We start from the raw sequence: 72,089 nt of genomic DNA on the forward strand, positions 1-72,089 counted from the left end.
GCGCCATTGTTCTTGAGTTTACGATCCATCTTCAAAGACCGTAAACACTGTTCTTGAGTTTACGGTCCAAGCCTTCAAAAACCATAAACCCTGTTCTTGAGTTTACGGCCGTAAACTCACCAAGCCTTCAGAAACCGCAAACCCCAGTTTACGACCGTAAACCCTGTTCACGGCCGTAAACTGTCTGTTGACCGTACACCCTAGTTTACGACCGTAAACACCTTTTAAGTGGTGCCTATGGCTGAAAACCCACTTTCATCAATTCGATCAAGTCCCGGTAACATTCCTCAACCGAATACAAGTGTTCCTCTAACACGTTATCTAACGAAATCGCTAATTTAGATACATATATGTATTTATTTGATAATAGGATTCTGTTAAGTGTCACGTGCAACAACTCGAGGATCTTCATTTCAGTCAGCGATTTCACACAAGAACTGTGAGTTCATACCCCTACATTTTCCGTATTTTTAATGTTTTCAGGGGGGAATACAAGCTAAACATAAATGTTTTCAAAACTTATGCAAATCTCATACTTTAACCCTTTTATACTTTGTTAAGCATAAGGGACGTTTTCACTAAAATTTGCATAGTTTTCCGGACACGCTATTCACTATACATGCAAACTATAATCGGTATAGTTTGGGATTTTCTAAACATAACGAGTACAGAAAACTTTCACTACTAAACATATGCACTAAGACAGAAATAGTTTACAGTTACATCACTACTTTATCATGGTTTTCATAACTGTAATTATCACTATATACGGTATACATACGGATTTTCACTACGATAGAACGCTACTACACTACATGTAAACTAGATTGTACGATACTGTGAGGCGCTACTTCACTACTGTACCCTTAGGTGTACAGGGATAAATCCTACCACTGTATAACCAGAGTCTCCTGGAGGGAGAGCGTGAGATTTGTGAATAGATCTATTCGGGACTGACAATCCCACATCTGGACTGCTAGCTACAGTTAGGCGGGCACGCCTGAGATGTACAAATGTCATTTAACTCGACGCCTGAAGAACGTTGGAAAGGTCTCTAGTCATATCAAGCATGGTTATACGACTCACAATATGTATAAATCACCTTTAGTTTACAACCTGACACTCTTCAACAGTTTTATTTTTACTAAATAGAACTGATACACACTACGTATACTGGCTAAAGCCAGGGTTTTCAAACAGAATCGATTATGCAATGGTTTCACATACAAAATACTTATACTTCATGATTAGTTTTAGATAGTCACATGAGGTAGTATTTTCGCATATCACTACAGTTTTCAGTAACGAACATTCATGGTTTATACGAAATCGATAACGCTATCTTTTCACTAAAGAAAATATTGGATTTTCTTGGAAACATACAGATATTCATGGTTTATTACAGAACTGATAACACTACATTTTCACTAAGGAAAATATCGGATTTTTTTGAAACTATACAAATATTTTCCCAACTCATCAACGATTTTCACTACAAACCACCACTTATGAACTCACCAGCTTTATGTTGATACTCTTTCAAACTGCTTGTATTCTCAGGAAATCAGTAGACAGGTACTTGCTGGATTTTCGAGGAACTGGAGCAATAAGAGTTTTATGTTTATACTATACAAAGCTATTGGATGTAATTCAAACAAAGTTTCAGACAAAGTTTCACTGATGTAAACATTTTTATTTAAGTATTCACTGTAATGGTTGTGTTGCTATGATTGCTGTTATTCATTGGTTGTGATGCTACACATGACGTCCTCCGCCCCGGAACGTTTCCGCCATCGGTTTCGGGGTGTGACAGATTGGTATCAGAGCCCTTGTTTATAGCGAACTAGTATACCGAACCTTACATGGTATACAACTATAAACACTAAGGGGCCTAAGTGCTCTACGCTAAAAGTATACTTTCAAAAATATAAGTATTTTTTAAAAGTATACGAGCATGCAAACATAACAAAGTTCGTGTCACTAGTAGAACAAAACAAAGAGTATTTGGATGTTGAAACGCTGCGGTTAAACCTGGGCAGTTATGTAATCATGTCTAGGGTGAATATAGCCTGATCAACTATATTCAGTCGAGACATGACCAACATGTGCTTGGGAGTGACTGTGGTGTCACAGCAGGCCTAAAACTTACCAAAAATCATCCCACATAAAATACTATAGGAGTATCTTCGCTAGAGCCAAACTCAGTATGCAGATTCACTCTAAGTGTTGCTACCTTTTCTCCCTTAAGCGATAACTTACTTGCGTTAGTAACCTTTCTGTGCTTATCGCTCGGTAGTATACTTTTATTATCAGGATGAGATATATCTTGTTTTATATATCTCGAGGACTTGCCGTCCTCTTCTTCCTGACTGTTTTCTAGAACGAGATGCCTCCCCGACCAAGACCCATCAGAAGAAACGACGACACTCCGTGACCACCACCACCTCCTCAGTTCGACCCTGTCATGTTTCAGGCAGCAGTTACCGCCGTCGTGACTGCAGCAATGGCAAAAGTGAATGCTGGTGGGGCTGGAGGTGGAACCGACCCACAGAGACCAGGTGGAAGTCAGGGACATCAAAAAGAATGTTCCTACAAGGACTTCATGACTGCAAAACCCAAGTCCTTCGACGGAAATGGAGGTGTCATCGCCCTGACTCGATGGTTCGAGTAGATCGAATCCATCTTCGAAATTTGCGTTTTTTCTGAAGCAAACAAGGTGAAGTTCGCCGCCTGCACCTTCACCGACAGAGCCTTGACCTGGTGGAATGGTCGAGTCAAAACCCTAACCCTGCCAGTGGCTAACGCCATGGGTTGGGAAAGACTGAAGGAGCTCATGCTCGCGGAGTATTGCCCGAGGGGCGAAGTGCAAAAGTTGGAACACGAACTCTGGAACTTGAAAATGAAGGGTTCCGACATCGCTGCCTACACCGCGAGATTTTGTGATCTGGCTCTCATCTATCCGGGAATGGTCACCCCGGAAAGCAAGAAAATCGAAAGGTACATCTGGGGACTGACACAACCAACAAAGGGGGATGTCTTGGCTGCTAGACCGATTACTTTTGAAAGCGCCAAGGATCTGGCACAGACTCTGATCGATCATGGAATCGATCTGGATGAGGTGGCAGCCGTCTCCGAGCCACAAAAGGAAAGCGGTAGGAAGAAGAAGAAGTTTGGTAACAAACGAAAGGGTCAGTCTTCACAGGAGCCCTCCAAGAAACAACAAACAGTGGCAGTTCATGCTGTTACTGCTCCTGCTGCTGCTCCCACTGCTGTTCCAACCACCCAATCTCCTACCGGTGGTTATGCTGGAAAACTACCCATATGCAACAAGTGTAACTTCCATCATCACGGACCCTACCGTGAGTTGAGTTGCAACAGCTGTGGAAAGAACACACGGCTCGATACTGCAAGGTGCCAACCCAACCAACCAACCAGGCTCCGGGAGCGGGCGCTGGGCAATCTTGTTATGGATGTGGAGAGGCTGGGCACTTCAGGAGAAACTGCCCCAAGGCAACAACTGGTGGCAATACAGGGAGAGTTCTGGTGATGGACCAGGAGGAAGCAGTTGTTGATCCTACCATTGTTACGGGTACGTTCCTCCTTGACAACTCTTATGCATGCATTCTCTTCGATTCTGGTGCGGAGAGGAGTTTTGTTAGTCATACATTCAAACATTTAATCAAATGTAAATCCCAACCTCTAACCGAAACATTTACCGTCGAGATGGCTAACGGAAAGAAGGAGAGCTCTAACGACATATTCATAGGCTGTACTCTTACTCTAGACAATTATTCGTTTCCCATCGACCTTATGCCTGTGTCCATCAAGAGTTTCGACGTCATTATCGACATGGACTGGTTAAGCTCCAATCATGCTGATATTCTTTGCTTCGAGAAGGCTATCCGTCTCAATCTTCCCTCTGGCGAAACCCTCACGATTTACGGAGATAAGTCTAGCTCGAACCTCCGTATCATTTCGTGCATCAAAGCTCAGAAGTATCTGCGGAAGGAGTGCCATGCATTCCTAGCTCATGTGTCGACGAAACGCAAAAAGTTAGAGACCTCGAGAACATCCCCGAAGTCTGTAACTTTCCTGACGTTTTCCCCGAAGATCTCCCAGGAACCCCTCCCGAGCGCCAAGTCGAGTTTCGTATCGACTTAATCCCCGGAGCTACTCTTGTAGCTAAATCTCCTTACCGTTTAGCGCCAGCGGAAATGCAAGAATTATCCAGTCAGCTCAATGAGCTGATCAGCAAAGGATTCATAAGGCCGAGTTCCTCACCATGGGGAGCTCCGATCTTATTTGTGAAAAAGAAAGATGGATCCTTTCGGATGTGCATTGACTACCGAGAGCTGAATAAGCTTACCATCAAGAACCGATATCCCTTACCCAGAATTGACGATCTCTTCGACCAACTTCAGGGAGCCAGTTATTTCTCAAAGATAGATCTAAGATCAGGGTACCATCAGTTGCGAGTTCATAAGAATGATGTACCCAAAACAGCATTCCGAACTCGCTATGGACACTACGAGTTTGTAGTAATGCCCTTTGGTTTAACCAACGCACCGGCAGTATTCATGGACCTGATGAATCGGGTGTGCCGCCCTTTCTTAGACAAGTTCGTGATTGTGTTCATCGACGATATACTTGTCTATTTGCGAAGTGAGAATGATCATAAACAGCACTTAAGGCAGGTGTTGGAAACATTAAGGGCAGAAAAGCTATACGCGAAATTCTCGAAGTGCGAATTCTGGATCAGGAAGGTAAATTTCCTTGGACACGTGATTAGCAAGGAAGGAATACACGTGGACCCTTCCAAGATCAAAGCGATTGAGAATTGGTCTGCACCAAAGACACCCACAGAAATCCGGCAATTCTTGGGTCTCGCGGGCTATTATCGCAGGTTCATCTAGGACTTCTCCAGAATCGCTAAGCCTTTAACTACCCTGACACAGAAGGGTGTAACCTTCAGTTGGGGAGCCAAGCAAGACACTGCATTTCAAACATTGAAGCAGGCCCTGTGCAGCGCACCTATCTTGTCCCTGCCCGAAGGGACAGAAGACTTCGTGGTTTACTGTGATGCATCCAATCAGGGCCTAGGCTGTGTGCTCATGCAACGAGGAAAGGTTATCGCCTATGCCTCGAGGCAGTTGAAAACACACGAAGTCAATTACACAACTCATGATTTAGAATTGGGAGCAGTGGTCTTTGCGTTAAAGATCTGTAGACACTATCTCTATGGAACCAAGTGCACTATCTTCACCGACCATAAGAGCTTACAACATATTCTTGATCAAAGGAGTTAAACATGAGACAACGGCGATGGGTAGAGCTACTCAGTGACTACGAGTGCGAACTTCGCTATCATCCCGGCAAGGCCAATGTGGTAGCAGATGCCCTCAGCCGAAAGGAGTATTCAGGGAGTAGGGTGAAGGCACTAACAATAACCATCCATTCCCATCTGTCCGTGCAAATCAGAGAAGCTCAGCTGGAAGCCTTAACACCCGAGAACGTGACAGATGAAGCTTTGCGGGGAATGGACAAGAACTTGGAGGTCAAAGGAGACAGAGTGTATTATTTCATGGACGGGATCTGGACTCCAAAGTTCGGCGGGTACAGAGAGGTTGTCATGAATGAGGCTCACAAGACGAAATACTCCGTTCACCCAGGTTTGGATAAGATGTATTTGGATCTCAAACAACTCTATTGGTGGCCAAACAAGAAAGCAGAGATCGCTACCTTCGTAGGCAAATGCCTGACTTGCGCCAAGGTGAAGGTTGAATATCAGAAGCCCTCAGGTCTACTTCAACAGCCGGAAAGACCTGAGTGGAAGTGGGAAAGGATAACCATGGATTTTATCACCAAGTTACCCAGATCTCCGAGGGGGCACGATGCCATATGGGTAATTATCGAACGGTTGACGAAGTCCGCCCACTTCCTGCCAATCAAAGAAAGCTACAAGATGGAGAGACTCACACGGATCTACCTTCAAGAGATAGTTCGCCTTCATGGTGTACCTGCATCCATTATCTCTGATCGAGATAGCAGGTTTACATCGAGGTTCTGGCAGTCACTACAGAAAGCTCTTGGAACTAAATTGGATATGAGCACGGCTTATCATCCGCAGACTGATGGACAGAGTGAGAGAACAGTTCAGACATTGGAAGACATGTTGAGAGCCTGCGTCATCGATTTCGGCGCATCATGGGACACTCATCTTCCTTTGGTTGAATTTTCCTACAACAACAGCTACCATACCAGCATCAAGGTTGCGCCGTTCGAAGCCCTCTATGGCCGCAAGTGCAGATCCCCTCTGTGTTGGGCTGAAGTGGGTGACACACAACTAGTCAAGGGTCAAATCCCTGACAACACTCTCACTGGTCGTGAAATTATCCGAGAGACAACTGAGAAGATTGTAAAAATCCGGGAACGACTGAAAGCCTCACGAGATAGACAAAAGAGTTACGCCGATAAGAGACGAAAACCCTTGGAGTTCCAGGTTGGTGACCGCGTCCTTCTGAAGGTCTCACCCTGGAAAGGCATGATACGCTTTGGGAAGCGTGGAAAGCTAAACCCAAGGTACATTGGACCGTTCGAAATCCTTGCTAGGATCGGTCCCGTAACATACAAACTCCAATTACCGCGAGAGCTCAGCAACATCCATCATGTTTTCCACATATCGAACCTAAAGAAGTGTCTGTCCGATGAGACACTTGTGATGCCTCTCGACGAGATTGAAATCAACGAGAACCTAAACTTCATGGAAGAACCTGTCGAAATCATGGATCGGGAAGTCAAACGCACGAAACAAAGTCGTATCCCGATAGTGAAGGTTCGTTGGAATGCCAAGCGGGGACCTGAATTCACTTGGGAGCGCGAAGATCAGATGAAACAGAAGTATCCACATCTCCTTCCTAATCCATGATTTGTATTCTATGTTCGAATTTCGGGACGAAATTCCCTCTAACGGGGGGATGATGTGACAACCCGAAACTTTGTCCGTTTCCGTTACGCGATTTCCGTTAAAAAAATTTCGAATTCATTAACTTTTCCGTCAAACTTCTTGGTTTAGAAAATAATCTAGTTATATGTAATTAAATTACTTACGAGTCGGAACCAAAAATCGCGCGGAAACCCGAATATCTCGAAAAATCAATCAAATCTGGCCTAAGTGAGTTTACGACCGTATACCTGTTTACGGTGAGCAAGGGTGGACCCCCACTACCGGCCACAAAACCACTATAAATATGAGACCTCCACCTTCATTTGAACATTTCTGGCCAAAAAACTCTCTCCTTCTCTCTCTAAGAACCTTGACCGTAAACACCTAAAAACACATTCAAACTTCGGGAAACATCGAGAAACACCGTTTGGAGTCACTTCGGAACGTCTGAAAACGCTTATCTCTTCGAAATCAGCGCCATTGTTCTTGAGTTTACGGTCCATCTTCAAAGACCGTAAACACTGTTCTTGAGTTTACGGTCCAAGCCTTCAAAGACCGTAAACCCTGTTCTTGAGTTTACGGTCGTAAACTCACCAAGCCTTTAGAAACCGCAAACCCCAGTTTACGATCGTAAACCCCGTTCACGGCCGTAAACTGTCTGTTGACCGTAAACCCTAGTTTACGACCGTAAACACCTTTTAAGTGGTGCTTTTGGCTGAAAACCCACTTTCATCAATTCGATCAAGTCCCGGTAACATTCCTCAACCGAATACAAGTGTTCCTATAACACGTTATCTAACGAAATCGCTAATTTAGATACATATATGTATTTATTTGATAATAGGATTCCGTTAAGTGTCACGTGCAACAACTCGAGGATCTTCATTTCAGTCAGCGATTTCACGCAAGAACTGTGAGTTCATACCCCTACATTTTCCGTATTTTTAATGTTTTCAGGGGGGAATACAAGCTAAACATAAATGTTTTACAAACTTATGCAAATCTCATACTTTAACCCTTTTGTACTGTGTTGAGCATAAGGGACGTTTTCACTAAAATTTGCATAGTTTTCCGGACACGCTATTCACTATACATGCAAACTATAATCGGTATAGTTTGGGATTTTCTAAACATAACGAGTACAGAAAACTTTCACTACTAAACATATGCACTAAGACAGAAATAGTTTACAGTTACATCACTATTTTATCATGGTTTTCATAACTGTAATTATCACTATATACGGTATACATACGGATTTTCACTACGATAGAACGCTACTACACTACATGTAAACTAGATTGTACGATACTGTGAGGCGCTACTTCACTACTGTACCCTTAGGTGTACAGGGATAAATCCTACCACTGTATAACCAGAGTCTCCTGGAGGGAGAGCGTGAGATTTGTGAATAGATCTATTCGGGACTGACAATCCCACATCTGGACTGCTAGCTACAGTTAGGCGGGCACGCCTGAGATGTACAAATGTCATTTAACTCGACGCCTGAAGAACGTTGGAAAGGTCTCTAGTCATATCAAGCATGGTTATACGACTCACAATATGTATAAATCACCTTTAGTTTACAACCTGACACTCTTCAACAGTTTTATTTTTACTAAATAGAACTGATACACACTACGTATACTGGCTAAAGCCAGGGTTTTCAAACAGAATCGATTATGCAATGGTTTCACATACAAAATACTTATACTTCATGATTAGTTTTAGATAATCACATGAGGTAGTATTTTCGCATATCACTACAGTTTTCAGTAACGAACATTCATGGTTTATACGAAATCGATAACGCTACCTTTTCACTAAAGAAAATATTGGATTTTCTTGGAAACATACAGATATTCATGGTTTATTACAGAACTGATAACACTACATTTTCACTAAGAAAAATATCGGATTTTTTTGAAACTATACAAATATTTTCCCAACTCATCAACGATTTTCACTACAAACCACCACTTATGATCTCACCAGCTTTATGCTGATACTCTTTCAAACTGCTTGTATTTTCAGGAAATCAGTAGATAGGTACTTGCTGGATTTTCGAGGAACTGGAGCAATAAAAGTTTTATGTTTATACTATACAAAGCTATTGGATGTAATTCAAACAAAGTTTCAGACAAAGTTTCACTGATGTAAACATTTTTATTTAAGTATTCACTGTAATGGTTGTGTTGCTATGATTGCTGTTATTCATTGGTTGTGATGCTACACATGACGTCCTCCGCCCCGGAACGTTTCCGCCATCGGTTTCGGGGTGTGACATTAATAGAAAATGAACCCGTTATTGTCATGTTCAAATCTCGGGGTCCTTGCATTTGTAACCAACTGTACCTAAGATAAAAGAAAAACAACTGAAAATCCCATAAATATTTTTTGTAAAGTTCATGAAAACTATACAAATCTATGAATAAAAAATAAGATGGTACATGAATAACAAAGAGATCTTTTCAATTTTTGTAAACCATATGGAGGGGATAAATGACTACCTACGAAACTGAAGAAACAAAGTAAAACTCTAATTCTTTTGAAAATCTTCAATCCTATTTTTTTCCTTTGAAATGGTTTTGGCAAATTAATCTCACGCCATACTAATTACCTTTTTAAGCCATCAACTTTCCACTTTGACATATAAACAAGAGACTTAAGATAAATAGACTACTAAACCATTAATGCCACATAAACTAATATCTGATTTGAATTAGCCTCAAGGTGCATATCATCATCTTTAAGCCTAATAAAGGAAATATCCACACCACTGGACCTTTAAACCTATATATTGTGCACTAAAGTTTTTCTCAATTGTGCAAATATGATACATGGATTTAAGTGATAAAAGTAGTCATTGCAGATAAAGTGAATGCATACCGGTTGATGAGAAAAAAAGATTGGCCTATGAGCCCCAATAACCGATAAATATAAAACTACAACTCTACATACGACATGAATAAAACCTTGCATGTTCAACTCCATTTTTTGCACCTAGCGGTTCCTGATCAAACATCAAACGCATATTTGAGTAATATAGCAAATTAAGTACAACAGATTGCTGACAACATTAATAAAAAAAGTAAATTAAATTTTCTCAATGGGAAAGAGTTGTACAAAATGTCCAAGCCAATCCAATCCAACAACAGACCAAACGCAAGTACATTGATACATTATATCCGTCTTCATGTAATTGTGAGAATATACAAGACAATCCAACAAAATAATCATTAAAATAAACAATACTAACCTTTCAGTCAGTAAGAATGGTGATGAAGAACACTAACCCTAAAAATTTGAGACCAGGAGGTACTTTATTGACTATTTTTCACACTTATATACACACCAAAATGATAGAAACAGATATATACATAATGAACTCTTGACAAACAAAACAAATAGACAGAGATATAGATATAGAGAGAGGGCGATCAAAATTTAGCATTTTTTCAATTTTTGGATTGAGAGAAAGTTACACCGGAATGGAGATAATGGAAGAGAAAGCAATCAAATGAGAAATTACTCAGATTCCAACCCTGAAAGCGCCAAACCAATCATCAATTTCAAAGAGTAGACAAATTTGAAGGAAATAGAGAGGCAGAGAGAGATGTAACCTGGAATTCGATGTGAGAAGATAGAAACTTCCATTAGTCGCTAATGGATGATATACATTAAAAGATTCAAGTAAAATAAAATACAAATAAAGATAGATTGGATGCAAACCTGAAACCCCATTGCCAAACCCTATTTCTTCTGCATACCGAACAAAGTTGTGGTTATGTACCTTGGTAGAGATGGTTGTAGGCGAAAGGAAAAATATGGGTAATATTAGGGCCATGGTGTGATGACGTATACCAGCGAGGATGATGGCTGCTAGTGGAGACAATATAGTGGTAACTACTTACTGGCCATGATGATGCCGAATATAGGAGTGGGCCGAAATAGAAAGATATTTTCCGAGACCATAGCGGTGGTTGAAGGCGGCAGACACGATAATGGCTCTTGATGGTTGAAGGGGCGACGATTGTGGCGAATCTTGGTGGTAACAATTATGGGAGGAATAGTTTCAGTAGGGATTGTGTGGTTTAAACATTAGAATTTTTACAAAGAGATAAGTGAGATGATCGTATTAGTGGAGGTGAGGATGGTGGAAGCGGTCAAAGATGGAGAAGGAATAGAGTCAAGTAGTTGAAGGGGTTAGGTGGTTGAAGGTGATATTTAGGTTTTCTCTTAGAGGGGGGAAGATAGATGGAAAAGGCAGTGAAATAGTGTGGAAATGAAGGTGATGTAGAAGTTCACCGGATATAGGGGAGACTGGCTGGAATCCATGTATATTTGCCAAGATCTCGGATCCAACAACCTCGATCAGTGTCAAACGCATTCTATGTTTTTTTTGAAAAAAAAAAATTTGATTCAAATGATCCATTCTTAGTCCTACTTTTGTTGACCAAATAAGATTCAATGCATAAATTTATTATACAAATCGAATCATGTATTGTACCTCTTAAAATTCAGCCTTTAACTAAATTTATATAATAATTTAGCGGCAATGAAGTAGTTTCCCGTATAAAACTATTTGCATAATATACTTCTACTTAAAGCTTTATAATCCGTACGATTTAAAAATTAATATATTTCAAATAAGAATTTTGTTTATGGGTTTATTTGTACAAATAAATATGAAATGTTATTAAATGTATATTTCATAATGATTCTTACAACTATATTTGGATTATATGTATGTTTCGAATAACAATGTTTATAACGATGAGAATGGACAATTGGTAATTGTAATTTCGTTCTTTTTGGATCTAAATCCACTGCTTGGTGTTCAAAACAGAATTGATATATTGGGTAAATAATCTTTTGATGTAATATGTGGAGTTTGTATTTTGTATTTAGCAAGTTTCTTATATTAACTGCCTTATCTAAATAAAACAACAAGACTTTTTTCCCTCATATCGAAGGGTCAACACCTTATAATCAAATAGTGCTCAAAACTGTCTTTCATAAAAATATTCAAATAGTAGATCTTAGGTTAAACATGTGATTTGACCTAAATAAAAACATTATTAAATGACATTTTTTTGTAGACAACAAATATACATGCCTTCTTTTGTTTGCGAGTTTTTTGCACATTCGTTAGAATATAAGTTTATCTTTATTTTTCATAACACGCATATTAGTTGGACAAAGGAGATATTAAACTCAAAAAATGGTGACAATTATTTTTCTTTCGGAAAATTGTTTTGGGTTAGTAGTTTTCTCTGGCGGATATTTTTTGGGTTAAGTTTCTTTTGACGATGATTATTTTTTTTGGGCGGTTTTTTGGATTATTTTTCTTTTGGTAACTATTAATTTTCTTTTAAATATTGTTTAGGGTTAATAGTTTCTTTTGACAGGCGTATGATAAATGATTTTCTTTAAAACATAATGGTGGTGTTAATAAAAATATTAGATAAATTGTCATATACACTCTTCTATGTTTTATATTAACTTTAGAACTTTTGTAATCGTTGTTTGTTGCTTTTGGTCGGAGGTACTATATTTGACTTTGAGCCAAAAAGGAGAAAACCACATTACCGAGTGAGTGAGTCTTGTATGGAGTGATTGCATATCATATTGAATTTAATTATCGATTAGTTGTGGGATACGTTAATTAATCCAACCCTAAAAATTATTGTAGATTTTTACCTTAATCTCGAAAAGAATATAGAAAAGAATTCATCATGTTTGCTCAATAAAATTAGGTGTTAATGAGATTATGAGATGGAATTAGTGAGCAAAACGTCTTAGCATCTCACGTGTTTTGTCATATCTGAAATCATTAGGAGGTAGAGAGTGCTTCCTTTCATCCTTTTGACTTTCACTTAACATTACAGTTTGTAGTTGTTGAGCAAAACTGATAATAGACAAACTAATGTTTCAATTCACAACATCCCCTCTAGATATACATATTACAAAAAAAATAACGTTCCAACTTCCAACAACCATACAACAAAGATCATGGAGTTAAAGTGTGCAAACTAAGTCTTTTGGTTCCATTCACCTGCATATTAAGCAAATCAAGGAATAGACAACTAAATACCAAAACGTATTTACCATAACATCCTACTTTCATTTCTTCCTATTACAATTTACAACGTTGTAATTTAAACAATTATAGCAATTCCATCCTAATAAAAAAAATAAAAAATAAAAATAAATTTAAATTTAAAAAATTAAAAAATTAAAAATTTTTTAAAAAAATAACAATTATCAAAATGGAAATAATTTCTAACTAAACAACTTGCAAAGTAGACATTGGCATAAATACACTTTTAGAGTTGGATTGTTTGTTAAATAATTAAAATATAGTATTTAGTAAACTCCAAGAAGCAGAAAGTTACCTCAAATTGTAATTGGTCTAGAACAGAAAACACATGGGATCTTTGCGAGTAAAAAGTGATCTTATCTTTTGAGGGGTTTTGTTGAAGATGTCACCACCACTTGAAGCATCAATCATCCTTCGATCTTTTTCATTCATACCCTCATAAAATTGTTGAAGAAGTAGTTGTTCGGGAATGTTGTGTTGATGACAACTTGTACATAAGTTGTTGAATCGCTCCCAAAAATCATGAAAAGTCTCATTCTCCCCTTGACGAATCCCCAAAATGTCACTTCTTTGGCTTGAAATTCGGGAGGTGGGATAGAACTTGCTATTGAAGGCTTTGAGTAACTCTTCCCATGTGTGAATAGATCCCGGTGGTAAGTTGAATAACCACTCTCTAGCTTTATCTTCTAAGGTGAGCGGGAAGGCGGTTAGCTTGAAATCATCCAATGTCACATTTTCGGGCAACATGCTAACACATATCATATGAAAGGACTTCAAATGCCTTTGAGGATCTTCTATATCCAAACCATGGAACTTGGTGAGTTGATGTATGAAACTTGACTTCAATTCAATCCCTCGGCGGTTTGCGGGATAAACAATACCAAGAGGTGTGTGAGTAACATCCGTCTCCATCATTTGTCGAAGTGTCAACTCTTGAGGGGGATTGGGTGGATTGGGGTAATTGGGAGTTTGTTGCAAGTAATTAGGATGTTGTTGGTAAGGTGGGTATGGGTATTGTTGGGGATTGTAGATTGGTGGTGGATAAGGTTGGTAGTTAGGGTATTGGTTGTAAGGAGGTTGTTGTTGGGGGTACATTGGGTTTTGGTACATTGGAGGGTGTTGGTAATTGGGTTGATTAGGGTAATGTACTTGTTGAACTTGAAAAGCATTGTTTTGAGGTTGGTTGTTTTGGTGGAATTGTTGGTTTTGTGGTTGCGGATAATTGGGTTGGTTTTGAGGAGGGGCTTGATTCCAAGGTGGCATATCAATGAGAGGTTCTTGTTGTTGTCTTGGTTGTTGGGGTGGTGTATTGGCATCTTGATTGTTTAGGTTTGGGTTGGGATTGTGAGGTGGAGTGTGATTCATGGCTATGTAGTTTTCAAACGGAATGTCTTCAAAGGAATGACCAACAATTGGAGAACTCGGCTCGGTGTCGGTATCACTTGAAGTATGAACTTGATCTTCTATGTTGATTAGTGGAAAAGAGGAAGACGCTTGAACTAGTTGTTGTTGCTTTGCTTGTTTGGCTAACTTTTTCAACCTTTTTGCTTCTTTTTCAATTTCCGGATTGTAGAGTAGTTCACCGGTTCTTGTAGACCTAGGCATAAACAATCAAATAACAATAACCAATTTCCCCGGCAACGGCGCCAAAACTTGATGGGATGTCAAGTCCACCAAGAAAATTACACCCTTTGTTTGCAAATAAAACGTAATATAATGGTAAAAAGGGGTATCGATCCTCGGGGAAATGGTTGTATTCAATCACCAATGCAATCTAAAAGAACTATTGTAAATAAACTAACTAAATACAATTAAACTAAAAGGGGGGTGTTATGATTGCTTGAAAACTAAAAGACTTGAATAACTAAAAACTTGCAATTAAGCAAGATAGTGAGATGCTCACAAATTGGAGAGAGTTGGTTAACTAAGGCAATTCAACACAATGAACATTTGTGTGCTTATCATTAGGATTCAACATGAAGCTTATCATTCATCCCAAATTGGTTATAGCAATCATGAAGCATGATATGCCAAGATTCCTCTTAGGTAGTATGGAGGTTGGGGAAGCCCACAACACACCCTCTTAATCAAGATCAAGGGTTTAATTGAAGCAATTGAACCCAAGAAGTTAATTAGCCTTAAGAAAGAAGGAATCCCCAATTCCTAGAGGATGTCAATGCTTACACATCCATAAAGGAGCTATGATTAATAAACTAGAGATGATTTTTACCATCATAAAGCCCTTGTTCTAAGTTAATTCAATGATTCAATGCAAAACCAAAGAAATAAACTAACAATAGCTCATTCAAGTGCCAAGCTCATGATCAAAGCATTAAACAAGCATAAGAAATATGATCTAGAACCATAAACATAAGATAATCGATAATCTAGCATGAATCCTTCAAAAACACACAAACATTCAAAGGTTTTAACCAAAGTTAACCAATATAAAGAGTTTAGCCACTCATGGCAATAGAACAACAATCACAAAAGTCTAATTGCATAAAGAAACTACCAAAAATCTTGGAAAGATGAAGAGAAATGAGTCTTGAGCTTCAAAAATCGCCTCCTACAGGTCTCCAATGGTGTAAAATCGAAGTTATGGCTGCTAGGTCTGATCCCCCAAGGTAATGGCAAGTCAAATGACCAAAATGCCCAAACTGGGCAGTTGCGCGGGTACCCGCGCAACGGAAATTCCACCCGCGCAAATGTTGCTGATATGTTATTGGTCCTTCATTCCACCACTCCACCCTTCCACTACCAAAGATTCCTTTGGTCCCCTCCATATCCATGTAATTCAAATCAGCCAATCATCTTTTATCTTCAAATGTGGATGCTCCAAACCCAAAATTAATTATCCATGATCCATCTTCACAAGCCCACTTCATCCAAGCCTTTATCTTTTTAAGCCCAAATCTCCTTTGGTGGATCCGCCAAGCCCAATAGCGCCTCGAGAGCCCACAAGTCCGTCTTCACTCTAATCCACAATCGCGATAAGCTCCAAAACCCTGCAAAATACCTCATGCAACATAAAAAGCACCCGGTACGATCCATACTAAAGAAAATAAATAAAATACAATGCAATAATGATAAAAAGATCTAAAAATCTAAAATAAACTAATAAAAATAAGGAAATAAAATAAGCTATCAAAAACCTTTGTCAGACCTGTAAATATATACACATTAGAAATGTTATAAAAATAACGAATGGATAAACATAACAAATAACAATGTACTTACCTTGATTTGTTTAGTATAGCATCCTACTTTCATGTTTTATGTAACAATCGAGAAAATATTGTAGTTATACATTAATTTTAGATCTTCCTTTGCTACAAAGCCTTATATTTCTTTTTGAACAAAACATACATATTTTTAGTAATGGTGTTAATAGTAACAGCCTTGTTTTTGTATGTGACATTTGCTACAATGTGTTGTCAGTTGCATCGCAACCTTCATTTGATGATAATTTCAGCATCATGTAGCCTGAGAATCATTTCAAAACTACTGAAGAAGGTAATCATATTAAACAAGTAATCATTCCAACACTTTAGTAAACTCGGTCATTTCTGCACATGTAATTATATTAACAAAAAAAACATATTTTCTCTCCCTGGATAATGATACAGGTAATCATTCCACCCATTGAGTAAACTCGCTCATTTCTGCACATATTAGTCAAGAAATTAAAATTGAGACATGGTTAATGACATGTAAAACTGATTGAATAGTATACATTTAATGAAACAGAGAAAGAGATTTGGAAATCCCCATTAAGGGTCGACTAAAAGATGCCAGTAGAACTTTGTGATCGGAAGGCCAACATTGTGGCAAAACAAAAAATGGGAATCTGTTATAAATTTGGTAATTGGAAAGTCAACATGATGGTAACTAACCAAGTTAGTTATGTATTCCATGGTAACTTGCTTTGATTTTCTTCTATTTTTTAGTCTCTAGCTTCACTTGTTGCTTTGTTCTCTCAACTTTATCAACTATGGGGAAAATAATCTCAATTAGTTCCATCACCTGCATAACTACTTGTGCTAATCTGTATCAAAAACCAAAGATGCAAGTAAGCAGGTCAGCAATTTGTTATCCTAGGACATTTAATTTATAAAATCGAATATATCAAATCGTAACAATCAAAAGTTATATGTATTAAAGGACATTGATATAATTATCTGTTCCCATTTCCAGGGGTATAACGGTCCAGGTTAGCCGTCAACGATAGGACTAATAGTCTAAAGACCTGCTGGTTGATTTAATGAAACTTGAGCATAACAGAAGATGCAGTGAAATGTTAATGTTGCTATTTTTTCATTTAACCCTAAATAATATGAAAAACACGTGCTTTGATAGGAGACAAATGATAAAAAAAGAAGTTTAATTCATCTCACCTTGTGAAGAAATTACTGTGTATTGTGTTTGATTTCACCAATACCCATGGCCTTTCAAAGTACACCATCATAGACAATGTTAACGACTGCATAACGGTTGATATGTTCATGGAGTCCATCAAGCAAAAAGGACACCAAACTCATACAGATAATTTAATCAAAAGAAGAAAATGTACAACTTTGTCAACAATGTAAAAAGGATATTTGGCAAGATTCTAGAGGAAGCTTCATGTTAGCTAATGATGTCATTTACACGAGGTTTCCATAGAAAGATGGATTCTTACCCTTACAAATAAACAGATGTAGAACCAGTTCCTTTGCTTCTTAAAGCTTTGAAGAGATCGAAATGAAAATTTCATTCCAACATTAAGGTACCCTAAACCCCAAAGTGTCAATCGCAAGATCCATCAATCTAGCACCTCAAATCAGACACATGAAAAAATGATCGAAACAATTAGAAGAAGGAGAATTTGATTAAAAAAACGAAAGAAACAATAAGAAGAAGAGTAATCGATACCTTTAAATCTAATAGCAATAACAACATAACAGCTTATTAAATCGATCTCTATGCCATTTATGGGCGATGCAATGAAATAACTATGCTTACATGGAAACTACTTTAGGAACGGTGATCTTACCTTCAGGGAGAAATTGGTTTATTTGTTGTACACAAGTCAATGTACTTTCAATCCTTACGCAAGAGAGAAGAAGAAGGTGGAGTAAGCCTTGAGTCTCTTCGTGGTTTGGCAGGAGAAGATGAAACCACGAAGAAGATGAGGGAAGATATGGAGCGTATTTGGATAAAAAATGTTTCAAATTTTGAATGAACCTTAAATTGAGGGATAAAGATCAGATTTGCTGAGAAATATAAGGATTAAAAATGTGGCTTAGAATTTTTAACATTATTTTATTGTTGTTTATTTGTACAATTATCTTAAAGGTTTGGACGTCTTAAAAAAATAATATTATTATATTCAATCTATTTATAGAAACAGTGAGATTTGTTTTATAAGATAGTATATATATATATATATATATATATATATATATATATATATATATATATAGGAGGGTTCAATTGAAAAAAAAAAATTGAGAATGGGGGAATCATTCTCAGCCACACATTTATTTTGTCGCAAAACACTTAGGCGTACCGTCGGAAATGGATAACGGATAAACATGTGTTTTCCAACCAAACATGTTTCCTTAAACTATGCTAATCATTACCTTAATATACACAAAAGCATTTTTTTTTAGAAAGCCATTTTTATCGAAAAATTATTTTAAATATATCAAAATTCATAATGTTTTATTTTCTATAAATAGACATCCATATTGATATAGTTTTAAGATAAAATAAAAAAATTAATTTTTTTAAAGTTTGAGCTCTCGTTATTCATAAGTGAGTACATTCGTTATTCATTTGTGAATAAAACGTATGCTTAACTTTTTTTTATAGTTTAAGTATCGTTCATATATGAATATGACACGTAATAAAGTTTTCTTACATAAAATATATTTTTTACATCATTTTTCGTCATATATTATATTTATATATGAATAAAACGTGTATTAGTTGTCGTCATATTTTATATTCATATATGAATAAAACATTTATCAGATTTTTGTTACAGTTAATTTGTTATTCATATATGAATAAGTAGTATAAATGATACTTAAACTGTAAAAAAAATTAATTATATATTTTTATTCATAAGTGAATAAGGAATGTACTGTAGCAAAAATCTGATGTATTTTTATTCACTTATGAATAACGATAGCTGAAAGTATAAAAAAAATAATTTTTTTATTTTATCTTAAAACTATGCTTTTGCGGCAAAAATAAATAAGTGGCTGAGAATGATTCTCACATTCTCAACCTTTTTTATTTTCTCAATTGAACTTATCTCTCTCTCTCTCTCTCTCTCTCTCTCTCTATATATATATATATATATATATATATATATATATATATATATATATATATATATATATATATATATATATATATATATATATATTAGCCCGTAAATTTTTTTTGTCCCCTTGAAATATGGGCCATTGATAGTTGTTCATGTTGCCGATCATTTGAGTCGGGAATTCGCTTTTGACTTCTATGGGCGTGTTTGGCACGGAGCTTTTAGAAGCGTTTGGGAGCTTCTAGCTTTTAGCTTTTAACAAAACGCTCTAGTTTAAACAAAAAGCTCCGTTTGGCAGTACGAGCGTTTAGCTTTTAGTTTAAACAAAACGCTTCAATTCTAAAAGCTACTTCATGTAGCGTTTAACAAAACGTTACTGAGCTTTTGAAATCAATTTCCATAATTACCCTTAAAAATATATTTATATATTTATTTATTTTTAATCAATTGTCCTTTTATGTAATTTTATATATTTCAAAAGCTTTCAGCTACTTTTGCCAAACATTCATATAACAAATAAAAGCTACAGTTTTCCGCTACCAGCTACCCGCTACCAGCTAACCGCTACTCGCTTCCAGCTAACAGCTACTTTTGTCAAACACGCCCTATAAGTCCCAAATGTTTTTTTCCTATAAAAGTATTTCTATAATCAATTTTCTTCAAAACATTTACAAGGTTAGAATCGAATTTTATTTATAGATTATTTTGAGTATGAGCTCCTACCTTTAAATTATCACAAGTTTTCCTTGTGACAATATAAATGAGAGTATTACTAGCTCAAACTTTCACGAAAGAGAGAAACTGATTGTTTTGGAGGAGAGAGATCTTTGGAATCACCCACAATTCATGAGATTTCATTGTGGATTGAACTCTTTTAGAATTTTAGGTCATTGTCTTTTATGGTTGTGATTTTTAGAAACTTTCATATTTGGGAGTTTTGGGAACCTGAGATTTTATCGCCCGTTCATTGAAGAAGATTAACGTGAAGATCGTTTATTTTGTTTAAGCATTTGATACCCTAAGGTATTTTGGTTTTGAAATATAAGTCCTTCGGGACTTTTGACACTACTTATTTTTTGCTACCCATTAAAGGTTGGAAGTTTATGTTGCTTGAGAATGGTTTAGTCTTAAGGTGGAGTTTGTTGATAATGCTCCTAAACTTTTTTTTGCACGAAATTATTTTAATTGTTGAATCTAATGCATTTGAGTATGATGCATTAAGTAGCAATTTCCTTTTATGCAACATTTTTTCCATTGTTGTTGGATATTTATTTTTAATTATAACTTTATTTTTGGTAAATCAACTATTCTCATGACTTCAAGTTGCCAACAAACTTAAATTATAACATAAAAATGTAATGAACATTGATTTTTTTTATTCCCACCTTGTATAATTTTATACCATGTACAGTCGGCTAAATTTCAATATTACATTTTTAACCTAAGTTTTAACTTTGATACAAATTTGGTCCACTCTTTAAATTTTGTTACAAATACGATGTACTTTTGGACAAATTTTTTGCAACATTTTAAAATTATATAACTGTCTTACAACTTTTAATCTTTTTTTTTATTATTTTTAGTTTTTTGTACATTGTTTTATAAATTTTGATAAAACCCTTTAAAAATTGTTTTAAACTGGTTTACAATTTTTACACTTCATACTGTTGGAATTTATAAAATAATTTGTATGCAAGAAAGCTAAAGTTTTGTGAACAAATATGGGTTTCAGATGTTATCTAAATAAATTGGACGTGCATGGAGATGTTGCCAAAAGGCTATTGTTGATAAAATATTTGAAAGACAAATTACAATATATTCTTCACTTCAAGCCTACGATTCAGCTTCTTATATAAGCTTAAAAAATCCTAACTACTTGGTAAAAGTCATGGATAGCTGCAACCAAATTTATTATTCTACCAAATGTATGGCTTATTTTCAAACATAGGGAAAACTAAAGTCACGCCTACCATGAAACAAGGAAGATGTTTCTGACTTTGTGTGTGGTCAGGTTTATATCACATTCTCCCCCTTAAACCGGACCAAGTTCAATATCTGTCACACCGATCATATTTCGCATTTCGCCGTGCTTCACTTGTGTCAAGGCCTTTGTAAAGATGTCTGCTCGCTGATCCTTTGAGTCGACATGTTCCACTACAACTTTCCCTTCCTCGACACATTCTCTTATGAAGTGATAGCGAATGTCAATGTGTTTGCTTCTACCATGAAACACGGGATTCTTCATCAACTCAATTGCTGACTTGTTGTCAACATACAACGTGATAGGCATAACATGATCACCTGTAAGCTCCTTCACGAGATTACCAAGCCAAATGGCTTGACATGCCGCTGCCGTGGCTGCCATGAACTCGGCTTCGCATGTTGACAAAGCAACGGTCCTTTGTTTTTTAGATTGCCATGTCACCGCATTTCTTCCTAGGTAGAAAATCATCCCGCTTGTGCTTTTTCCACTAACTTTGTCACCACCATGATCACTATCGCTAAACCCAACCAAGTCTTCAACTTCACGACCCTTTCCATAGTTGAGTCTGTAATCAATGGTTCCTTTGACATATCGTAAAATGTGTTTTACTACTTGGAAATGCAAAGTGGTGGGTTGCTCCATGAAACGACTTGCAATTCCAACCGCGTACGACAAATCTGGTTGAGTATGCGTCAAGTACCTCAAACATCCCACTACTCGTCTATATTCGGTCGGGTCAATTTTTTCACCGTCTTCGTCTTTCTTGACTTTCAACTTTGGTTCCATCGGTGAACTTGCAGGGTTGCAATCTAGTAACCCAAATTGATCCAAAATCTTCTTTGCGTAATCCGTTTGTCGTAAAGAAATTCCCCACTTCTTTTGTGCCACTTCTATTCCAAGGTAGTAAGAAAGTAAACCCAAGTCACTCATTTCGAATTCTTTTTTCATTTGGTCCTTGAATTCGATAATGTCTTCGTTGTTTGATCCGGTAACGATCAAATCGTCAACATAGACACCAACTAAAAGAGTTTTTCCTTTTGAGTTCCTTTTGTACACCGCCGTGTCTTGTGAACATTTCGAAAAACCAAGTCCTTTTAGGCTTTTATCCAAGCGAATGTTCCATGCTCGAGGGGCTTGTCGTAAACCATAAAGAGCTTTTGAGAGTTTTAGCACCTTGTGACTATGTACTTTGTCAACGAATCCTTCCGGTTGACTTACATAGACCTCCTCTTCAAGATCACCATTAAGGAAAGCCGACTTGACATCTAAATGGTGGACAACTCACCCATGTTGAGCTGCTAAGGCAAGAAAGAGCCTTATCGTGTCAAGTCGTGCTACCGGTGCAAAAACTTCATCAAAATCAATTCGTTGTTTTTGTACGTAACCTTTTGCGACAAGTCGAGCTTTGTGTTTTACCACATTTCCAAGATTGTCTTTTTTCACTTTAAAGACCCACTTTAATCCTATCACTTTCTGACCCGGTGGCAAGTCGGTGAGTTGCCACGTCTTGTTTTTAACGATCGCATCCAACTCTGTTTGCATGGCCTCCCGCCATGGTTTATAGGTAACCGCCTCTTCAAAATTCAAGGGTTGATCCGCTGCAATCATTAACAATTCTCCGGGTTCTAGGATCACATTTTCGGAATCATTATAGATATCGGCAAGCGAACGGAGTCCTTTTGGCCCAACCCAGTTTGGAGGGCTATCCGTGTCGGTCAAAGTTGGAGAAATCGGGGTTGTAGTAGGAGAACTTGGGGCTGTTACGGGCTGGATAGGTTCGATATGGGGGTTGTCCGGATTTTCCAGATCGACTTCGGGGATGTCCGGATTCATCGGGTTGACTTCGTCACCGTCCAACTCGATTATTGTGAATGTTTTAGCAGTCGTCTCTTCCTCTTCCTTGTTTTTGTACCAATTCCATCCTTCGTTTTCGTCAAAAACAACATCACGACTAACCCGCAATTTCCGACTCTCCGGATCAAATAATCGACACCCTTTAGTTCCATCTTCTACTCCAAAATACACCATCTTTTTGCTTCGGTCTTCAAGTTTCTTCAAATGACCTCCTACACTTTTGGCAAAGACAACACAACCAAAAACCTTCAAATGTTCAAGGTTTGGTTTTTTGTCAAACCATGCTTCATACGGCGTGATGTCGGTGAGCGCTTTTGTAGGTAAACGATTTAGAAGATAAACCACATGTCTAACGGCTTCTCCCCAAAACTCTCCGGGTACATTTCTTCCTTTAAGAAGACTTCTTGCCATATCCATAACCGTACGATTTCGCCTTTCTACAACACCATTTTGTTGAGGCGAATATGGTGTCGTAAGATGTCTTTTTACTCCATTTTCTTCACAAAATAATGAGAATTCTTTTGACGTAAACTCTCCCCCTTGATCTGTGCGTAGTGTCTTCAATTCATAACCCGAACTTTTTTCGACCATCAACTTGAAACGTTTGAAAACACCAAAGGCTTCAAACTTCCCGGATAACGTATAAACCCACATCCACCGACTATAATCGTCGACTAAAAGAAGAAAATACTTGCTTCCTCCAATAGAAGTGGGTGTGATCGGACCACATAAGTCCGCATGAACAAGTTGAAGTGGTTTTTGAGCTCGAAAAACTGCTTGGTTTGGGAAAGAGATTCGGCTTTGTTTTGCAAGAACACACCCTTCACACACTTGATTTGGATGTTCAATCCTTGGAACTCCAGTTGCCATATTCTTTTCGGACAACTTCTTCAACGCGGGAAAGTTAACATGACCGAGTCTAGAATGCCATATCCAAGCCGGCTCATCCTTCGTGGCTAAATGACATGTTGGTCTACCGGTTTTCAAAGGAGTTTTGTATAACCAGTTTGCGGATCTTTGAACTTTTAAAAGTGGAATCTTATTTCTATCGTATACCGTCAAATCCGACCCGTCCATAATGACTCGACTTCCTTCTTCCATCATTTGACCAAGACTAATAATGTTACTTTTTAGACTTGGGATGTAGTATACTTCATTTAAAAGTCGTTGGTCGCTATTTTTGCAATCGAATAGAATCGAGCCTTTTCCAAAAATAGCAACAGTAGAACCGTCGCCAAATCTCACGTGACCCGTCACATTTCCATCTAACTCATGAAACTTTGAGCGGTCTCCCGTCATATGGTTGCTAGCACCGTTGTCGAGATACCACACCTCGGATTCCACTCGACTCTCCCCCGAGGCTAGAAGATTGACACAAATCTTCTCGTTTAGCGACACCTTTCCGGGTACATATTCTTGTGAGATTGCCATCATCAAGATGGGTTGGTCTTCATTGGCTTGTGTGAGGTTCGCCTCCTCACCTTGGTTCTTTTCAGGGCACTCTGATGCATAATGACCAAACTTTTCACACCGAAAGCATTTTACTTTGCTTTTATCTTTTTTATAGTTATTTTGGTTTGCATTGCATCCACGGCCACCTCCTCGGCCACGCCCTCGTCCTCGGCCTCTCCCTCGGCCTCGGCCACCATGACCACCTCTCTCCTTTGAGGTGTTTGACGAGCTCCCCTCGTCGGTCTTCTTGGATCGTGCTGCCCACTCGGCATGAGTAAGCAACAAGGAAGGTCCGTCTCCTTGTTCACCATAACCCCGAAGCCTCTCTTCATGGGTTTTTAAGCGACCCATAACCTCTTCCACAGTCATGTTTTTTAAGTCACCAAATTGTTCGATAGATGTTACGATTTGCATAAATCGTAATGGGACGACTCGAAGGAACTTCTTCACCACCGTAATCTCCTCTATTTTTTCGCCCAGAGATCGAATACCGGTTACAATGGTATTCAACCTTATGAAAAAATCATCCACCGATTCACCGTCTTTCATTCGGATAACCTCGAAATCGCTTCTCAAGGTTTGAATTTTAGCCTCCTTTACTCGATCGGCGCCCATGTGCATCATCTTCAGCGTCTCCCATGCTTCTTTAGCCGTGTCCTTCTCAGCTAACATAAGTAGCACGTCCTCCGGAATCGCTTGATAGATAGCCGCAAGAGCCATCCGATCTTTTCGTTCATCCACGTCGTCTTTTTGAATTGCATCCCACACTCCTTGTGCTTGCAAATTCACACGCATCTTTATAGCCCACACCGAGTAATTTAGCTTTGTAAGCATCGGATAGTGTAACATAACACTGCTGTTCTTCTCGGTTTTTTGAACACCTTCACCTTCGAGAGTTGTCATTCTTGGCATATATTTTGGCATACACTAACCTCGCTCTGATACCACTTGTTGGAATTTATAAAATAATTTGTATGCAAGAAAGCTAAAGTTTTGTGAACAAATATGGGTTTCAGATGTTATCTAAATAAATTGGACGTGCATGGAGATGTTGCCAAAAGGCTATTGTTGATAAAATATTTGAAAGACAAATTACAATATGGGATATATTCTTCACTTCAAGCCTACGATTCGGCTTCTTATATAAGCTTAAAAAATCCTAACTACTTGGTAAAAGTCATGGATAGCTGCAACCAAATTTATTATTCTACCAAATGTATGGCTTATTTTCAAACATAGGGAAAACTAAAGTCACGCCTACCATGAAACAAGGAAGATGTTTCTGACTTTGTGTGTGATCAGGTTTATATCACACATACAACTTTTTTACAACTCACTCACTTATCTTTTTTACAAAAAATAATTTAAACGAAAAAATATCTAAAAGTTGTAATATTATAAAAAAGTGTAAAAATGTTTTAACAAAACCTTTATAAAATATAAAATTTGTACAATAAGTCTTAAAATGGTTTTTAAAAAGTTGTAAAAGAACTAATTTATGGGAGAATATGTAAAAAAAATAATCATGTTGGTAACAAAATTTAAAGTTTGGACCAAATATATACATAAATTTAAAATTTGGGCTAAAATTATAGCATTAAAATATGACATGCTATACCTTGCAACGTGAAATAAAAAAAACAAAGTCAGATACCTTTTTATATAATAATTTAGGTTTGTTGACAACTTAAAAACATTGGGGATAATTTCTTTTCCAAAGACAAATTTATCCTTTATTTTTAATATGAATTCCAAAAATTTCACATATCATGGGTTTGTTTTCTTGGTTCCCATGTCACCTAACTATAAGAATGTTTCTTATTTATTAGGGATTTTGGAGTATGGTTAAAGATCCATACACCTGTGATCGAGTTATCAAAGGGGCTTTATGGAATTGGCACCATAACTTTGGCTATTTAGCTCTATTTTAGTGTTGCAACTAGTCACGTTGAAGCTTGGAACGAGGAGCACACCATGATAAGTCCTTAAACCATTTTGAGTCCTAAAAACGTTTTTTAAGTGAAGTTATGCATGTTTTTATGGTTTTTTTTTCGTGTTTTGTTTTTGGGTTTGTGTTCGACCCATGGCCTTTTCTCGAGCCAGTTTAATTTTTTTGCTTCTTATTTAAGTTGAGATGATGTAATTTGGATGGTCACTTTCAATTTTACGAAGCATAGTTGTTTTTCTCCAAATTCGGAATCCTTGTTGCTAGAACTTGAGCCCTAAAACCATTGTATTCGTTGAATCAATGTAGCTTTGGAAGAGGTTTTCCTGGATATTCCAAGGATCAGCAAGGTCAATCTTTGTATGTGTTTTGTACTCTACATCACCTTGTGAATGTGCTTTCTTTAAAAGGTACGTACTTTATGTATTGTATGTTAATGGAAATTAAATAAGATTCCTTACATAATACATGTATTTTAGCCGATACATTTTCTAGGTTTAATAGATTATAATGATATTAAAAATAGGAAACTATTTAACACCTAAAGACATTTCACACCAACAGGAAAATTGGTGTTATGTCAATGAGAGCACTCCAACTGCCTATCATTTCTTACATGGAAAATTTTGACATTAATAAGTGATCCACCAAATTCAGTGGTTTGTTTTTCATCCCGACAAAATGGTGATGTTGATTTTATATTAATACCAATCAAAGGGGATTTGTGCATGGTTCTTAAAGTAAATCTGATTATGACATATGTACTAGATGATTCATTGAATATTGCTTAAATTTAGGTTTTTGTAAGAACAATAAAATGAACATGAAAAGTAAGTAAGCCCGAATGAAAATAATATATAAACAAACAATAGAAGAAACATGGTGAGTTCAAATGAAAATTGTGGATTAAGCCAAGAAAATGTAACTACAAACAAAGTTGAAACCATATACCTGGCATCACCCTACTTTCTTCAACCAAGAGAAACCATCAACCATTAAGAAGAACCCTCATCTACGCATATGTATTCATACACATCTCATCACAAATAAAGTGCGGGGATGGAAAGTGATCATAGAACTCACACACACTAACACACCAAAGCGAAATATATTAACATTATGTGTTGTATATATTTGATAAATAGCATAACGATGGGATGATTTTATACTAACAAGATAGGTCAATCACATGCTATATGGATTTTAAAGGCATAAGAAAATATTGGTAGATGACGAAATAGAATACAATGGGGGTGGTTATAATTATATGAGAATGATTGATAAAACAACATTATAAATCAATAGAGACGGATGATTATAATAGTAATAATAATAATAATATAAGTCAATCACATGCAATGAAAAACTAGAGCTGAAGATGTCTCCTAAGAAAATAAACCAAAAGCAAACATGATAGAGGATGAGTAATTTCTTAATGCAAATTCAATCAATTAAAGAATAAAGAATTTCCTTTTACTTCTTGATTGCGACCTAATTTTCCATTAGGACATCTTCCACACTTTGTCAATCATTTCTGCCTAACATGTCAATTTCATCTACTTCATGATAAATTACTTTAATAAGGATAAATAACTTTCCTAGGCATGTGCAATTGATTCTCAATATGCATATAACATGTGATAAGTACATTCCTTGGTACATTTAAGACATGTGTTAGAGAATAAGTGCATCAAAACAACATCGCTGACTAAAAGTTCTTGTTTCAGTATAAGTGTGTGTGTGTATATATATATATATATATATATATATATATATATATATATATATATATATATATATATAATACACATATATTTATGTTTTTATGCATGTATCTGTTGAACAAGGATAATGAAAGAACCCAAAAGTTTGTTAAAACCATGAGCTCTGTTAATTTGATTATATCAATGGTCAAATTTATTCTTTGAAAATTTTCGAGACACATAATGGTACCTTATTTAATAAATGTCTGGAACTCTTTGAGTTCCAAGCGGTTAAGAGAATATTGAAAGTAATCACATCATATAAGTATTGCACGATTAGGGTGGATGTCCAGTTTAGGGAACCCTTGACTACGACATCCGTCTATATCAATACACCCATGCTCACTACATATCTTATACATATATTGACTAGACGGATGTATCGACACTAATCTTTTCACCTTTTGATTATTATTTTTTTAGAAGAAAATCTTATCTTATCTTCCATAAAACGATACGTTACTCTCTCATGTCGGAGTGGTTATGTATAATGTGTCGCACCAAAAACTTAGTCTTGAAAACATATCAACTCCAAATAATATTTCTCGGACTCAACTCTTCATATGTTTGACAATCTCTTTGTTGTCCATAAATCAGACAACCCAATTCACATATCTATATCAATATCCATTTTGTTTGTGACAAAAATAGTTATATGCTTAATATGACTTTCTCCTACAAATATGTTGTCATACTTACCAAAGATCTACCACTTTGGTTATTTGTTGATGTTAGATCTAATTTAATTGTTCAACCACCACCCGCTCAAACAAAAGAGGCATATTAGTGTTATAATTATCAACATAGATTGTAATTTTTTTGGAAACGGCAAATATTATTAATAAAAATAAAAACCCCAAACTAGTAAGTAACTATCAAGGGGAAAAAGACAAGCAACAGAAACAGAGTATGAAAGTTATCAAATACAAAAATGCGATGATGACCACTCTACCCATGAATAGATACCACCTTTACCCCTACATTTAACCCACATATATAGACTTGATTTGATTTGCTCTACACCAAACGAAGGACTAATGAACACCTGATTGAACATCCGATCGTTACGATATTTCCATAGATTCCAAACTAGACCATAGCAAATGGTATGGAACCTAGCTTTCATTTTAGGGCTCCTCCCCCAATTTGCAGCAAATCTGAGTAGTTCGCCAATGCTATTGAATGACTGATTCAGTATACCGCACCAATTGAAGATTTTATCCCTCACACTTTTTGCAAACGGACACCTCACCAAAATATGATCGGCATCTTCTTCTTCGTTTATGCATGCACCACACATAGTAGTTTGAGTCTCGGTACCTCTAGCTCTCAGGCCTGACATGGAAGCAATCCTCTGTTGAATTGCTCGCCATAAGAAGCAGTTAACCTTGATTGGTACTTCCTTGCTTCATTTGATTGTGGGAATATTCTGAGTTATTCCATATTGACCATCAACTTTCCACCTTATATCACATGCTTTGAAAGCTCCATCTTTATTCAAGGAGGACTCCCACGTGTCAGCTCCATTAACTAGCTGTACCGAAGATATATATTTGGTATAATGCCATTAATGAATAGATTCCTTATACATGTACAATATATATATATATATATATATATATATATATATATATATATATATATATATATATATATATATGAGGCAAGATCAATGGAGAACTAAATTGAAGGAGAGAACCAACAAACTTTTTATCTATAGTGAATTTAGGTACCAAATCTCACGTATGCATGTACATACATATATCTAAGACAATTTCAAAAAAAATTGAAAAAAAAATTATATGAATGTACATATGCATATTTTTTTAAAATGTATTTTCGAACAAAAAATTTTGAATATGCATTAAAAATGCATTTTTTTGAAAAATTCTTTTTTTATATCTTAATTTCGAAATATAAGGTATACATTCACTTATTTGAAAAAAGAAATTAATTATTTTTATTTTTATTTTTATTTATTTTATTATTATTTTTATCTATTTTATTATTATTTTTTTAAATCAACGAATATATTCCTTATATTTCTAAATTAATATTTAATTTTTTTTCCCAAAAAAATGTATTTTTAATGCTTATTCATATTTTTCTTTGTATATTCATATATTTAAAAAAAACATATGCATATGCATATGCACATGCAAATTTTTAAAAAAACATTTTTAATTCTTCTATATGTATGCATAAGAGTAAGCATATACATATACATATGAATAAATATATGCATATGCATACGTATATACATATGTATATGCATATGCATATACATAAGAATAAATATATACATATGACAATTAAATACACATGATTATGCTTATGTATATGCATATGCGTAACAATAACTATATGACATATGCATATGTATATACATATGCATATAGTTATCGTTATGTATAAGAATAAGTATATGCATAAGACAATTAAATAAATGCGATTATGCTTATGTATATGCATATGTATAATATGACATATGTATAATAATAAGCATATGCATATTCATAAGTATATGCATATATGCATATTCATAAGTATATGCATATATGCATATGAATAAGTATATGCATATGTATAAGAATAAGTAGATGCACAAGACAATTAAAAACATACGATTACGCTTATGTATATGTATATGGATATGCATATGCATAAGAATAAGTATATGAAATATGCATACTCATATGCATAGGAATAAGCATATGCATATGCATAAGAATAAGTATATACATATTCATAAGTATATGCATATGCATATACATATGAATATGCATAAAAATAAGTATATGCATATTCATAAGTATATACATATACATATGTATAACAATAAGTATATGTGTATGCATTTGAATGAGTATATGCATATGCATAAGAATAAGTATATTCATAAGGCAAGTAAATACATATGATTATAAGGAAAACGATCTTTTTCCGACATCATATGAGGAAGTTATGTGTGTTCAAAGTTGAGTAAAAAAATTCTAAAATTCTAAAACGAAAACTAAAAAAACCCAACAGCCCCTGGTTATAGCTTTATAAGTATGTGAATTCATAATATATTAAGATATTTTTTGAGCTTAAAATGAAGCTCAAATAGAGTACTACACCATAGAAAAAAATGGCGTTGTTCCGAGGTCATATGAGGAAGTTATGTACGTTTAAAGTTGAGTAAAAACTTTACAAAATGTTGAAACGAAAACCAAAAAACTCAACAACTCCTGTTTAGAGCTTTAATTAGTCTATGAATTCTTAACCATTCAAGATGTTTTTTGAACACAAATCCAATTCTTTAAAGTCTTTATCTTTTAGATACCTACTTGGTGGAATCTAAAGCTACTGTAACCAACCATTACATTGTTTTTCTCATTTTTAGCAATGTTGTTAGTTTATCTTTTAGTTTAAGCATTTTGTCAAACCCTTCATATGCATGCCAAATTACTATATATTTATGTTAAAAATCACTATGTATGAGAAATTCAACAATTATCGACAATATCAAAATGGTATAATTTTAAGTCAAAAAAATAAATTCTCTTTAGGGGTTATAAGATGATCGTTTCTTTTTTCAAAACTATACTCACCGTTATGATTACCACCAAGAGTGTATTCAGACACTCGCTAGATCTAGTTAGAGTTCCTCGGCAAATATTCTTTATTAGGGATAATGGAAAGACATCTAAGCCAAGGAAAACCATCTGTAAAAGCATTATCAGTTAGCGTTTTATACCTCTCAAGGAAGAAAGAAAAAAACTAGAACTTGAATCTTTGGGAGGGGAGATGCAAGTCGTAATAGATGGAAGAAAAGTTCCAAGAAATGGACTTGCTACTTAACCCTCACACCTAAGAAAAAGTAAGCATCACCTCTAGATTATTCGAGCAGTATCTTTACCTCAATACTAACAGCATTCATTAAGCCACAAATATTTCTTCACATCAAGATTACAAGAGATTGCGGCAATAGTCCATGGAGCTCTAATTATTTATTTTCTAATCATGTATATTGATATCTTCAAGAAAAATTAAGGCAACACATGATTACACCAACCTCGCACACAAACATCTATTTATTTAATAACATTCGGTTCCATACCACTTACACTGAGTTGTAGCAAAGAAAAGAAGAGAAAAGAAAAGAAAGTAAGAAGAGAAAAGAAAGGAAAAAAAATTTGTCTTTTGTGTTCCCGAGTTTACGAGAAATGGAAGGAAAGTTAAACATTTTGTTCTTTCTCTTCAAATCCTTCCAAATTGGAAGGAAAGTTAGGAGGGAAAGTAATCATTCCATTTCCTTTCACTTCCTTCCTTTAATGGAACTCGGGAACACCAATTTCTTTTATATTCCTCTCACTTCCACCCATTTCCTTTTTTTCTATCCTTAAATTGAAATCGGGAACAGGGTGTTAGTGTATAGACATGTAGGGGAGCGTGGAACACTTTTTGTTTTTCTAGATACCTAAAATATAGAATTTTACATATATTTAAAGGTCACTGTTCTTATGTTTTACCCTATAATGAAATAATATTTTTAATGTAAGTGAAAAATACTTGATATCGGGTTTTAGAAGGTTATGCTAATCTCAATAATGTTCAGATAGTTACGAGTAATCATTTTAATTATAGTTGCATGTTATAACTATAAAGCTCCAATGCAAAACAAACTAAAAATGATTTAGAAACCAATATTCAACATGTTGGTTACATAACTTGTAATATAGGAATTTCTAGTTTGGAAATGAAATGTTTCAGTTTATGTTGAAATTGTTGGTGATTTTAGTGTCACCATGTCATTTTAAGTAACTGGAACTAACGTGTGAGCTAAGGGGCTTCATGATTTGTACTCTAATATATGTATGGGGTTGTGCGGAGTGCACGCATGTATAAGATCGAATTAGAAGTCGGTTCGACGACTAGTCGGGGGTCCGGGGGCAGCGCCCCCGGGTCCGGGGTTTCCAAAGGGGCAGCACCCCTTTGGCGGGGTCTAGGGGCAGCGCCCCTAGCGGGGTCCAAGGGGCAGAGCCCCTGGCTGGGGTCCCGCTGGGTTTGGGGCAGCGCCCCAAAACCTTACCGAATTTTACATATGGGAACATAATGGAAAATTCAATTTCTTGAGGGTGATTATGGTAAAACTAACGAAACTCGTTAGTTTTTGGTAACCCTAAATCCTCATTAAATCCGGATTAACATTACTTGCTTCCAAAGCAACTAATGACGGCCCAACCCTAATGAAACCCTAATCGTGTTTAGTATATAAACAACTCTTCATCTACCGAAGAGGGTTACGATCTTAAGCTCTCGTATTTCATCACACTTTTACAGAATCCTCTAGCATATTGGCTTACGATTTCTGTGCCTAGAATCATAAGTGTCAACTTGGATTATCCTAGGCTGAATTTCTTGTAACCCAGGCATAGGGTAGAAATATCAGTTCGGAAAGTGATATCACGATCCAAGTCGGTATCCAGATCTCCACTACAAACCCTATTTTCCTAATAGAAATAAGGTTAATTTTTAACAAAAAGAGACTTTTATTATAAAAAGGCTAGAAAGGTGCAAGGGGTTACAAAACATTTAAGCAAACAGCTGAAATACAACACAAGATCTTCTTTATATATAAATAAAGATAAAGATACGAATAAAAGAGTTTTAGTATCTATAAATCCATTTGAACGTTAGGTGAGTTATATTGATCCTGGTGAGTTATATTGATCCTTAACAATGCTATAAACAGAAGACTTTTATTTTTGAAAACTTTTATTATATTGTCTAGGGAGGAGCAAGAAAACAATCAAAAACTATTACGAAATATTTATAGTGAAAAATGGATTCTTCAGCCACGAAACTCAATTGAATTTCAATTTAGAATTTATATGAAATTATGAATTGACTAAAAAACAATTGATCTACAATGCTATCAAACAAAAGTATAATTAAAATGCATCATTTGGCCAATGCTCTTGATTTCATTTTATGATAGGGCGGTCCCGGGTTCAATCCCCGGGAGAGAGGAGAAAAAATAATTATTTGTCGTTAAAAAAAAAGGGAAGAAAATAGGCGGCCACCTTGGTGCGTAAATATGCAGAAAGACAAAGCGGAAATTGCCTCGAAGATCTATATCCGCACTAAAATCATAGCAGATTTTAATGGCAAATTTAGGTTATCATGTGATTATTATTACACCAAAAGAGTATTACTATATATTTGTAAATCATGTAAACGCTACTGGGTGAAAAATCTACTCGTTAGTTATATAATCTGGGCAGCGTTGAAAGTATTGAGTGGATCCCTGAAATTCCCATCAAGGTAGCATGCTTTGTTTGGAGGGAAAATATGAAAAAAATTCCAACTGCAACCGGTTTAGTAAAAAGAGGGGTGCAGATAGACGAGATCCATTGTGGGCTTTGCCTAGATACGGATGAAACAGCACAACACGTTTTTATCACTTGCTCTTATGCAAGGGTAGTTTGGGAATGGATCTCAAAATGGTGTCATGTTAAATTCCCTCCTGGGGATTCTGTTGGAGATATCATTAATCTTGCAAGATCATGGGATCAATGTGCAAGGAAACGGAGGATAATGACCTGTATATGTTATATATGGTACGTTCTGGTGGCTATGGAAAGCAAGATGTGAAAGAGTTAAAAAAAAAGCAGGATCTCGCCTACTATGGTGGTGGATAATATATAGTCCATGGTGTTTATGTGGCTTAAACACAGGAGTTTGAATTACCCTATTAAATGGACGGATTGGAGCATATATCCCTTCTGGTGAGGGGAAGAAAACCGGTTGAATATTAGAACTGGAGGCTAAATATTTCAGTCTAGCGTTTGGTTTTCTCCAACTCTTTTTGATACATTTATATTTTCTACTATTTTTGACTTGTAAGTTTTGTAATGTCTCCTTTCCTCCTCTAGCACCTTGCTAGTGGAGTTTATTTTTATTAATATATATTTGCCGGTTCCAAAAAAAAAATTATATTTTAAATGATTATGTCCTCAATCAATATAATTCGGAACCAAAGAATATATAAAGTCAAAAAAAAATCGATTTTTTATTTTTTTTTCAGCAAATTTTAGTAATATATATATATATATATATATATATATATATATATATATATATATATATATATATATATATATATATATATATATGGAACATCATGTGATATATTAATAAGAAAGAAACAACTCAAGCGAGAAGCTTGAGAAAAATACATGAAACAATTCAAAATCGGGAAAGAGCTTCAAGCGGTCCATTTAATGGAGATACATTTAGATCTACATTTAATCCAATTAAAGGAGTTAATAATAATATCATCCGCAGTTAACATAATTGGCCGTCTTTCGTTCCTAAAGAAAATAGAATTGCATGCCTTTCAGAATTCAGATCATCCAAATGGTAGTATAGACAATTGACAACCTCAACTTTTGCAGTCTTTTAGTTCCAGTATTGGTGTTGAGTAAAGCTAGTAACTCATCACAAGAAGAGGGTTGCACCTATAAACAAGAAGACCAATCCACCATCCATCTACATATGACCGAAGCAAAAGAAGAAAAGGAAAATAAGACATGATTCGTGCATTCATCATAAACATGACATTAGGGACATACAGAGGAGGAAATCTGAACATCACACTTGATTAGATTCATAGAAATGAGAATTTTGTTTCTAAACAATCGTCAAACAAAACAATTGACCTTTAAGGGCACCCATTTCACCCATTTAAACGGATTCAAGCAATCTTCACCAACGTTTTGAGACATAAGAGATTTAACAGAAAAACCATTTCTTCCATCACCCTTCCACAACCACTCGTCACGCCCAAAAATGTTTTATTATTCAATTAAACAAGTCGATTTGTGAAAGTTCATAACAAAAATTGATAATAATATTGCAATTTTACAAGTAATAATAATACCGTATCATCCATTTGTCCCACACTCAGATTTACGATGCCATGTAAATAGGAAACATCAAGTGCTTCCTTCAAGTAGAAATTAACTAATTAAGTGTTCAATCATGCTAATAATTAAATGTGCGAAATCAATCTCAAAATTTATGTATACACGAAGGACGAAGCTCCAAACATATTAGAATTATAGATAATTTGTTATTATAACATTGTAAAGATAATTAATATAGGGCTAATATTCAATGGTGAAAAAAAGTCGAGTTGAAAATGCCTTATTCATCAACTTTAATTAATTCATATCTTTCAATTCATCATCTTACTTAAACTGACTCCACAATCTACACATCCTTTCTTATGATATTTCTAAATTGAGATAATCATTGACATACAAAAGCAAACAGTCAACTTAATTTGTATAGAAGTTTCTAGAAACTAATTTATTGTTGATTTGAAGAAACTGAGTCATATCTTTTCTTGAGACTCTCAATATCATGGTCATTTAACGAACATCCTGGAAAGATATCCTGCAAAAATAGTTCCATAAGCACAAAAAAAGAGTAATTATAAAATTATACACATAAGAGAAAAATTATTTACATTAAGACCCTCCTTTTTCTTGTCCCTTCTATTCCTGCACCTAAGATTCCTTTTGCCCGTAATGGCATATATATCTTCTTCAATCTCACTTTTTGAGATCGAAATTGAGAATTTTGGCGGATTTGGCTCACCAAGATTTTTATGTTTCTTCACCTTGAAGTCCTCATCCTTTGCAGGAATCATAGAAGTGGACTTTGTTATGGCAACCGGTGTTGATGACTCGGTTTGATTGTTCTGTTCATTAATTTGATCATGACTTATCATTTCAGAAATAGTCAAATCATCAGAACCATCAGGTTTCTGAGATTTTTTATCAGGTAGAGACATTGTTTCTGTATGTTTGGTAACTCAAGAATGATTGAAATAAATAGATGCTTTCAATATAATTTTAAAGACACAAGCAATTGTAGCAATAAGATTACGAAATGGTTATAAGATTACGAGAAAATGCAATAAATGTTGGTTTTGTTGTCATTAAATATTAGACAGTTGTAACGCCTTAATTAAAAACAAATCCTAACTAAAATATCTTCTTAGAGGTCATGAGTTCAAGTCTCATTAGAAGACATTGATGATTTTAGAAGTAAGTTAGTTTGTCGGTTCAAAAAAAAAATTTATTTCGCTACTTGTGATCTTTTAATGCATTATGTCACATGACTTTTTTTATTATTTTCATTTTATTTTTTCAATATGTCATTTTATGGTTTTTTCATGTTATTAAATTCTACATAATATTTCAATGTAATAATAAATACATATCAATTTTATTAATCGACTTTCATTTTAATTTCAAAATTACAAAGGTGTTGTTTGTTTTTTTTTCTGCAGATCTTCTTAACCTTTTCTGTCTGTGTCACACAGACATTGGCCTTCACAAACAGTTTGTATTTTTGAAGACTACAGACCTAAAAATGTATGTGTGTCATCTTCTTGGCGCAGATGTGGACGAAAGTCTTCTAACATCTTCAGACATCTTATAGTCTAAAAAAACACATATATCTTTAATTTTTTTAGTTTTTTTTTAATTTATATATATTTCGACTTTATTAATGATAAACAATTTGAAAAAAAAAGTTATAATACTTTAAAAAAATTGTTCGACGACACAAACATGATATTTTTGACAAATTTATAAATAAATATTTATTACAATAATGGTCGTTGAAATTGTTTATATAAATATGAAAAAAAAATCATAATATATTCTTATATTTTTCGTGCAAATTTTTTGTCACACCCCAAAACCAAAATGGCGGAAACGTTCTGGGGTGGAGGACGTCATGTATAGCATCACAACCAATGTATAATAGCAATTATAGCAACGCAACCATTACAATGAATACTTAAATAAAAATGTTTACATCAATTTGGAAATTTTCTGAAACTTGTTTGAATTACATCGAATAGCTTTGTAAAGTATAATCATAAAACTCTTATTGCTCCAGTTCCTCAAAAATCCAGCAAGTACCTGTCTACTGATTTCCTGAGAATACAAGCAGTTTGAAAGAATATCAGCATAAAGTTGGTGAGTTCATAAGCATTTAGTTTTTGTGGAAAATGTTCTTTGATCCTTTTTGAAAAGTGTTCCTCAAGAAAATCCTATATTTTCTTATGAAAAGTAGTTTTTGGAAGAGTATCTGTTAATAGAAAGTAAATCATCAGTTTTAGAAATGTCAGTGTTATCCTGGGAAAATCCTATATTTTCCCTAAAAACAAGTTATCCGTTCTAGAGGTAGAGACGTCAGTTTAGAAATCCCTGATTACTATCCGTATGTATAAAAGTGGTTTTACTACTCAAAATAAAACAATGAAGAGTAGAGTCCGTAAACCGGAGTTAGTTTATACTTATTTGCGAGTCGTATAACCATACTTAATATGACCGAGAGACCTTTATAACGTTCTTCAGGCGTTAAGCTAAATGACATTTGTTCACCCCAGGTGTGACCGCCTAACTGTAGCTAGCAGTTCAGGTGTGAGATTGTCAGTCCCGAATAGATCTATTCACAAATCTCACACTCCCCCTCTAGGAGACTCTGGTTATACTAAAAGGATTTATCACTGTACACCTAAGAGTACAGTATTGAAGTAGAGCCTCACAATTCTGTATAATCTAGTTTACTAGCGGGAAAGAGTATAAAACAGTAATTATCCTTGAATAAATGTACTTTATACTTCTGAGAAAAACATATATAACATAAACTAAATTTGCCGTAGTTTATATATATTCATCCATGAAATCTGATTTAGTAGAGACTGTCTAGAGGGTTATCCCAAACTATACCCATTATAGTTTATTAGAGTTGATATGGAAATGCCTTGTAAAACCTTTCTGAAAGCCGTGAAGTTAAATTTCCAAAATAACAGTTTCCCTTATGCTCAACGTATTACAAAAGGGATTAAGTATACGAGTATGTTATTAAACGTGGAAATCATTGGACTGTATTAATAAGTTTAAAACTTAATAAAATACTTTGAGTTTGGCTTGTATTCCCCCCCTGAAAACATTAAAAACACGGAAATTGTAGGGGTATGAACTCACCTCGGGTAAGTGGTTTGATTGAAGGATTGATACGGAAAGCTGGATGTTCAAGTGAAGCCTTGAACACGATTCGATCCTAATTAACACGCAATGACACATAAAAGAGTCAAACGAAGGTATTTCACCACTATAAGTGATGGAAAACCACTCTAGAGGCTTGGATCTCCTTGCACTAAGTGTTAGGACCTTGTAGGGTTGCATGAGGGGAGTGTATGGCCACCTTAAAGGTGTGTACGGCCATGAGTGTGCGGCCCAATGGGTGTGCGGTCGTACACTCATGATGAGAGGTGTTCTTGTGGTGTTTTCAAGGCCTACACTTGCATCCATGAAGTGTTCTTGGTCCATACTTAGTTGTAGTACAAGTTTAGGGTCTTAGAAGTGAGTTTATGGTCCTAGAATGAGTGTGTGGTCGCACACTTGGGTGTGTGGTCGCACACTTGGGTGTGCTGCTGCATACTTGGAGTGTGCTGCTGCATAAGTGTGTGTGCGGCCGTACACAGGTGTGTGCGGTCGTACACCCCGCACAAAATGTCCAAAAATGCCATTTCCAAGGTACAACAAGGCTAGGGACATGTCTATCTCGAATATGGAAGTCAAACTCTCACTTTGGAGGGTGTTTTAAGAGTGTGCGACCACCTAAAAGGGGGTGTGCGGCCGCACTCTCTTCCATACACGAAGAGCATGTCGATTTTGCACACTTAAGGTCTAGATAGAGTGGTCTTTCATGGATTGCAAGTTAGAGAATGAAGTACTCACGTTCTTGAAGCTTTGGAAGGTTCAAAGTTGGAGAAACTTGAGAGAATAGAGTAGTGTGCTGCCAAGGAGTGAAAAGAATGAAGGGGAAAGGAGTCTACCCTTTATATAGGGGTGAGAGTGCTGCTAACAAGTGAGTGTGTGGCCAAGGAGTGAGTGTGTGGCCAAGGAGTGGGTGTGCGGCCGCACACCCATGTGTACGGCCGTACACTCCTCCAAGAGGTGTGTATGGCCCGATTTTCTCACTATGCTACACTCTGACTCATTCCTAAACTCAACCTTGGTCACATACAAGTTTAGAACACTTAAATGAACCCTTAAATAGCACCAGAAATCAACAAAACAAGTTGATGATTGATTGAATTGACTAAGTGTACAAGATAGAAGTTCCGAGTTGTTACAATTTTATAAAAACATTATTTAATACAATATCGTCAATTTCTTGGGAAAATATTTATGGTACGTTTTTAATTGATTTAATTGAAAAAATTAAAGTTTATTTTCATTCATTTATGTGTCAAACTCTTTGTTTCTCAATTACAATGTTTAGATATAACTTTGCGACCAAATTTTTAGGTTTTATCAAATATATACATTAATTTGTATCATTTTATTTTCACTTTTTATACAATAATACATAAAAGTTGATCTAGATTTGTTAATTATTTATACAAAGTCATAAAAATATCTAAAAAATCACTTTGAAGTTTACAAAAATCAGTTTATTTATATTTTAGTTTATTTTAGTAACCTGCAGATGTTAAAAAAACAAACAGTCTTTTTTTCAGACTGCAAACGTTTGGTCCATCTCTTCTACTGAAGAGATCTATAGATGTGGTCCGCAGACTGCAGACATTTTGTCCCAAAAAAAAAAAAACAAACATCACCTAAATTAAAGACTCATTTGTTTCATTTGTTTATTTATCTAAATTGTTTGTTTAAATTAAAAAAAACACTTTAATTTTAATAATTCAATATTTTTTTTACTTTTCTTATAAATTCAAAGTTTTGAAATGTTTAGAAATTCATATTTAATTTTTTTTAAATATAAACTCATGTAATAAATGGGTCTCACACCTAATACTCTAATAAATAAAAATCATTTATGTCACTTGTCATTCTCTCATGCATTATGTCACATGTTATTTTTTGGTAATTAGATTAAATTATATCTATATGTCATTTTGTGGTTTTTTCCATTTTATTCAACTCCATATAATATTTAAATATAATAAATATAATAATAAATACATATCAAATTCATTAATGCAACTTTCCTTATAATTTCTAAATTTCTAAATTAAATCCAATTATTTTAATTATTTATTTATTTAAATTCTTTGTTTAAATATAAAAGAGAAAAAGCACACTTCAATTTTCTTTCCTTATAAATTCAAAGTTTCTAAAGTTTTAGATCTTCATAATTATTTTTATTTTTTAGATAAACCCATATAATATATGGGTCTTGCAACTAGTTTCATTTATAAAACAATTTCAAAACTATTAAGTAATTACTAAAAATGATATCATTGTCTTAAGGTATCAATGCATTCAACTAAATATAAAGTAGGCGAATAACCGCGTGTTGCGTAGAATACAACAATATATTTGAAGTCTTTACAAATATATGTTTTTTAAATATATCAATGACGTTGTTGTTAGCTCTTATATGATAAATCTTATAACAAGTTGGTATAAGCATTGTTTGTTTTGAATTATATGATAATGTATACATCTTTTAAAATTCTATAATATCAATTGTCTTAATAGCCTCTACATGCGAGTTACTGATGAATAAAATTAAATATAATATATGGTTTAATGATATTTATAGTTGTTGTTATGATTAATTAATTTTAAAAAGTTTATTTGTTTATGATTTTAATTTTTATCATTGTAATTAATTAAAACATCAAACATTCTTTTTGTTTTTAAAGGTAATAATATAATTTTTGTATATAATGTTACTTTAACTATTCTTATTGTAAGTATTTGAAAATAACTTATATGGAAACTCTTAATTATTTTAATTTGTTTTCAGAAATTTAACTTTTTTAAAATTTATTTGATGAATATTGTTAGTTTCTTTCATTGTAATTATTTAAAACAACAAAGCTTGTTTTTGTTTTTAACGTTATAATTTTTTACATAATATCACTTTTAACTATTCTTATTGAGAAACTATATTATACAACATCGTTTTGTATAATATATGCATTATAATGTTCTTAAATTTCAACTTCTCAACTAGATTTACTTTCAAAAAATTTAGAATTTCACTATTATCTTCCTCTTACATCACATCTTTCTGTCGAACATCTATTAGGCTATATATATATATATATATATATATATATATATATATATATATATATACAGAGAGAGAGAGAGAGTAGGTTGAGTTTAGATTCTAAAAAAATAGAGATCATGAGATTCAACCTCAGCCACATATTTCACATCTACCGGTCTAGCACTTTGGCGTACTAGCACTGTGAGAGAGTTATAATCATAAATGATAATGCAGCGCTACCCGTTCCCTTTTCCCCTATTACCTTCATCACCACAACAACCACCATCACCTCCATCGCGACTACCACCTCTGCCACCAACCGACCCCACCATTGCCACCTCTGTCACATTTACCACCACCATCTCCTCCGTCACCAACCACCATAATCATAAATGACTAATCACTTTGTGAACATAAGTATATCTATAATTATATATGATTATACATCTCAGCCCTATAATCATTTATGATTAGGCATATCTCCACATGTTGGTACGTTGGAGGGTTAGAGCGACAAATGAGAAATATGTGTTTGAGGTTTAATCTTAAGATCTCTCTCTCTCTCTCTCTCTCTATGTGTGTGTGTGTGTGTGTGTGTGTATATATATATATATATATATATATATATATATATATAGGGTCCGGATCAGGTAGGAACCCAAAAATTGCTAGGAACCGTGATGACTATTCTCCACCAATCATTTCGTCATGGGCACAAACGTCAAATCGATTTACTTGGTCGTGATGCGTTCGCACGCGGCGCACGTGCATGGAACGTAATATGGACGCAAGGGAATAATCATGTGCGACGAACGTCCATGGAACGAATGAGTTTTTCTTTTCTTTTTCATTTATTTTGGTTTTTTTTCGTTAAAAAAATTCAAATACCAAGCGATCCACATAGATAAGCAAAGAAAAGCCAACGATGGCAATCTAAACAAACACAAGCAATAGAGGACAACCATAATGGAGAAAATAAATCTTGACCAAATCAGGACCACAATAAAGGAATCCAACCATATTCAGAGACAAACAAAGTCAAAAATATAGCAACAATGTTATAAAAGGATAATCGAAATACAAATCAAACAACCATAGTGTCTTACAAAATAAAAGAGAGCCCAACATTAGGGAACTGTTAGACCAACCAAAACATTATCAACCATGCCAATACCAACCAACAACTTCATACCTCACACATCTCCACCATTGCCACCACTCAAAGAAGCATCACCTCTTGTACGACCAAACATAAAAGAGCTAGACTCAACAACCAAACACACCGAGAAGCCAAGATCATACAAATAATCTCCACAAAACATGGTAGAAAAAAGCATCTTGTATTCGTCGTAGGCGTGTAGGGTCATAAAACAGAACCTCACCCTCAGCGAAACCAGGAGAGAGCTCTTCATTCATTAGCTCACAACCTTGTCGTTTCCTAAACTCAATGCATATTGACTCAAGTGCCTGGTTCGCATTATAAAAAGATGAATCATCAAAAACTTTATCAACAACCTTACCTATACCCTCGAATAGAACCCATCTCATATCTTTTTCAAATTTTTGTACCTGGACAATCAAACTAATCGTGCTCTCTTGTAAGTCGGTATTCTTCAACACTGACTCTCCAAGATTACTCTTCAACTTTCGAACACCTGTTTCCAGCATGGACACCTTGTCAAATTAACCAACCCTTTCCAATAATAATGACGCCATCTTACCTTTAAAAATAAGCACTTTCTCTTCCAGGCGATAGGTATCAACTACCTTATTCTCCAACATCGTTTTCTCTTCTTTCAACAATCTTACTTCATCCCTTAAAGCCTCCATACCCGATTCAGGAACCATGGGAACACTCAAGCTCACTCTCTCCAGCTTAATAACTCTTTTGGACATCTCCACAAATTTATCTCGAAATGATTTAACATTCCAATATAGGCATGTCGAAGGAATGATAAATGGTTTCACAATATTAGTTACCACCCTAAACTCACCTTGTAAATCATGGCTTTACCGATTCAACTCTGCATTTTCATTACACCAGTTCATAATTTCACTCCCTAGAGCCAAGTTTTTGACAAGTTTAACTTTAAATATTCCCCGAACATTTTCCCTATGGTTATTTCCAAGACTAAGCCAATTTATTAGCAAAGCAAAGTTCTTAAAAACGACATGAAGGCTAAGGGATCTAATAGGTTTTGATCCTGACGCTACTCCCAATCGAGAATATAGATGGGCTTGTTGGGATGAGGAATGTTTGAATCTGGGGGGGGGGGAGTAAAAGTGTTCTAATGGTCAACGTAAAAAGGATATTTGCTCACCCCAATACTGTTTATGAATGAGTGAAAAGCAGTATGATCCAAAGAATAAGATCACTTTATAACACGGTCGGAACTACCGCTATCCCCACCCGATACAGTCGTAGCAAAAGTTGTTGCACCCTTTTCCGAGCAATCAAAGGGGTGTCATTAGCATCATCATCGATATCTTCATCATCAACAACCGTTTTGAAAATAACACCAATTAGGAATTCACTATTACCACCTACACTAAAGTCATAGGGATCATGGACGTGAGTAGAAGATTGAGACCCTTCATCGTTTTCATCATCATTATCATTGTTACTACCTTCCTCCCCATTACCACTCACACTGTCATCCATAATGGGCAAGTTAAAGTCATCAGAAGCAATATCCTTAGCGAAATGTTGCCCTCAACAAAGCCAGTCAAAAGGAATGGAGATCGACCACCATCTGCATAACAATAGAAGTATAAAACATTCAAACAATAACCAACAACAAAACCATAAGTACATATAGTCAAGAAAAATAAAAACTTAGATCTCGAACGTACAAAGCAGGAATAACCCATTACGGATCCAATGCAGACTCATACTGGCTTTCCCTAACACCGCTTCAGGGAATTTTTTTCATGGACACACCCAATATTGAAAGTTTAAATATGTATTGTCCAAGATAAGAAATAATACAGGCCTTACAAACATCTACTATTCGACTGGCCTATAATCCGTAAATTTCTCATCTGATCATCACACTTGTGCTCTCGTGCCACTACCTGTAATATGAGAAACTGAGTAGGTCAGGATTAGGAGCCTGATGAGCACATAGGATTTTCAACCCACAATAATTAAATTCTTTTAATTATATATTTTCATCAAAACATTCAACCCGATTACTCATTCCCGTTATCCTCACTTTATGTCCCTAAAGCATCTAATTTAGGGGACCTATCCAAAGTATCATCTTCGGGATAGACAATAGCACTTAGGGGATTCCTTAGCAGTTTATGTCAATAAAGCAGCCATGGAGGGGATGGAGTACACCTAGTGAACACTTAGTTCAAAACACATACTAGTTCCGAGCCTGCTAGCGTTCCACTGGACTGTCTAGAATAGTTCGTGGTCATCATTTATACTCCGCTAGACGACTATATCATCTTTAAGTCAAGGCCTATCACCATCTATTTCATCTTTCATCTCTCATCATCTATATCATCTTCTATCTACCCATCTCTACCCAATATATTTATAGGTATAAAAATACATATACAGTTTGAATCAAGTAAAACATGTATAAATCGTTCATCCCGCATAGATATCTGAACATAGCTAATAGGCACATATAACATGTAATTATCTTAAATACTTCATATATATATATATATATATATATATATATATATATATATATATATATATATGTGTGTGTGTGTGTGTGTGTGTGTAAGATGAAAGTAATTATGTACTAACTTGTTAAAGTGATGACTCGAAACTTGGACAGTGCTTCGCTTCTAGCAACTGACTTTTCCTTTGACGTAACCTAGTATCATTATCACTAAGTCTTAGCCTAATATTCTATGTAACTGAAAATAGTCTAGAGCTGTCAATTATTCCAATGAATACTGATAGTTCTATCAAATAAGGATCAACTAGGTAGGACAGTTGGGAGGCAGGATCATTTTGGCATAATAGTTTTTCTGAAATCCAACAAGCAAGCCAACGTGACCATTCTAGACACCTCTCCCGTAAGTAGATCGATCAGTATTATGACTTATAATTACTGATAAATCTTATTTATAGGTTCATAATAACGACTATTACTTATAAATACAAATTACACTAAGATAAAGTCGAGTGTAATTTAACTTATAGAGATTCCCTAGTCAAAAGTCTGGAAATTCTGCTGGCAGAACTCCAACCTACTAGCAACTTAGATGTCGGGCTTTAAGGGGTCTCAGGGCTTTGCTATATACTTAAAACTAAGGAAATTTTGGTATTTCGGCCGTAGAACTCGAGAAGAAAGGTGTAGAAGGTGTGAGGGATGAAATGGGGCATTGCAGCCTATTTGTAGCCAAATTTGGGGTGCACAGTGCACGTCATACATTTTAACGTGACGTCTCCCCCAGCCGCTTTGTGCCACGTGTCGGCCTCTCTGTGGTCGACGTTTTCACCATCTAGAGGCGCACGTCGCGCACCGTGCGCGGCGCAAAACACAAATTTTGTAAATTTTGTAAATTCTTCATACGAGCTCCGTTTTTTATGTTCTATATATCCCTGGAAAAGCTATCAACGAGATCTACAACTTTCCTTTAGACTCCATTAGTTAATGCTGACTTTATTTTTCATCCCTATTTTTTTTATATGATTAAATGATTTTGCTAAAATAATAACTCTATCGTACGGACTCCATTGTTGGCATTCTTTTCCTCAAAATTCTTATATTAAAGAGTACTACGATTTTCCTTTTGGTGACTTTAGCTAAAAGTCAACCATTCTCTTCGTAGCTTTTTACGTCTCACATTCCTTGTGCGCGACTAAATTTTATATCTTATAAAAATTTTATCTAATTCATACGGAATCTGATTTCTACAAAATTTATATTTTCGGGATCGGTACGATGTGTACTTTCTAAATTATATATATATATATATATATATATATATATATATATATATATATGTTTTGACGCACTTATTTTTATGATATACAGGCGATTCGACTGATTTTTCCTATTTTATTATATTATAATAACCATGAAACACATACTATTCACATAATTCTTCTTTATTACATCAAATAGGTTACAATTGTTGACCTTAACTATTACATCATCTTATTAATTCCTAGCGAGAAACGCGAGTGTTACAATACATAACGGATACACAGTAATACTATAAAGGCTTAACCAACATGTTAAGTCCATATTAACCATGCTGATATTCTCTGGCAGTCTAGACTAACTGCGCGCTTGGCAAGGCAACATCTTATATCAATAAACTATTCATGCAAGTACCTACACACCATCCCGAGAAACACAGAAAAAAGACTAATATTATATTAAAGGGTAATACCCTTACAACCTCTGGACAACACCATCACCTGGTTAATAGTGTTAAGATCTATGGAGTCTTGAACAAATTGACAAGTTCCTAAGAATTCAAGGGCCATAAATGTAACTTAACAAATATTAAACAATTCAATTGTTTAATATTGAATGGACGTACATGTCGGCAAATCAATTGTTTATTATTTGGACGCATCTTTTGCATGGTCAAACAATGGACGGCAAGAAATATTAAATTATTAAATGATGGCTCCTTTTTCTCAATTGCGGCAATTTTGTCAATATGGACGGCAAATTTGTGTGAATCAAGAAAAGTTTACGGCACATCTCCTATATATATATATATATATATATATATATATATATATATATATATATATATGTGTGTGTGTGTGTGTGTGTGTGTGTGTGTGTGTTGTGTAGCAGAGAAGGTGTGCATCAAATATAACTTGTAGAGTTATAAATTGTAATCTTATTAAGTTAATAAGAAAATCTAGTTGCAGCCCGTGGACGTAGGATTTACACCGAATCCGAACCACGTAAAATCCTTGTGTTCTTTATTGCTTTATTTTTCGTGAGTTTGTGAGTGTGTGACAGTGTGTTTCCGCTGCGTGTACCCGGTCCGATTCCTAAAAACTGGTATCAGAGCCTGGTTAGCGAGGTTTGGAGGGTACGATCGTTTTTTTTATCACGCACGAGTGTACCTGATTTGTATCTTGTTTGTCGTAATGGCTGAAGACAAGATTATAATCGAAAGGTTCAATGGTTCTGATTTTAGCTGGTGGAAAATGCAATTAGAAGCATTGCTATGTCAGAAAGACTTGGACATGGTACTCGGAGACAAACCGGAGAAAATTGAAAAAGCTGCTGAAGATGCGTGGAACTCAAAGGACAAGAAAGCCAAGGCGGTTATTACATTGTCATTGACGAAGAGCGTTGCTTTCAACATCATGAATGAAACCACGGCGCGTGGTATGATGGAGGCTCTGTCAAATATGTATGAGAAACCATCGGCGGCTAACAAGGTGTTCTTGATGAAGGAGTTGTTCACTACAAGGATGAATGAGGAAGGCTCAGTTACGGTTCACATTAATAATCTAAATTCAATTCTGTCCAGATTATCATCTGTGGGAATTAAATTTGATAATGAGACTCAAGCTTCGCTGCTACTAGCTTCTCTACCTGATAGCTGGTCCGGAACAGTTACTGCTGTTACGAGTTCCGTGGGGACCAGTGATATGACTTTTGAAGGGGTTAGAGATTTGGTTCTAGGCGAGGATATCAGACGCAAGAATCAAGGTGGATCTTCCTCTTCTGATTTATTAAATGTCGGAAGAGGTAGAGGGAATAGCAGGAGCAGTGGGAGTCGGGGAAAAAGTTCTTCTAGAACTTTGAAGAATGTGAAATGCTGGAACTGTCAAGAAGTGGGACATGTTAAGAGTCAATGTCCAAAGAAAGAATTGAACATTGCTGGTGCTGAGAGTGTGTCTGAGGATGATGCATTGATACTCAGTATGGAAAGTTCTGTAGACTCTTGGGTCATGGATTCAGGGGCTTCGTTTCACGCCATGGACAACGGGGAAACGATGGTGAATCTAAAAGAAGGAGATTTTGGGAAGGTACGGTTGGCAAATGACGAGATGCTTCAGGTAACGGTCATGGGAGATATTGATCTGGTTACTTCATTGGGAACTACATGGAACCTGAAAAATGTCAAGGTGATTCCGGAGCTGAAAAAGAAATTGATTTCTGTTGGTCAGCTGGATAAACAAGGACTCGAAGTAAGGTTTGGTGGTGGTAAATGGATGGTGGTCAATGGTATTTCGGTGATTGCTCAAGGTTTGAAGCGTGGGTCATTGTATATGGTTGAGGTACCTGCTGAGGGAAGTATGACCATCCCGATTAAGCAAGACAAAATCTGGTTCGCTAAATCTACGGCTAAGAGAGTTCATTTTGCAAACATGAATTCTGAAGCCAAGGGGATGTTAGCTGAACGAGTCGGAAAGTCTAAACCAGTCAGGAGATTCTGTGACAGTGGGAGCACGGGGCGTGTTCCGGGTACAGTTACAAAGAGCCGTTGGGTTTTGAAGACTAAGACTGAAAATTTCTCTCATGTTGGATGTTTGCTATGTTTGGAGAGTGTTAGTGGTCCTCGGTGTATCTCTGGATCCAAACCAGTTGAGACAGAGGATGAGTCGGTGGTGGGATTAGCCACGGCTGAGTTAGAGCTACTGGGAGCTTCAACTGGCCCTTCTAGTAATTGATGATGAGGGGCGGCTGCAACTAAAGAAATCAGACTAAGTTTTAGCTTGTTCATTGGAACTGGAAGCCTAAAAGGACTTGGTTGTTTTTTTAAGATTACTGGAATAATTGAGAGTTGAATGGCGGAGAAAAGCTAAAGTTGTTCAAGCCTCCAAGTGGGAGATTGTTAAAATTTATGGAGTCTTGAACAAATTGACAAGTTCCTAAGAATTCAAGGGCCATAAATGTAACTTGACAAATATTAAACAATTCAATTGTTTAATATTGAATGGACCTACATGTCGGCAAATCAATTGTTTATTATTTGGACGCATCTTTTGCATGGTCAAACAATGGACGGCAAGAAATATTAAATTATTAAATGATGGCTCCTTTTTCTCAATTGCGGCAATTTTGTCAATATGGACGGCAAATTTGTGTGAATCAAGAAAAGTTTACGGCACATCTCCTATATATATATATATATATATATATATATATATATATATATATATATATATATATATATATATATATATATATATATATATATGTGTGTGTTGTGTAGCAGAGAAGGTGTGCATCAAATATAACTTGTAGAGTTATAAATTGTAATCTTATTAAGTTAATAAGAAAATCTAGTTGCAGCCCGTGGCCGTAGGATTTACACCGAATCCGAACCACGTAAAATCCTTGTGTTCTTTATTGCTTTATTTTTCATGAGTTTGTGAGTGTGTGACAGTGTGTTTCCGCTGCGTGTACCCGGTCCGATTCCTAACAAATAGTAATACCAAAACTCATTCATTCGTGTATAAATACCTTGACACGTGTTGTGAAGAAGCAAGAACACTCAGTAGGAATTAAGCAATATTCATATCTGATCTCTAACTTAGGAATCGGAGAGCAATAACGGGGTCCCTCCCTTGGTAATGCTCCCTAACCTAGTGTTTATTCATTTTGCAGCGTAACTTCCTGTAGAACATCGGCAGAAAATATTATTCACAAACCTACCCATCATTCGGGAAGCTACGTAGCATCACCATAAATGTAAACAAGAAGGCTCTGATACCACAATTGTGTTATGGGAGTCCTTTAGACAATAAAAATAGACAACGGAAGTAATAAATAAACATAGCCATTAAAGGACCTCTGTTCACCAGATCTATGCAACTAGTACATAAATAAAATCAAGATGAAAAAAAACTTACACTTGAATTCTTTGGCTTCTTTGATTTTACAAGTTGATCAGAGTTGGAGGATCCAACATAGAATCCCTCTCTCCGCACCCAAGAATCATACAGCAGGCTGGAGAACAACCCAAGTAGCAATACAACAAAAATCATCATGATATTAATCTGGATCGGCTCTACACGGTGCGTGGGTGGAGCGACATGGGGCATGGACATCGATTAGGGTTTTTCTGAATCTCTAAGAGCACCCCCTACCCCCCGAATTCTCTAGGGTTTTTGACTGATTTTTCCTCTCTCTTGAATTCCATATTGACCTCTCTATTTACAGGGCAAGGGTTTAAACCCTAACAGGTAAATATTAATTTATATAATAGTTATCTCTACCTTAGGTAATTATCCTAATATTTAAATCATTTATCTTGAAAATTCCATATTCTCCATATTTCATTTAGATAATTAAATTGTTAGTTATTCAACAAACGAGTCCCTATAATATAATGTCTTTCCAAATGTGCTCATATTTTTTTTTGTATAACCCAAAAGGAAACCATTATTTATAGTAATATTACTGACTTCTTGTGGTTATGAGCACCATTCTCCAACAACAAAATGGTTTAGATGAATCACTGATTAAACATCTCAAACTAATAGTTAGACCATTGATAAAGAGAATCAAACTTCATGTTTCTGTACAGGGTCATGCAACCTTACATGTTGGATCACTGATATGTATGAGGCCAAGTTCATACCATGTATATTCTCCCTTACAACTTTCTTTTGGTCAAGAGCCAAATATATCCTATTTGAGAATATTTTGGGTGTGTAGTATATGTCCCTATTGTAGCACCACATCTCACAAAAATGGGTCCTCAAAGAAGACTGGGAATATATGTTGGTTATGAGTTCGTCTCTTATAAGATATATTGACACCTTTAACAGGTGATGTTTTTACGGCACGCCTAGCTGATTTCCAATTTGATGAGGCAACTTTCCCACCATTCGGGGAGAAAAGAAAATTCAAGAGAAGGATGTTTCATGGCATGAACCTTCCTTATCATATCTCGAACCTCGTACAAAGTAAGGTGAAAGGGAAGTTCAAAAGATAATGCATTTCCAAGAAATAGCAAATAAATTTCCTGATGTATTTATTGACACAAAAGGGTGACGAAATCATATATAACAGTTGTCAATGTTCTAGCTCGAATTGAAATTCCATATGTAAAATTTGATAATAAAGTCACTTAGGAGTCTAAAACACGCCTGAAGCATGGAAGACCATTTTGTTCTAAGGATAAAAATCCCCGAAAAAGAAGAGGAGTAGAAAATACACTTGATCATGAGGAAAGTGTTCCTAGAGAAATAGAAAATATCATAGCTTCCTTAAGGAAGGAAATAAATGATATTAATAAAGAAATTGCAATAAATTATGGTTAAATAAATAGTATGAGACCAAAATGAAACTGATAATATAAGTGTAGTGTTTCCTTATTCAGTTGCATGTGATATTATGAATGGTGATCCTGAACCACAATCTGTTATTGAATGTCAACAGAGACATGATTGGGATAAATGGAAAGAGGTTATGCAATTTTAATTAGATTCTCTTAATAAGATAAATGTTTTGGGGGCATTATTCTCACACCTGGAGCTGTAAAACCATTAGGGTATAGGTGGATCTTCATATCGAAAAGAAATGAGAAATTTGAAACTTTAATATACAAGGCCATGCTTGTGGCTCAAGGTTTCTCTCATTGACCTGTAATTGATTATGAGGAAACTTGTTCTCATGTAATGGAGGCAACAACTTTTAGATATTTAATCAACCTAACAGTCTTTGAAATTTTAGAGAAGTGTCTTATGGATGTTGTTTACAACTTACTTGTATGGATCACTTGATAGTGATATTTATATGAAAACCCCCGAAGGATTTAAAATGCCTGAAGCATTAAGTACAAAACCTAAAGAAATGTATTCTATAAAACTACAAAGATCTTTGTATGGGTTAAAGCAATCTAGATGCATGTGGTACAATCGTTTAAGTGATTATTTAACAAGTGAAGGTTATAAAATTAACACTATTTTCCCATGCGTATTTATTAAGAAAACAACATATGGGTAGATGATCATAGTTGTGTATGTTGATGATTTAAACATCATTGGAATGAATAAAGAAATCCTTAAAGTGATTCAAATTTTTAAAGAAATAATTTGAAATGAAAGACCTTGGAAAAACCAAATATTGTTTTGGTTTTCAGATTGAGCATATGTCTAACATAATACTTGTGCATCAATCAAATTATATAGAAAGGGTCTTAAAACATTTCAATATGGACAATGCCAATACTTCAAGCACTACAGTGGTTGTTATATCATTAAATATTAACAAAGTTCTATTTCGTCACTACGAAGAAAATGAAGAAGATCTTGGTCAAGAAGTACCATATCTTTATGCAACCGGGGCTCTTATGTATCTTACAAGTTGTACTAGACTTGAGATCTATTTTGTTGTAAACTTGCTTGTAACGCTCGGTTCAGGTGCACGTTTTATTATTTGCTGAAGTTAAAATTTCAGTTCTGACCCCTCTCACGACGTGGGACTTCTTTTCACGTCGTGAGGAATTAAATGATCGTGCATGCCATTTTAAGGCTCACAGCGTGAGCATTGGATACCTCACGACGTGAGTTTCTGCTGTGTGGAAAAAACCCTATTTTTGAGGGTTTCACTCTGTATTTAAAGGAAGTGGGGTCTAAGGTTAGCCCACCCTCAGCCTCCATCACTGCCTTAACTTTCCTTTTGAAACCTTAGCATCCATTGTTGGTCTTTGAGCTCATTTGTGGTGTTTTTAGCCAAGAAGAAGAAGCGGAAGAGCATCTAGTTCATTATCCCAACATTCAAGCCTCACAATCATCCATTTTGGCATCTTCTGGACCTGTTGTCAGTTTCAAGTTCCTTGCTTTATGAGTCCTTAAGCTTTGATCTAGGATTTTGTGCTTATTTCTCTACATTCAAGTTGATGTAGTGATTGGAATCCATAAAGTTGCTTATTTCTCTACATCCAAGTTGATGTAGTGATTGGAATCCATAAAGCTGCCAACTTTATGGATCTCCAGGGTGCCTTGAGTGTTATAGTTGCTAAATCTGAAGTTTGGTCGAGTTTTATGACTCTTGCATGAGATTTAATGTCATATTTCCCCATTTGTGCCCTAGTTGGTGTTGGGACATGTATTGTACATGCATGTCCAAAAAGCCACGATTTTATGATGTTCTAGAGTGAATAAGACTTATGGAAAGTTTGGTTGCTTGTCTTAAAGGATTCAGAGTTTCATTAAGAACTTATGATCTGGGCGTCTTCACGACGTGAGGGTTTGAAGTGTCACGACCTGAGAATTCCGATCCTTGACTATTTTGGGCTCTTTTGGATCACGACGTGACCACTGGAGGGGCCAGGACGTGACCCCTAGTTGTGAGGCTTTTGGGTTCGGTTTGACTTTGACCTTGACCAGGATGTGACCAAGTTTGACTTAAGGGTATTTTGAGTATTTTGGATTGTGGTTGAGAATTGGTCATTTGGTTAGATAGGTGATGGTTAGAGTTGAGATTCGAAGTCGAGTCCTCATAAGCTATTATTCATCTCTGAGGTGAGTCTTCCTCACTGTACTTACGGGTCGAAGTCACCAAGGCCGGACCATTCGATTGATATCCTGGTTTACCATATGTTGTTATGCTATAGTGGTCTGTTAGATTTGTATCCTAGTTTCTAGGGTGTTGCTATACGGTAATGATCTATAGAAATGCATGTTTGTCTGTTGACTGATTATATGTTTATCTGTTATGTATATGTCGACATATTTTGAGTGGTGGTTGAGGCTTTACTAATTTACGCGTGAGACAACAGACCGAGGGCATTCCAACCCGATGGTTGATTGGGCCCGAGGGTATACCACCCCAAGGATGACTGGACCCGTTGTATATTGGCATTCCAACCTAGGTATTACATCCTGAGGATGACCGGGTCTGGGGTATTCCAACCCGATGGTTAATTGGACCTGACATGTTGTTGTATATGTTATCTACTTGTGTGTTGGTACTTTGAGGGAACTCACTAAGCTTTGGCTTATAATTTTAGTTTGTTGTTTCAGGTACTTCTGACGATCGCGGGAAGGCGAAGGCGTGACCGTACATATCCTGTGTTTATGGCCTTACGATTTTGGGATACTCTGATATGTATAAATAATTTGGAAACAATGATTTTGTAAACATTTTAAGACTATTTGTTGTTTTTGAAAGTTTTAAATTGTTATGATTTTTGGGATGTTACAAGTTGGTATCAGAGCCTTGGTTTGAGTGAATTGGAGGAATATCTGTGTGAATCCAGTCTCAAACTAAGGAAATGAAAAGGTTTTAAAAATTATTTTTCAAAATTGTTTTCAGAGTAATCAAGAGAGGATGTGATGTGTACGATCAGCCGTAGCTAGTAAGTATACCCCAAGTTACCATACAATTATCTGTTATTATATTTATGGTAGAACAACATGCTAGTTGTAGGATAGGGATTTTCAGGAATTGCTTGATGTATGATGCCCTATTTCCTATAGAGTTTTGCTTGCTCGTTGTTATATGACTCTTTCGGGTGTGAATTCACTATTAATTGAATACGCTAAGTCACATGATGCATGCATTAAATAATTTTAGATTGAAGGGTTTGGTCCTTTTGCGCAACTCTTGTTTAGCCCAACCATTGTAGGGTTGAATCTTCTAATCTAGGACTATTAAAGTTATGTTACATGTGATTGTATTCATGAAGTAGTTTACTGGCACCAATGGGGGGTCGTTTGGCAGTTGGTGGAAAGGTAAGATATGGGTCCTAGGATAACCTAGGTAGTTTTTAGTGCTCATGTTGTGTTTTGCAAGTGTTCGGGAGCATCATTATGAGTGAGTATGGATGTAGCTGTTGGATTAGGTGTCTAAGCCCATAACTATAATTGGTATGTACTTGACCCGATAGTAGCATGGTCCATTTTGGGTTGCATTCACAGGAGCAATTTTATTAGGAAGGATATTTGAGAAAGAGGTTATTTGTGATTTATTAATATATATAAGTATAATATATGAATTGAGAAATCATATTATTTAATTAGTATAGATCAATAATTAATTTGGAATTAATATAGTGATCAAAAGAGACTAATTGAATTAATGGGAAATAATTAATTTGGAATTAATTTAGTGATCAAAAGAGACTAATTGAATTAATGGGGACTGATTAGATAAATCAGTGATATTTATAGTTTGGGCTAATGATCCATATTGATTAGGATGGACTAATTCTATGTGGGAGTCCATGAAGAGTTAGTCCAAAGGGCTTATCATATGGATTATTGGATTAAAGGCCCAAGGAAGTGAATTAGGGTTTACAAGTTAGACCCTAGGAATTCCAAACTATAAAAGTAATCCCTAGACTCCAAAAATCGGCACTTGTGATCATAGATGAAACCCTAGCCGAATTTGGAGCTTCGTAACCTCTCTCTCATTGTCCTCTAATTGTTGGTGGTGCTTTGTGAACCATTTGAGGCATCACACTTGAGGTGCTAAGCTCTTGAAAGGCCAAGTTCTACAAGCTACAACAAAGAGGTAATCATCTAACTTATTTTATGTTTAAAATATCAATGTTGTATGCTAGTTAGGCTTCATGCTTTGGAAAATGAAAAATTGCATGGATAACTAGAGAAAACTTAGATCCAAAGCATTAGGTTTGTATGTGCACCATAAGGATCTTATAGTGCTCAAACCCCAACAGTGGTATCAAAGCCATGGGTGTTTTCTGTTATATTGATGCATTGGTTAATTGTTCAAAGTTGAAAAAAAATTGGAAAACTGTCTTCTGACTGCTGGACTCGACGAGTCCCATGAGTGGACTCGACGAGTTGAATCATATGGTGATGAACTCGACGAGTCCATACCCTGGCTCGACGAGTTGGACAGTCTGTTGGCAGATTTTCGGGTTTTTTGGCTAGAATTGGATTAGGATCATTACCATGAACTGTTTTATATCATAAAATCTGTTTTTTCTGATATGGTAGTGATTAACCTCATCCAATTAAAAGATAAATGTCAAATATTAAGATAATTACAAGTTATATGATAAGCTAATTATTTGTATTATTTGATTTATCTTGCTACATGAATTGTAATTGGGTCAAATTGGTAAAAGATAATATGATTATTTTTTTGGTTAAAATTTGATCTAAATGTTTTTGAGGAGTTACAAAACTTGCCATCAAGTTTTGGAACTCAAAAAGTTTTTCTGAACGAGTTACAAAACTTGCCATTAAGTTTGGAATTCAAAATGTTTTCAAGAGTTACAAAACCTGCCCTCAAGTTATGGAAATTGAAAAAGTCTCATTTATGAAACATTGAATTCTAAAAACCTAGTAATTTGAAAAGGTGCAACTCTTGGGTTCATAACTTAAAAAATTAATTAAATAGTTTTAGTTTTAAATTTTGTATTTAGAACCTTGATGTTTTCTTTGAATAGTTCAAATTACACTCTTATGGACTTTATTAAATTGATTAAATGTTTAATTAAAAGAGAAAGTTAATAAATCCATAATCATATGATTTATAGTTAATTAAATTAAAAGTTTAATTTATTAATAGATTAAACCACCTAGTATTTTAAAAGTGTAAAATAAACCCTTATACTATATAAATTAAAATTTTAATATATTATATATGTATAAGTAAAAAGTCGGTATTACCGTTAGTAGACCTCATTCACTAAGTTGGTCTATAAGGGGTATTTAAGGAAACAGCCTGTAAAAATCGTCATTGGGTATCCAATCTTGCCCACCGCACCCTTGACCAGTGGGGGGTCGTTAGCCGAACGGGGTTGATAGGACACTTAAATCCTCATTAAAAGTATAATGAAATACAAAGTAACTAAACACTTTATAAATTCCGAATCTTAGTTACTTTAGGAAAAATGTGAATTTGATGTTAACCCATGAAATTTCACATTGCACCTTATCGGTCAGTTAGTGGAGCGTGTATGGTTAACCGACACACTAATGTGGACTAATGAAGGATGGCAATGGGTTTCTCGTAAATTATCATTGATCAATGGAGCATGTGTGGTTAACCGGCACATTGATTAGGTGATTAATGACATCGAGAGTACCAAGCTAATTTGCATGGTTATTCACACCTTGTTTGTGATCCTCGGTATCCCAGTCACAAACTTGAAGGGCATAATAGAGATTAAAATTGCCATTGAAAAGTTCAATGAATCTCAAAAGAACCTACGAATTTCAATTCATTTAAAACCTAATATTTATTTTCGTTTTCCATGGTGGAAATTGGTAAATCGTCATTTACCTACCTTCAAATATTTTTCAATTGGATTACGACATCCCTCTTCCGAATTGCAGAATATTATGTTGGGTCCTAGCCTTAATATTTCATCTGCGTGTTTATTAAGGACTTAAATCAATTAACTTGAATTTCTCCCTTGTAGATGTCTAATTCTGACAACTATGGTCTTCCCGGATCTTTTGAAAATAGCTTCCCTCATGAATATGATGTTCCACGCTTCGATCATGAAAATGGAAATCATTTTTCACTTCCTCCACCTCCTCCAATTATTCTCCCTGACCTACATGTTTGTCGACTTGAAAAGTTCAAGATCACTCAAGCCCCATTGGCAAGCAAACATGAAGATGGAAAGTCTGTATGTGCTCACGTCTTGGACATAAAGTTGCATATTGATAGGCTGGAAATGTTGGGTATCGTGTTCCCAAGGAAGTTGGCTGTTGACTTGGTTCTTCATTCACTTCCTAAGTCATATAGTGAGTTTGTTAGAGACTACTATGTGACAGACCACGACGTGAACCTTATCGATCTTACTTATTTGCTTATTGTTGCTGAATCAGCAATGATTTGGCGCACTAGTAAAGAAAACTTGATTGGAAGATCTACTTCCCAAACTTCCATGGACATTGATAATGGCGACATTGGAAGTCCAAAAAAGCTTTCTCTTCCCAATTTTAAGGGATTGGCCAAGGTCAAATCGTTTGACCAAATTGTAAAGAGAAAAGCTAAGTCTGTGATTGTCCCGTGTACCATTTCGAGAGAGTCTGTTTGTTTCTATTGCCAAGAGAAGGGGCATTGGTTGCGAAGCTGCCCTAACTACCTAAGAGATCTAAGAGATGGTAAAATCAAATTGTATGGTACTACTTCAGGTAAGTTCAGTATCTAACTCTATTAAGTTCCTACTTACAAATTCTTAATACATGATGCGATAAGATTGCATTTTGATGTTTTGTAGGATTAAAGAAGATAAAGGAAGCTTGAAAGAAGAGTAAGCTGATTCTAATCGCAAAGAGATGGATTTCGATCGCATGGTTCGATGATCAGATTTTTGAGCTGCTACTTAGGAGTTATGATAGATTGCTTAGGAATAGATAGCAACATAGTTTTCATTTGTATTTGCATTATAAGGACAAGCTTTTTCCGCACTTCTATAAATAAATAAAATTTTATTTTATTTTATATTTCCTTGCAATGGCATTTGTGAAAATCGTTGTTTATATGTTTCTATTTATAGCAATATTGAAAATGGTTTGATTCTTAGTTATATCAATTGTGGTAGTGTCGTAACTTTCTAAGTAAGGAAAGATTCTCATCGCCCAAGTTTCAATTGGATAGAAACGTGGAATCATATGATGTATGAAAATATTGGTACTTGGGAAATTAAGACTAATTCCTTGTTTACATATGTATGTAAGTCAAGTGAAAGATGAAAGGATCTAGTACACATTGATGTGTACTGGTCAGGTCCACCATAAAGGACGATAAAGTATATTTGTCATGATTTACTGAAAGTTCAGTAAATATGGTTATGCTTACAAGTTTAAGTGTAATTCTAATGCCTTGAACAGTTTCAGTGTATAGCAGAACGAATAAGAAGAATCAATTAGGCAGAAATATAAAAGTTTCTCCAATCTGAAAGAAAAGGAAAGAAATTTAGTATCGTGTTTTGTGATCATCCTAATGATTATGGAACCATATTTCAATTGATCCTCTAAGGACACCTTAGTTCACTTGCATGACAAAGAAGAGGAATCAATAATTGTTGAAATGGTTAAATAAAAAAGGTGAGTCATACTTCGTTCCAATATCAAGTCTTAGAGTCATACTCCAAGATTGTACATTGAGTGACACATCTTAAGTAGGTTAATAATGCCTCATGAAATGTGGAGTAGAAATGTTTCTTATTCTTGCACATTTGAAATTGGTAGTTGTGATGTTTTGGATAAAACAAAGATCAACTAAGACCAATTACATGAAGTGTTGTCTTGATAGGATCTCACACTAACTCTTGAATATTTGTTTGTCAAGGAATGTTTCTTGACAAGAAGATCTTATATGTCAAGAGGACAGTGGGAGTCTTAATAGTACTGAATAGTTTCAAGAACTAATCAAGAATAAACCTATTGTTTATCACTAGCACACGACTTGAGGTTTATAACCTATCGTGTTGACATATTCTTGTTTCTGTGCATGTTCCAGTTAGTTTGACAATGCATGTTAGTTTTATGAGTTCTCATTTGAATGCATAAGGCAAAGCACCTTGATCAATGGAAAGTGCATTGATCTGTAGGGGTGAGTTGCTCAATAACTTGGAAGCAATGGTAAGACCCTCATGCTATCATATGACAAGAAATCAAGATTAAACAAGTTCAGTCCATATGAGTTTGAATTTGTCATAAAACTTGCCTTATGATAATGGTTGGAAATGACAAATTCACATGGATAGGAACACATACGCCATAAAAATTTAAGTGGCAAAGGTTTCTCTCCGCTTCATGAAAATGATTGTGAGGAAACGCTTTCACTAAGTAGATTTAAAGAGTTAGTCGTTGTGTTAATTACATTCTCAAATTCGAATATGATTACGACATCCCTCTTCATAGTTCGAATTGTGAGACATGGCAAAAAGTTTAAACATTTGGGACTTACTGTTGTAAGTTCTGAATTTGTTTAAGATACACATATGAGCTTTCTAGTGAAAGGTGTATGAGCTCGTGAAGTCTAGATAAAGATTTTTCGAAGCACCACATATCGGGAATCTGAACTTTGGTAAGAAAGTCAACAAGTATTGATTTCTAGAAGTCCAGCTGATTTCTGGGTACATGTCAAAGCTAGTGGGAGCATAAGTGTTATGCTAGTAAGAATGTAATTATTATGCTAGTGGGAGCACAATAAGTGTTGCGAGTTAGCAATGTTAATTATAGAAAACAAAGTTTAAATTCGCAAAATTGCAGAGTTTGAAAAGTTGTTTTGTTATAATTAAGGGAGAGGAACTCATACTTCATTTCAAATCTAAAAGCTTAGATTGATATTTTAATAGAATTTAGTCATGAACATATATGAATGTTATGATGAAATGATTCAACATAAGGAAATTCTATATATGGAAATGTTATAGCAAGAGACTGGTAAAGTATCATGTCTTTATGTAAGACATTATGAATCGTGTCCCGTATGCTTCGAGTATAGGATCAATTGCATATGCTATAATATTTGTGTGTTCTGAATTTTCCAAATGCCTAGGGCATTAAGAAGGAAAATGGACCAGAACTGTATATGACCAAAGTTGTTAAACAACTGTTAAAGTGTTAAGGACAATCCAAGGTTCGCCAAAGATTGGTTGCTTATGGACAGTTGGAAGTATTGTAATGGATGGACCATATTGACATGATTATGAATAGATAGGATTGTCACATGGAAAATATGGAAATGTTTCCAGAATGGGAGTTGTCTATTAAGAATCTATGTGTAAGTTAGAAACTTTTATGCAAGAAGGATGTTCAAAGGAATGTACTTTAAATGTGAGACTTTGCATCTATGGAATTGTATTGTAACAATATCCAATGGAATACTTTGTAATATCGTAGGCAAAGTCTCTGTGACTTTGGTACCTCGACATTACAAAAGGGTACATTGCATGATAGTTTGGAATCTTACACTTGTGATAAGGATTTGGAGTTGTGAAATGAGCATCATTGAAATGTTTTTAATTGATCTATTTCACAAAGTAATGACCATAGATAAACATAGTGTGCATGCTTGGAGCATGGGATAACTATTGTTTTAATTCAAGTATTAAGTTGATTAGTCGAAACATTATACATTGAATAATGTGTAATCAATATGGTGATTAAATAATAAGTGTTTTTATTTATATTCAAAAGTTTTGAGACTATATTGGATTCGATTATTCTTGTGTTTCACTTCGCATGTTTTACTTCTCGAATAACTAGGTTATTTGAACATCCACAATCAATCATACTTTGGAAGTTAGTAATGAGGTAAGACTATCATGAATCCGACTGTAGATTGTCTAAGTGCTTAGAGATAGCACAAGTTTACTGCAGTGTTCATGAGTATTCCTGTAATAAGATTTGAGAATTGGATTAAAACCACGCTCATCTGAATCACTCCATGGATTTTATCACGAGTGATTATGAGACGATAATATCTTATATTCTTCAAACGGAGACATATAGTTGTTGTTTACGAGTCGGTTACACATTGATAATACGTAAATGCATCAGTAACTTGATGTTATAAAACATATTGTTGTGTGTGATTTGATGAGTAAATAGTACAAGCATATGAGTCGAAGTTTATCCGTTCCTTTTACCCTAAGGAGATAAAAGCGATATATGTAGGCCTCTCGATGATTTAGTGATGACAACCCTAAGAGCTTGGCCAAGCCTGGACTGATTTGATTTGTTCAATTAGTCAGTCGTCATAAATCGGAAATCAGGAAACAACACATGAACAGAGAGAATGATTATAATCCATGTCTCAGTTCATACGATATCTTGTAGAATGGAGGAATATATGATCCCTTATCTAATGGACGCGTCAGAGTTCGACAGCGGCTTTTGAGAGCTATGATTGTTAGTCGGTTTTTGAAGTCGTACTTGCAGTTATAGTTATTAGACTTATCCAAGTGGGAGACTGTTGGATTAGGTGTCTAAGCCCATAACTATAATTGGTATGTACTTGACCCGAGAGTAGCATGGTCCATTTTGGGTTGCATTCACCGGAGCAATTTGATAGGAAGGATATTTGAGAAAGAGGTGATTTGTGATTTATTAATATATATAAGTATAATATATTAATTGAGAAATCATATTATTTAATTAGTATAGATCAAGAATTAATTTGGAATTAATTTAGTGATCAAAAGAGACTAATTGAATTAACGGGGACTGATTAGATGAATCAGTGATATTTATAGTTTGGGCTAATGATCCATATTGATTAGGATGGACTAATTCTATGTGGGAGTCCAAGAAGAGTTAGTCCAAAGGGCTTATCATATGGATTATTGGATTAAAGGCCTAAGGAAGTGAATTAGGGTTTACAAGTTAGACCCTAGGAATTCCAAACTATAAAAGTAACCCCTAGACTCCAAAAATCGGCACTTGTGATCATAGATGAAACCCTAGCCGAATTTGGAGCTTCATAACCTCTCTCTCATTGTCCTCCAATTGTTGGTGGTGCTTTATGAACCATTTGAGGCATCACACTTGAGTTGCTAAGCTCTTGAAAGGCCAAGTTCTACAAGCTACAACAAAGAGGTAATCATCTAACGTATTTTATGTTTAAAATATCAATGTTGTATGCTAGTTAGGCTTCATGCTTTGGAAAATGAAAATTTGCATGTATAACTAGAGAAAACTTAGATCCAAAGCATTAGTGTTGTATGTGCACCATAGGGATCTTATAGTGCTCAAAACCCAACAGTAGCAGGCCATGTTGGAAGGGTTAGTCACTCTCGAGAGAGTGAGAATAGGATGTATGTGTATCCTAGTTGTTGTATTGGTTTTGTGTGGTTGTGATGATCCTTGAGATAAATACGGGTAAGTGTGGAAGGTAGTATGGGCTCATACAACTGAAAGTACGGGACTCGTACACTGAAGGGTCCAGTTAGTGGTTTGGTCTAGGCTTTTAATTTAAATAGTTCTTTTGAGTCTTTATGATGTAATAGTAGGTTATTTTGGTGTTTACGGCTTTGTAGTGTGTTTACGGCCGTAAACCCCTTTATGGCCGTAAACCCTGTTTCCGGCCCAAGTCTCCTATAAATAGAGGTTGTGTAGGTCATTATCGGTTGTTGATCCTAGAGAGTTCACGGTCACTGTAAACAAGTTGTACCCGGTGTTTTTCAGTTATAAAGCGTGTGCATGCTTGTGTCTTTTCTACTTCTACTCCAATTCTTGTTCTCTTTAACTGTTTGATTGTTTGATCACTGGTAAGATCCGTTTTCAGGACCTTACAATTGGTATCAGAGCAAAACCGGTGTCAAAGCATCATTCAATCGAGTTTTCGGACCGTTTAAACTAATATTCATCATTGTTCGAGATTGGGTTTGGTACTTTCACTGCTAAAAGGGATCGAATCTGATAAAAATTCGTGTTTACATAAATTTCTGGGAGTTTACTGCCAAGAGATTACGGCCGTAAACTTAGTTTACAGCCGTAAACTCAAGAATCTTCAAAGACGGTAAACTTTGTTCTTGGACCGTAAACAGAGCGTCTTCAATAACCGAAAACTCATCTTCAAAGACCATAATCAGTGCATCTGTATTGACCGTAAACTACTGGACCGTAAACTCTTGGACCGGAAATCCGACCGTAAACTATCTGACCGGAAACTCATTTTTGACATTCTTCTTATTTTAATTTTTGATTTAAAATTTAATAATCAATGGATTCTCAAAGTCAAAAACATCATCATGAACTGGATTCTGTCATGGGCACACCCACACGTATTCCAAGACTACTGTCTGCAGATCGTTTTCCTGAATGGAAATACCGGATTGAGAAGTATATTAAAATGAAAGACTTCAAAGTTTGGAGAAGCATCATCAAGGGTCCTGTCCGAATTACCACCACTGTTGCAGGACAACTGGTTGACAAAGCAGTTAAGAACTATACAGATGAAGATTTTGAGAAAGTTGAAGAACAGGAAAGGGCTTTGGCCACTCTGACCATGGCTTTATCTTCTGATATAGCTCAAGGTTTCAGAGAGTATACTTTAGCTAAAGCTTTGTGGGAAGCCTTGATTGAGGTGTATGAAGGAAATGAAGACATGAAGGAAAGCCGCCAGGATATATTGCGACAGAAATTCAACATGTTTAACTACATTCCCGGAGAAACCCTGGAGGCACAGCTGCAGCGATTCACAACTCTCACTACTGAGATGAACATATCTGGGATCTTCTTGACCAAGTCTGAGATAAATAAAAAGCTACTGAATGCTCTTCCAAAGTCATGGGACATGAATGTAGCTGTTATTAAGAAGACCAAGGATCTGAATCGCATCACTCTTGCTGAAACAATGACGATCATCAAAGCTTGTGATATTGATGATAAACAGCGAGAGATTAACCATGTGAACTCGTATTCGACTGCAAATCTCGGAATTTCTTCTAACAATGCCCTTTCATCAATCATTTCTTCCTCAGGTCAAGCATTTGCTATTCAACAACCTCAGATTCAAACCTTTACTACTGCGTCATCCATGCCTCATTCTCAAAGCCAGTCGTTTGTCACTCCACAAGCTGTTCCCTCCTCCAATGTGCCAGTTGTAGCCTCTTCCTCAAACACAAAGGAAAGTGATGACAATCTTGCTCTCGCCACAGGACTTGTTAACTGCTATAATGCTTTTGTAGCTGGAGAGCTTCCACCTCAGTTGTAATTTGCTGTTCTGGATCAGATTCATCCAGAAGATGTGGAAGAGATGGATATTACGTGGCAAATTGCTATGGCAATATTCAGGGCGAAGCAGTTTGCTAAAAAGACAGGGAAGAATAACTGGGGGATGAATGTTGATAAAAAGGTAGGGTTCAACAAGGGGAAGCTACGATGTTTCAACTGTCACGAGCCAGGTCCTTTTGCTCGTGAGTGCCCGAAACCGGATCGAAGGTTGAACACTGACAGGACGATGGTTGCGGTGGGAAACAATCGTGGAGGTGTTGCGGTCAACGGTGAGACTGCTATGGTTGCTCAGTCATTTGACTGGGAGGACCAGATTCAGGCTCTGAATATTTCAAGACCTGAAAATGCTCACCTAGTCCAAATCAATGATGATGCTCCCGTGAAGAATGTTGCAGTTGATCCTGAAGAAAAGATGATGGAGCTGCAGTTTGCACTGATGGTATCTTCTACTTCCGAACCCAAGAAAAGTGAGGTAAGTTTACCTTCTTGTTCTCAGGCATGTATTGATTATGTTAAAATTCTTCGTGACGAAATAGAATCATTACGTAGAGAAGTAGAGGATCTTAGATATGAGGGATATCAACTTAGAAAAGGACAAAAACCCCTAAAGGCCCAGTTAGAAACAAAAATAAAGGACTTTAGGAGACTTCAGGAAGACTACAATAACAAATGTGAAAATTATGATTATATCAAGAGACAGAATGCTGAGTTAATTACTGAGCTTGATACATTAAAAGGGCAATTTGAAACTGCAAATTTTGATTTTAAAAGGTTTGATGTATCAAGCGAGGTAGTTGCCAACATGATTGACCATTGCCTACAGTTCAAACGAAACCAACAAAAGGGTTTAGGATACGATAATGTACCTCCTCCTTTTAATCATACATATCAGTATCACCCTTTGACTAAAGAGGAGATTGCCAACGAACCATTCATGGTTTATGGCAAGCCATTTTGTTTTGTTTCAGGAGGATTTATTAATGTTGAAAGTACTAACATTTCTGCTTCCCTTTCAGATCAATCCTTAGATCAGTCAAAGCACGAAGTTAAAGGATCTGTTTCTGATAACAAAACTGAGTCTGAACCTGATGTTTTTGTTTCCAATGAAAAACCTTTTGTTTCTGATGTTAAAAATGACAATGCTTTTTGTGATACTTCGGCATCTGCTCCTGCTGAATTAAACTTTTTTGAAGTGTTTGATGAATTATTTGATAATCCTGATGTTTGTGATGCTTCTAATGAAAACACACCAATTCCACAAGTCACACCATATGATGCACCCTCACTTATCTCACAACCTGTTTCTTACACATGTTCTTGTGGGAAAAGTAAGGGTGTCAGTAAAGAAAATAAATCTGAGAAAGGCAGTACCAGTTTTAATAATAATAAACAGATTTGTTTTAATTGTGGTATTGGTGGTCATATAGCTAGGAATTGTCAAAATAGGATTTTTGTACATTATATGTCACCAAGAGGAGAGAACGATTCTAGAGGAAGGTTTTTAACTAGAAAGTCCTCTAGAACTCATTCTCGGGATGATGATTGGAAGGATGATCGAAGTAGAAAAAGGGCGGTTTTTCAAAAGAATAAAAGGATTTTTCATAACAAAGTCCCAAACAGTTTGCCAAAACCGAACAAGGCTCCGCCAAGATCGGCTTCGTCAAAGAACAGTTCTGGATCTTCAACCACTTCTGGTATAACATCCAGATGCTCAATGCAAACTGATAAGAAACATATTTCAAAACCACATGTGACTGTTAGGAAACCTAAATATCATTGGATGCCCAAATTTACTTCCAATCAATCATCAGCATCCTATGAAAAGATTAGAAATGATGATTCAGAATTGAATATTTTGAGAGATCAATCAGAGAAAGTGAAGAGCCAACCCAGGACACTGATGACCTTGGTTCCCAAATCTAAATGATCCCGCTCATTTTGTAGGGACAGTTGCGGAGGAATGTCGTCAGACCTTGGTACGTCGACAGCGGCTGCTCCTGGCATATGACAGGAGACATTTCCCAATTGAGCGACATTCAATCCTTTAATGGGGGATATGTTTCCTTTGCGGGCGGAGAAGGTGGCAAGATTACTCAGAGAGGAACCATAACAAATGGAGTGCTGAGTTTTGAGAACGTCAACTTTGCTCCCGAGTTAAAACACAGTTTGTTGAGTGTGTCTCAGATTTGTGACAAAGGTTACTCTACACATTTCACCGACAAAGAGTGCATGATTCTCAAGCCAGGCATTGTCATCCCAGAAGAGTGGATTCTTGTCAAATCAAAGCGGGATGGAAATGCGTATATTATTGATATGAACAGCAACATTCCTGAACAAGTCACTTGCCTCTTTTCGAAAGTCTCAGAACAGAACGCAATGTTGTGGCACCAAAGACTCGGTCATGCTAACGCTAAGAACCTAAATCGTCTTGCAAAGAATGAGATGGTCCGAGGCTTACCTGTCAGAGACTTTATAACTTTTGAGAAGTGTGTGTCATGTGCCCAGGGAAAACATCATAGAAAACCACACCTGCCAAAACAGGTTAACTCTATCAGTCAGGTGATCCAGTTATTGCATATGGACTTATTTGGTCCGGTCAACGTCCAAAGCATCAACAGAAGTTCGTACTGTCTGGTTGTGATCGATGATTTCTCTCGTTTTACGTGGGTCTTCTTCTTATCCAACAAAGCTGGGGTTGTTGATCTGATAAAGAAGTTCATCGTGATGATTGAGAACCAAACCAACAACCGGATGAAGGCGCTTCGTACTGATAATGGAACAAAATTCAAGAATGCAGTTCTTGATCATTTTTGTGCAGAAAAGGGAATTGTGCGTAAATGCAGCTCTGCTCACACGCCTCAACAAAATGGTGTTGCTGAGAGGAGAAATAGAACATTAAAAGACGTTGCAAGGACGATGCTGTGTGACTCCAAGTTACCTGTTTTCTTTTGGGATGAGGCGATTAACACTGCTTGCTACGTTCAGAATCGTGTTTTAATCAACAAAGCTCAGATGAAGACACCGTACGAGATTCTATATGGTCATAAGCCTTCAGTCAGTCATTTCCGTGTTTTTGGCTGCCCTTGCACCCTTCTTCACCTGGAGTCCATCCCGAAGTTCAATGCCAAAGCCGATGATTGTTATTTCGTAGGATATTTTGCACGCACCGCGTATGGGGTTTACAATAAGAAGACGAAGCAGATTGTAGAATCCTTCGACGTGCACTGGTTGGAGGAGAATGAGACGGATGCTCGAGTGGACCCTGATTGGTTATTTGAATTTACATCGCTCTTCAAGTCCATTAATGTGTCTTCAGATGATTCATCTGGGTCTTCCTCTGGTTCGAAGATTGTTTCTGAAGACGAAGACGAAGAAGTTGTTTACAGACCTCCAACGGTATCCTCTTCACCACCTGAGGGGGAGTCATCTGCTCCACCTGAGGGGGAGTCATCTGTTCCACTTGGTAGTCCAGAGTCTCCAGTTCAAAATGATACTCCAGATGATGATGCTACACCTCTTACCCCTGTTGAAAAAGAGTTCATGTCTAGAGATGCTTCCGCTGTCACTCCAACTTTTATGGAACTACTCTTTCCTGAAGAAATTGCTAATGAGTTTGTAGCAGATTCATCTAATGTGGACCAATCAGCAAATGATGGAGGTTTCAACATTCACAATCTTCCCGTTTCACTCAATGATATCAGCCAAGAGATACCTTCAAGAATTCAACGCGATCATCCGATCAAAAACATCATTGGTCAGCTGGGTGATGGAGTTAGAACCAGAAGTCAGAGTGGAGATGTCAATACATGTCTCTATTCTTGCTTTATCTCTCAAATAGAGCCCAAGAATGTTGAAATGGCTTTGAATGAGCCTAGCTGGGTAGATGCTATGCATGAAGAGCTAAATCAATTTGAAAAGCTCGGGGTTTGGAAATTGGTTGAGTTACCAAAGGGAAAAAAGTCTCTTGACACACGATGGGTCTATCGAAACAAACAGGATGATTCTTGCGTTATAGTGCGGAATAAAGCAAGATTGGTGGTTCGCGGGTTTCGCTTGGAGGCTATTCGTATCTTCCTTGCATATGCTTCCTACATGAACTTCACGGTTTACCAAATGGATGTCAAGACAGCCTTCTTGTATGGCAAGGTGAAGGAAGAAATCTACGTTGATCAGCCCCCTGGGTTCGTTAACTCGAAGTTTCCTAATCATGTCTACAAGTTGGACAAGGCGTTGTATGGGTTACATCAAGCTCCTCGAGCGTGGTATGCGACTCTCACAAAGCACTTGCTCGATCATGGATACTCTCGTGGCACTATCGATCAAACTTTATTCATCAAGCATGTTGGTAATGATCAGATTCTAGTCCAGATCTACGTTGACGACATTATCTTCGGGTCTACCAGTCCACAACTATGCAAAGAGTTTGAAGGCGTTATGAAAAAGAGGTTTGGGATGAGTTCGTTGGGTGAAATGACCATGTTTCTGGGGCTTCAGGTCAAACAAAATTCAACCGGAATCCTGCTCCATCAAGCTAAGTATGTGGAGGATATTCTTGAGAAGTTCGGGTTTCAAGACGCAAAACCTGCATCGACGCCGATGGCCGAAAGACCCCTGCTGAATCCAGATACTGATGGCGAATCCGTAGATCAGATACACTACAGATCGATGATCAGATCGTTGATGTATCTTACTGCAAGCCGTTTAGACATCATGTTTGCAGTTTGTCAACGCGCACGTTATCAGGCTAATCCTAAACTTTCACATCTTATTGTTGTCAAAAGAATTTTTCGGTATATCAAAGGCAGCCCAAAATTGGGTCTTTGGTATCCGAAAAATTCCGAATTTGATTTATATGCTTTTGTTGACAGTAATTATGGAGGCTGTGAGCTTGACAGGAAATCTACATCAGGAGGGTGTCAATTCCTTGGAGACAGGCTGGTGTCATGGCAATGCAAGAAACAGCATACCGTCTCAACCTCAACAGCAGAAGCGGAATACGTTGCTGCATCTGCTTGTTGCTCTCAAGTTATCTGGATCCAACATCAACTGTTGGATTACGGTTTGAATTATCTAGAAACCCCCATCTACTGTGATAATGAGGCTGCGATTCAAATTGCTAAAAATCCTGTCCGACATTCCAAAACCAAGCACATTGATATCAAAATTCATTTTATCAGAGACTGTTATGAGCGTTCGCTCATCCGGCTGGAACAGGTTCCCTCTGCTAATAATGTGGCGGATCTGTTCACCAAGCCTTTTAACAAAGCTCGATTCGATGTGCTTGTGGGATTTTTGAAAATGATTCGTTTTGAGGATTAAATTTTTGTTTTAGGTTAGGTTAGTTTAAATTTGCGCATTTTAGTGATTTCATTCTCACCCATGCACAAATTTAGGGGGAGAAATAAACAAAAATTGAAAATTTCAAAAATCCAAAAACATTAAAAAAAATTAGAAAATCAAAAATATGTTGCTAATAGTTTTGCTTGTAGGTGATGTGACGGGAAGTGATATTATCAAGTGATAACAGGCAATCTGAATCTGCGTAACGTACCAAAACTAAATCGTCTACGCTATGTGATTCGATGCGCTGGTAGGCACGAAAGATTCTAAATGGACTTGACTAGGCAGAGTTGAACTTAAGGAATTCAAAGACTTGACAAATCTTGACCTAGTTAAATCCGTTTAGCCTGACAATACGACGCTCGGATAGGTTGAGCAGGGAGATATACATGGGAATCTACTGGTCACATTAAAATAACTCGTATCTAGAACTGTGGATTAACTTTTCCTCGATGTGCGGATTCTGTCCTTAATTCCGGTATTGATGGGGTGACTGGGGAATTCCAATAAATTAGGTCTGTAGAAGATTATTTTCTTTCTTTCTGTCTGTTAGTCATATGTTGCCTCCTCTGCGTGATCGAGAGATCCGACCAGGACTGTAACATATGCAACTCTATCTCTCTGCATCTTCTATCTATGCAATTCTTTCTATCTGTTAGTCATATACTGTCTCCTTTGCGTGACTTTCAATCCGACCTGGTA

The 72,089-nt window shown here is 36.0% G+C and overlaps 2 long non-coding RNA genes across 3 annotated transcripts; one reads left to right on the forward strand and one right to left on the reverse strand.

Moving 5' to 3' along the window:
- Nucleotides 1-8,793: 8,793 nt before the first annotated feature.
- On the reverse strand, nucleotides 8,794-11,327 carry LOC145106219 (uncharacterized). Its single transcript, XR_013707501.1, has 3 exons — nucleotides 10,676-11,327; nucleotides 9,833-10,566; nucleotides 8,794-9,298 (listed from the first exon to the last, which is right to left on the reverse strand). It is a non-coding gene; the product is annotated as an uncharacterized LOC145106219 (long non-coding RNA).
- A 15,426-nt stretch (nucleotides 11,328-26,753) lies between these two features.
- LOC145168407 (uncharacterized) lies at nucleotides 26,754-55,541 on the forward strand. Of its 2 annotated transcripts, XR_013741850.1 has the most exons (4): nucleotides 26,754-27,007; nucleotides 37,707-37,791; nucleotides 38,324-38,403; nucleotides 55,395-55,541. It is a non-coding gene; the product is annotated as an uncharacterized LOC145168407 (long non-coding RNA). The 2 variants fall into 2 exon arrangements; XR_013741849.1 differs by lacking the exons at nucleotides 37,707-37,791; nucleotides 38,324-38,403.
- Nucleotides 55,542-72,089: the final 16,548 nt, after the last annotated feature.

The sequence above is a fragment of the Lactuca virosa genome, chromosome 4 (assembly GCF_052849685.1).
Source record: "Lactuca virosa cultivar CGN04683 chromosome 4, Lactuca_virosa_CGN04683_v6, whole genome shotgun sequence".
NCBI lineage: Eukaryota > Viridiplantae > Streptophyta > Magnoliopsida > Asterales > Asteraceae > Lactuca > Lactuca virosa.